Consider the following 72,089-nt stretch of genomic DNA (forward strand, 5'->3'; position numbering starts at 1 on the left):
CTAGACTTAATTTATGAGTTTTCTTTTACTTATAAATCAATTTGGTAAACAACATATAACAATAAGTGCACATACAAGTAAAGACATCTAGATATGGATACACACACATAAACAAAGATCCAGTCCCTTACAACCTTGGCCATGAGATAGCAATAGAACTTTGCTGGTTTTTGTTTGCCCCAATAGATGTTTGTAATGCTTGTTCCCCAGTGCCATAAAGAAACAGCACTTAAACATAAATTTGATTTCCTCAGTAAGGCCTAGTTTTTTACTTTCTACAGAAAGGGTACATTTGCCAGCAGTTTTGCCACGAGAGTACACTGAACAAAGGAAACAGGGTCATTTATCACCTGATGCATCCACCTTATGCCATGTCTGGTTTCCACTGGCTGGAATGGGACCTCACATTCTATATTGTCGTGATTGGCTAGTAACTTAGAACTTTTAAAAGAGGCAAAGGTGGAGAACAAGGAAGGAGGAAGTAACTAGTGGAATGTTGAGAAAAGTAAAAATACTTTTAAGTAAGGAAGAGGAACATGCTATTACCTAATGCTTGCTTGGACCAGTTTAAGCATGCCAGGGCTAATATTTAGGCTAAATTCTGGGAGCTAAGAACATAAAGTACATTGATTTCTTCATCACGGCTAGCAGATAGTTAAGAACAATGTTAGCACAGGTCTTTGAATAAATTTTGCTTCTAAGAGAAGGTACTATTTATTCCTAATTAGATGGGAGGAAAGTCTTTGAAGAGGAGCCTCTACTTTACTTTTCACATAGATAATCCAGTGAAGACTGTGTACCAATATTTCTGGTAAAGCAGTCTCTGTGGCAGTTTGATTTTTAAAGTCCAAACCTCCCAGATTCCAAAGAGCACTGGAGCCAAAGAATACCAAAGGAAGCATCACATGTTAACCAGGCCCCCTGCTTATAACAGCAGCACAAAAGCCTGGATACATGCAATGCCATCCTGCTTTCTCACTTGACACTGAACTCCAGATTCTGAATAATTTTCTAAACAAGCAGCATTGCAACTATGAGAGAAAATTCTAAGGAGGGCTTATGACTGGATCTCAGAACCTCTGCCAAGAGTGTCCCCTTTGGACAGGTTAAGGTCTGCAGGATATCCTGCAGTGTCTTCATGTGGGGCCCACATGAGATTTCTCTGACTTCAGGTGGGTACCAGTGCCACTTTGCTTGCTTTCCCTCCAGAGCCTACTATGAGCATTCCTTTGGTACCTAGGTGTAATCCACACCTTTTAGCATCCTTATTGCACTTTCCCATGCTTGCCATTCCATGAACTTTAATGTTAGGAACTGGAGATAGGGTGGGTTTATTTGTTTTCTTAGCCAGTTGAATAGGGGAATAAAATAATTTAGCATAAGAGAAGAAGGTTTAAGTCACCAGAAACACATGCGATTTCTCTGTGAGCCATGCCAAAGGTAGGGATCAGGGACCACACCCAGAAAATATATTTTTTTTAAAAGTTCATCTCCCTTCTGCGCAGGGCAGTTGTAACTTTGCTTTCGTTCTGCAGGTCACTAGCAGGGAGTGACCCAGCCAATTGCCCTCAGTCTTCAAGGAGCTACTAGAAAACAGCCACTGAAAGAACTAAAAAGGAAAGAGGGGGAAAAAAAACAAAAAAAAAAAAACCTGGTCTCTTAAGAAATCAGCAGTGGCAGTCAGGCTTCTTCACATGGAAACCCTTTAGTTTCACTGGCAGAGCCAGAAACCTGCATTGCTTCCATATTTAGGCACTGCTGCCCAAGGGTTTGGAGGTGGAAGGGAAAAGAGAGAGAGATTCTCCTGTATGGAGCAGAAAGGAAAAGGAGAAACATAAATCCCAACTTTGGGGCTACCTTCTCCTGGCGTTTCTCCTGGCTGGCTCAACCAAAATATATTATTGATGGAGTGTGTCCAGGTTCTTGGCATCTTGAAGAAAAAATTGGATAAGACGCACAAACAAAGCAAGGAAGGAATGAAGGGATTTATTGAAAATGAAATTACACTCTACAGTTTGGGAGAGGCCCTGAGAGCATAAGGTCTGAAGGGCCCCGTTACAGAATTTTTGACAGTTTAAATACCCCCTAGAGGATTCCATTGGTGTACACCCTGTGTTAATGGAGAGGATGAAGTAAAGTTACAAACTCATTTACTCAGTATACATCCTATGGAGAGGAAATTTCCTGTCATAGCTGAAGTGTTAATCAACCTTATGTTCTCTGTATACACACCCTATTTTCCTGCCTCACTAGGAGGACACACGCTTGAGGCCAGCAAGATCTCAGGTCTCAGGATGCTGTGACTCCATTTTCCTCTGCCCATTGCCTTCTGCCTATCCTCTACTGAGAAGCCTTCATAGCTTCCTTTCCTTGGCATTCCAGATTCCAGCACTCTGAGGGCCAATGAAACACTATCCCATTTGTAACAATGGTTTCTAGTCACTAAAAAAATGAGTCAGGCCAGGGGAGGTGACTCATATTTATAATCCCTACACTTTAGGAGGCCAAGGTGGGAGAATTGCTTCAGGTCAGGAGTTTCAGGTTGCAGTGAGCTGTGATCACGCCACTGCACAGCAACTTGGGTGACAGAGCAAGACCCTGTCTCTAAAGAAAGAGAGAGAGAGAGAGAGAGACAGTGTGCTCTTGCAGTTTGAAAAGAGGACGTGTTTTTACTGTCTTGGGCAGTTACAACATTTTATGATGTGCTTGTTCATTTGAGTGGGCACATATGAAGGAGGAGGGGGATATGAAAGTGTCTTGACCAGTCACCATTGCCCACTACATGGTCAGAATCAGGGGCCAAGGTTGCCTGAAGAGGTGATGCTGCTAGTTGTGTACACAGGTGGTATTGCTTCCCTTATTTCAAATAGTGTCTTGTAATCAGAAATCATCTGGGGTGATGTTTTGCTTTGTTCTTCAGCTGAAACACGAGCCTTTCAATTTTTCCTTGTTTCCGAGGTTGTTCAACTTTAGGGCGTATAAAAACGTCTTTGCATATGCACCAGACACTACCCCAAGGCTTATTAAGTTTCATGTGATTTGAATATTTGACATGCTTCACAAGGAAGGAACTTCCTCCTATATTTTTAAATGTGTGTGGAAAGTTTTTTTGGTAGATGGAAATCAGAGAATCAAAGAATGTTAAAAAAAAATGAATCAGAACAAAATGATGTTATTAATTGTGTCAGGACTCTAGTTAGTCTAACCCTGGACCCAATGAATAATTTCAGGTAGCAGCAGGTGTCTGTTTTATTAAATCTCATGGACAGATGGACTTCCAATCCAGGCCTGAATGGTGTGTGCATCTCATTTGGGCTCTGCTTCTGAAGCATTAGCCTCCTGTATTAATGGATAGTCATTTGCAGAGATTTTGCACACTCATGATAGCACCTGGACAGGGTTTCTCCACTGCAGCACTCAGTATTTGGGACTGGTTGAGTCTCTGTAATGGGACCGTCCTGGGCACTTTGGACAGGTTAAGGTCTGCAGGATATCCTGCAGTGTCTTCATGTGGGGCCCACATGAGATTTCTCTGACCTTAGGTGGGTACCAGTGCCACTTTGCTTGCTTTCCCTCCAGAGCCTACTATGAGCATTCCTTTGGTATGGTAGGTGTTCAGCAGCATCCCCAGGTTCCACCACCAGGAGCCAGGAGCATTCCTCCTTAGTTGTGACAAACAAAAATGTCTCCAGACATTGCCTAATATCCCCTAAGGAGGCGTAGTCACCCCCTATTGAGAATAACTGCATCAGGGATACCACAGTTTGTCAAGAATAAATGGCCTTTTTGTCTAGAATGCTGCAACTGGGTTTGATACCCGAAAAAGTGGTCACACCTGGTTCTTAACAATAGTTTGTCATGTTCCCTGCCCCTTGCCCACCATGGAATTGTTCACCCCAGGTTCCCGGGCTCCAGGTTGTTATGTATAAAGTTTCAGTGCCGCAAAAGAAGTAACACTCAAATTTAAAATTTTCTTTTTAATTCTCAGAAAGACAACTTACTTCTATAGAAGGTGTGCCCTTACACCCAAATTACATCCAAATTACAGATGGAGTAATGGTGAGCACACACCCAACAAGGAAGGGGAAGGGGTTTTTATCACGTGGCCCCTCCTGCTGTGTGGTTCCTCTATTGGCTAGGGTTAGACCACACAGGCAAGAATGACAGGTGAGTGGTTTGGCAGGGAAAATGGTTATGACAGAGCAGGTAATCAGAATGAGTCAGAGTGGAGCAGGTCCTTGAAATGAGTCAGGATAGAGCAGGTAATTGAAAAAGATTGCTTTATGAGGAAGTTAAGTTTAAAAGTAGAAGGTAAAGAATTGAACCTACTGACATGGTGATTCTTTGAAAGAAATTTAGAACTCACGTCTAACAACCCCTCCCCTTGTATTTCCTTACAGCTCTTTCTTCTCTGACTTTTTCTTTAATCATGTTTAAAGAAAGTTATTTTTTAGTTGTTTTGCTTAATTTTCCAAAAGAAGCTTCTCTGGGTAAGGTGGAGGATAGTTAAGGGAGGTTTTGGTAAGTGCTGTTTCTTGAGCCTCTGTACCAACCCACAGATGCATGGTGTGATGCAACACCTGACAAGAATAAGTACACCCATTTCAGCTGCGAGGGAATTGCCATTAGAATTGAGGCTATTATTCCTTTACATTTACCAAACCACTTTTCTAGCTATCCTGTAAACAGGTCATTTACCCCTGAGTTGCTGGCTAATTCATTGGATAGAGCAGTCAGACTTTGCAATGCCTTTGTTATACTTCCATCAGTGGCAGTGTTGTTTGAGATGAGGTGCAACATTGAGTTTTAATCATGATGCAAACTCCTTCTCTTTCTGTTAATACCATGTATAAGGCTATTCTGTTTTCCAAGCCATCTGGCAAGTAGCTCCAAATTGCTTAGCTAATCCTTTAACAGTATCTCTAGCATAGTTAATAAATCGCTGTTGGTTGTAGCAGGTGTAGTTTATCCAGTTTTCATTTTATTAATTGTCACTTACCAAAATATTGACCCAAACCCTGCAGCTATTTGATTTTGGGCTTTAAATTGACTGGTATTCCTTGTGGGACTCTGTGTCTAAATAGACGTGAGAGTCAAAGGACCCATAAGGGTGTTCTCTCGCTTTACAATGTCTTATTTTCCTTCCTCTGGTTGATGAAATGCCAGGGTGAAAGGCATAGCCAACTGGACTAAAGCATAAGTGCCATTCCAGTTACTGAGCAGAGTATCCACTAAAGGTCCATCACATACCACCACACATAAAGGTCCACCACAATACCACTATGCATCCACTTGGGAATGAACAAGGGCTGACTGATTGGTAAACTCTTGGAAATTCTTAAGCTCACCGCATCCCTTCAGGTCTCCAAGGAACGATAAGTCTTCTCCCTGTCTGAGAGACATGAAATGAACTTAGTGTTGGGAGATGGAGGCTGGATGGCCCTTGGGGCTGACCCGCAGGGTGCCAAACTTCGGTATATAGCAGAGAATGAGTTTGGTATGACTTGTTACCCCAGGCTATAGAATCCTGGAAAAGAGCTACTATACAGCCCATGCCTGGTCGACTGAAGGACCACCCTAGTGGAAAGGGGACAATCTGGTCTCTGGCCTGCCATGCACACAAGCATAACAGTTGCTTTTGTTTAATGTGTGGACTGAATATTTGATCCATTCCAACTAGGCATTAGCTTCTTCGTATCCTGTCTTAATTGCCAGTTTGTTTTAAGTTTTTAAACTTTATGATAGCCATCTTGATCTTGTCATTAGATGGAGGAGGAGCAATTGTTCTGTTGTGAGAGGTTTTGGAAGAAGGCTTAGAGGAAGCTGCAGGCGGTGGGGGATCAAAGAAATGCATTTCAAAGAATCTAACAGGGTTTGTCCTTGGAACCACAGCCCCTATACCATAAAACCAACTTAAAGAAGGGAACAGGCTTAGGAATGGGGAAGTACTTTGAGGGTTTGAGCTAATAACCTGTATAGAATTACACTGGTTTACCTGACAGTTAGCAGGGAGTGCTGTCCCTCTAGTAAAATGAATGTATGGTTTTTAGGAAATTGCAAAAACCATTGGGGGCAGTCCATTCTTGCTCTTTAGTGGTCCACAGAATATTGGACCAATATAGCATAAAAGCTCTGCACTGGGGAGCAAGACCCCTGGTTGACACTGGAGTCTTTATCAAATCTCCCTGGATTAAATGGTCCTAGTTTACTAATGCTAGTCTGAGGAGAGTCAGGAGGGGCACAGGTACTTTTCTGAGGTAGAGAGCTGTCTTTGACTTGGCAAGTCCCCAAGGGCATAACAAGGCAAGCATTAAATGCAGTGGTTTGAGGTGAAATTGACTAGATTATGTTAATAACTACATGGTCAGCAATAGAGCAAGGAAAGAAGAAAGAGAAATAGAATAGATGAAAAGAGTTAAATTTTTCTTAGCTTTAGTTTGGTAGGGTTTTCCCCTGGGACTATCGCTTATGACTCTGGAGGGGATGGTGCTTTCTTGGTGGTGATGTCCCTCCCCCTTCCGCTGTATGAACAGCAGTCTCGGTCGTTAGCAGCACAAGGTCCGGGTCCTTCCTAGGCTGACTCGAGTTTCCTTTCTTTTCACCCTTTTATGAGAATGTGATACGCAGGCTGATGCTGGTTTACCGGAAATTCTAGGAGTGGCACCTGTGCTAAAAGACCTTAGTTTTCAGGGAAAGGAAAGTGGAAGATAAACCAAGTATGTAATTTCGAAGAAACTGACCTTTTGTTTTAAATCTGGGGACATCAGCAGTGGGCTTTATAGTCCTTGGTGCCACCTTATTGAGAAATTTCCTTTAGCACTTACTTTTATTAGTTTTTAGACCAAAGAAAGCAAGCACCATATTTGACAATGCTTCCTGTATGATTTTTATACCAGATAAGCTAACTTTCACCTTTATATTAATGTTATTAATGGTAAACTTAGTTTTAATAAAACCTTGTAGGCATATTTGTTCAATTTTTAATGTCTGACCATAAAACAAGATTTTCATAGTCTTTTTAATGTTTCATAAGTTTTGTTAAGAGCAGGTTAATGTTTTAAGAAAAACCTGTTGTGCTTTTATTTTAATGTCCAGTTCACAGAAAAACTGGATGATACCCCTTTAACTTTAGCCAATGTTTACATACAGAATTTTCTTTATAATTAACATTTCAAAACTTGCTTAACCTTTAAAACAATTTTTTTAACTTTTTAATGTAGGTAAAAATCCACATTCTTATGCCTCTTTACAATCCTGTTACCAAGGTATATTTTACGTTTGTTATACACCTTGCACATAAACTGTTTCTTCTATAGTTTCACATTTAGGAGGCCTAATTGCTTTTAAATTATATAACATTTCCTGCATAAATTCCCTTTTATAACTTTTCCCCACAACTTTCACAGACAATTGTTTGACATGCCTCAACTTTCTGACTTGTTGTAAACATCCCTTTAAAAAAAAAACAAAAACAAAAAACAAAACAAAAAAACAACCAGTTAACTTATTTTAGGATAAGAATTTACCATGTAACAGTCCTTTTACATACATTCTACCCTCACCTTTTTCTTTTTCTCAAAGATGATAACCATTCTTTTTCAAAATGAACTTTCTTCTTGTCTGTGGACTAGACTTTTGCAAAGTGAACTTCCTTCATATCTGTGGACTAGACTACTAGACTGCCCAAGGCCACAAGATTAGAAGTTAGCATAATACATGTTACACTGTTCACTTTCAGCAGACTTTACTTTTGTTGAAAACCTTGTAAGTTTGGGATTTCAATTATTCTTTGCTATTAATAAGATCTCATTAAGTCCGTATTAACTTAGAATTGGTATAGATGGTTCCTTCCTGGTTCTGTAAGTACTTTAAGGCTTGCCTGAGTGCAAACAGCTCTCACGTTTGAGCAGATCAATTGTTACACAATTTTCCTAACTCTGCTTCTTCGAGAGTTTCCTCATCATTTACTGAATACCCATTGTGTCTTTTCCCCTCATTCACCCCAGAGGAACCATCTATTGTCCTGATCTGAAGGGAGTTCCTTCTCGGTCTGGTTGGACCTTTGTATGATAATCAAGATTTCGATCCCCTGTTAGGAACCTGCTGGGTTAAAGGAATTATCAGCAGTTTATGTTGAATCATCTTTTTCTAAGAGAATAGCCCCATACTGTCAGATTCTTGAGTTAGTAAGCTACCTTTTTGCATTTTGTTGTTGTTGTTGTTTGGTCTTAGGATAGTTCTGAACTGGTGAGGGGTGCTCACAATGAGATTTCTTCTAAAAGTTATTTTTCTACTTTCTTCTGCTAGCAAAGCAGTTAGTGCTACAGATTGAATGCATTTGGGCTATCCACAGGTTACTGGGTTAAGGATTTTTGATAGGAAGGTTACAAGTCATCAGTGGCCTCAGTGCTTTCGAACTGTGCCCTTGTTTACACTGACAACAAGGTGGTATTGGAGTGTTATAGGATCACAGAGAAGACTAGCCTAGAGAAGCCAGTGATGGAGCCTGGGGTTCTAGGTGATGACTTCCCCTCCTGGGGACTCAGTGAGTATTAGGGTATGGTTTATTAAGGACCAAATGACACCATCTTTATGCCTCCCAAATAAAGATACATCCATCTCTGCAGAGCATCAGCTGTCAGAGGTCAGCCTGTCATCAGGACATGACTTAAACCCTTGACAAACCAGAAACAACTGTGGGACAGTAATGGTGGGATGTGTTGCAAGCAATTCACTAGACAATCTTCACATGAAGGTCAGTAGCCAGAGTTTCTCCCAAGGGTTGGCTTTATTTAGTGTGGATGAATTGAATGCAGATTGGAAACTGCTGTCCATGGTGGTGTTCTGTTGAGAACTGGCGTAGATGGGGGGTGGCGGGTGCTAGCTACATTCTCATGCTTGGTCGTGCATGCAGCCACAGGAAAGATCTCTCCAGGCTTAGCCTAGAGAAGCCAGTGATAGAGCCTGGGGTTCTAGGCCTCCCAGACCAGGCTTCTACGTAACAATTCATCCACACTAAATTGTATTTGAACACAGTTGCAACCCCACACATTCATGGCTGGTCATTAGAATTCTTTTCTTTTTTTCTATATTTTGTGTTACTTTCGCAGATCCAGAACACACACCTAGAAGGAAAGACAAAGTACTTGTCATCTTCAGAGACAACCCAAAGATGTCTTTAGAGTGAGAGGTCAGCAAACTATGGCCCTCATGCCCAATCTAGGTCTTTACCAATTTTTGTAAGTCAAATTTTATTGTAACATTGTCATGAAGGATCAGAGAAGCTCTCAGACTGGCATATGGACCAACCAAATCCAAGCAAACAGCACACAGCAGAAAGGCCAGGTTAGGAACAATTCCAGGAATTAACACAGTGGGAGAGACCATTGGCAGGGGTCCCAAAACGGACACCTGCAACTGTGGGGCAGATGGCAACAGAAGTCCAAAATACACGACCTCTGACACTATTTAGGGGCTACACTGATGCTTTGGATGGTCAGCCACACTGCTGTCGCCTCAGAGGTAAAAGCAATCTCAAGTGCAGGGGCAAATAAAAAATCCAGATGTGCCGTGGGAGGAAAAGAGTGCCCAAGAGACCTGCAGGATAGCCACCAGAAGCCCAGACTTCTCAGCCTTAGCATGGATGAAAACGGACAGCCCTGTGCATGGCAGGAGTTTTAGGAGCATCACTGAGCTCTGCCCACAGGATGCCAGTGGCATCCCTACCTAAGCACAGTCATGTACCACATAATGACCATTCCATCAACAACATACCTCACAGAACATGGTAGTCCCACAAGATTATTATGTCATATTTCTGCTTAATGTTTTCTGTTTAGATAGATCTAGATGCACAGATGCTTACCATTGTATTACAGCTTGCCTACAGAATTCAGTACAGTCACCTACTGTTCAGGTATGTAACCTGGGAGCAATAGGCTTTACTGAAAACCTAGGTGTATATAGGTCTTATCATTTAGGTTTCTGTCAGTTTACTGTACGATGTTCAGACAGATAAAAGCGCCTAATGATGCAATTCTGAAAACACACTCCATGATTATGTGACATATGACTACAGTAACCTAAAATTCCTCCACAAATGTCTGTATGTCCTCAGAGGTGCAGAATCATCCTTGGTGAGAACCACCATTTAACTGAGAAAATGTTAATTACAATGACATTCTAGAAGGAGAAGGCCATTCCAGATGGGACCCATCCCAAAAGCATCCTTCAGTACTGGGCTAGACCCTCAGGACATAAACACCACAGACACCCCTCACTTAGGCATCAGCTGCCCAACTTCTCTTATCCCCCTCCCCAACACCCCACTCCCTGGTAAACCAGAGGTGTTGCTTACAGAGCCGTCAGATGCACTGGCACCGACTTTGTCTCCTTGGCGTTCCAGCACACCTCAAAGATACCGCCGGTGCCTTGGTAGCTGTGGACAAGACTTCCACTCTGCAAGGCAAGGTAACTGTTACTTATAGTGTCAGGGCTCCTCTAACACATGCAGGTGTGGAATATGCACTCTTCCTGCCCCTAATATTTGATCATGAACATTTTCAAGCATGGTGAAATTTAAAGATTTGTAGTAAGTTCTCTGGGGGGATGCAGAAACGTGTCTCTTGGACTTCCCACCACAGGGAGTGAACCTGATTACTGCTGCCCACAGAATCCACCACCATATTCAGATATTTGGACAGATTCTGAGACTGTGCCCAGCCGAGGACTGATGGAGGTGGGAGAACTCAACAGGCATCTGGGACTCAACTGTTGCCCAGGCTGGAGTGCAATGGCGCAATCAGAAGCTAACTGCAACTTCAACCTCCCAGGTTCAAGTGATTCTTCTGCCTCAGCCTCCCCAGTAGCTGGCATTACAGGTATGTGCGACCACGCCCAGCTAATTGTTTAGACAGGGCTTCACCATGTTGGTCAGGCTGGTCTCAAACTCCTGACCTCAGGTGATCCATCCACCCACCTTGGCCTCCCAAAGTGCTGGGATTACAGGTGTGAGACACCATGCTTGGCCAGCTCACGGACTTTCTATAGACCTGTAAGGCCATCCCTGACTTCCTACCCTTCCAGTCTGCTTCCCAGGTGTCAGACTGACTTTACGGTCTGAGTTCTCCTTCTCCTCTAGCTCTTTGACTGTTTCCATCACAGCTGTTTCTCCAATAAATATCTTGCCCATCTAATCCTGTCTTGGTGTCTGAATGAATACATTGACCTGAATGAATACAATTCACCTACTAGCAAGGGAATTGACTGTAATTCATCATTAAATGTATTAACATGTTGGAAATTAAAACGTAGTATTTATGTTTGAAAGCAAAATGTATAACATACGTTAATGGAAAACATTCCAGACCTTTGGTTTCTGGTTTAAAACAGCATTAACTTGACATATTTAAGAGGAGAGGGAAGTAGAGGGCTTTGAAAGAGTCAAATAAGGCCAGGTGTGGTGGCTTACGCCTGTAATCCCCAGCCCTTTGGGAGACTGAGACAGGAGAATTGCTTGAGCCCAGGAGTTCTAGACCAGCCTGGGCAGCACGGTGAGACTGGTCTGTATAAAAATTAATTTAAAAAGTTTTTATAGAAAAGAAGAAAAGGTCAAATAAGCCATCACTCATGATGCACTAATGGTGACAAGCAGGATAAATCTGAAGACTGAGACCAGGAGAGCTGTCTCAAAACCTCTGCTCAACTGGGCTCTTTAAAGGTAGTGTCATATGAACTAAGAAAGGTGCACGCCAACAGTATTATAGATAGGTATTTTTCTACTTACAGAACATTAAAGTGAGCTTTAATATTTCTCTTAAGAAAAATGCTAAGCATTTCTTTGATTTACAAGAAATGGCTGAAATGATCCAATGAGTTCTTGACGATAAGCTCTTCCTAACTGATTGTGTCATTTTTTTTGATGATTTATGTATTTTTATGAATCCACTCATTACTATTTCTAGCAAGGATTTCATGAACGCAGACTCTTGCGCACTAGTCCTGAGATGTGTGCTTCCCGGAGGGCTATCTAGGCTGTGAGGCTGGGCTTGGCATCGGGTTGACTCTACGCAGGGTCTGCCATTTCCTTTCCCTCCCTAAGAAGATGTGGTTCACATGAGGTCCCTGGGAAGCCTGTGATCTCAGTGGACCCCTTGCCAGTGAACAGGGCTCATCACCCATGAGTCCACAGGAAGAATGAACGTTGAGGATGTAAATCCACCTGAACGTCAACCAAGCCAAAACACCCAGAATGAAAATGCAGGTGAATGGGGGAGGGGGAAGGCCATGTGATTCCCCCTAAGATTAAAGGGACCCCTTGGTTATTTTTAACAGCTCCAAGAGTATAGTCACTTCTCTCTTCCCTTAGAATAGATGAAGTGCTGTACAGTCCTTTTCAAACCGTCCTATACAATCCTTATGCAGTGCATTAAAAGTGCATCCATTTCTACTCTTTTTAGTGGGATTCTCCTACCCTCAGGTGTAGCCCAACATACCAACAGCAGCCAGCCACCTTTACTCCAATCCTATGTCCTTTCAGTCCATGGTAAAAGAACAACCCAATATCTACACACCTTACATTATTCAAACAGAAACTACTTTCATTTGAAAAATGTAAGTGGCATGACAACAGCAAATGCACACTGCTTTCTACTCCCTGATCTTCTCTATGGCAGAGCTGCAGTAGCTGGTGTGGGTGGAGGATGTGGAGCTGGCCTTGTCCCCGTTAGCTGGTCCCCTACTCCCACCCTCCAACCTTCGTATCTCGAGAGCAGCATTTCGGTGATAACTACTAAAAACAGGAAGAGGCAGGTGGAAGGTTTCATGCCATTGACTCAGAAAAGTGAACAGAAGACAGTGGCTCCTTCAAGGAAGAACATGTGCCAAGGTGAGGGTTTGAAATCAAATGGCCAAGAGCCCTCAGGACAGCAGACATGACGCTCTCTTCAGCGAGGAGAGCTGCCAGAGGTGTCTGGTGGGAGAAGAGTTCACAACCCATGTGGGGTGCACCGGTGGACAGCATCCACTTGGGTCTGCCCAGGAAGCCTGGGCTTGCTCAACTCCCTCAAGGGCACTGCTCTGAACCAGAGACACTGGAATCGTGGCTGTTCGGACATCCCTTACTAAAAGGATTCCTATGGGTCAGCAGCCTACCTGAGTATTCCAGATATGAACACACTTGTCAAAGGATCCACTGGCCAAGTACTTCCCATCGGGGCTGAAAGCTACACTGTAGACAGGCTCCTGATGCTTCATGAGTGTATGGATGCAGACACCTTGCTCCATATCCCATAGTCGCACTGTAGAATCAAACGAAGCACTAGGAGGGTGGGAGAAAGCCAGAAGTTGAAGACCAGGCTGGGCAACATGATGAGACCCCATCTCTCTTCATATATACACACACACACACACACACACATATATATATATATATACCCTCCTAGTGCTTCGAGATGTATATTTAAAGCAAGAGGAATTTTTGTGGTTTTTGGGATGGAGTTTCACTCTTGTTGTCCAGGCTGGAGTGTAGTAGGGTGGTCTCAGCTCACTGCAGTCTCTGTCTCCTGGGTTCAAGAGATGCCTCACTCTCCCGAGTAGCTGGGATTACAGGTATGCGCCACCATGCCAGCTAAATTTTGTATTTTTTAATAGAGACAGCATTCTGCCATGTTGGCCAGTCTGGTCTCCAACTCCTGACCTTGTGATCTGCCCACCTCGGCCCCTGAAAGTGCTGGGATTACAGGTGTGAGCCTTCAAAGTGAGCTACCACTTCGTTTCCTCTGAAAGGCTTCAACACAGGTGCATAGACACACTTGAGCAAAATTTCTCGTCACTGTGTAGGACAGAGCTGTGCCAGTTGTGCTGCCTGTCCTTACCTTGCCAACATGATGCTGGAGTTTGGGTTGCTGGTGGCGGTCCCAGTGGGGCTCCACTTGATGGTGTAGATCTCTTTGCTGTGAGCCTGAAGATTGTGAACGCATGCATCCTGCTTCATACTCCAGATCTAGAGGACACACCAGTCACAACATAAGCAAAAGCCGTTCCTGCACCCAGGAATGATGTGGCATCATTCCTCTTGGGTGCACATGTAAGGCTACTGGCCCACAGCGGATATGGGGTGTGCAGTGGTGAGAAAGGAGGGGTTCTCAGCGGGGAGGCTGGGATTCTCAGCAGGATGCTGACTGAGAAATTGGAGTTCACCGGATGACAGAGGAAGGCAACCAGTCAGTAACAAATAATTTGCACGGAAGAGTGAATGTGAGACTGGCATTGAGTGCCCAGGTTGTCTGGGATTAAACAGCCCACCCCTTGCCATGCCGACTCTACCTTCAATGTCATGTCATCCGAGCAGGAGGCCAGCAACATTCCAGAAGGATCCCATTTGATGGCGTTGACCTCGTTCTGAAAGAGAGCAGAGAGTCTGAAAAAGACATGAGGGCCTGTGAGCAGATGAGGTCGCCTTCCAGCAGGGGGCAGCAGCGCGTCACCATCGCTGCAAAAGGTCTTCCGCTTCAGCTGACATCAAAGAGCAGAGCCCAACCAGCCATCTAGTTTCCTCTTTTTCTCACTTTGCCTTTTCATTTATATAAAACCACAGCCCTACCCCACACATCACCAGCCATCCTCATCCATATTTCATTAGGAAAAACTTCCCTGCAAGGAAGGTAGGCAAGTGAAGAATTCACATACCATAAAATGCAGTAAATAAAACCAGTTATTTTAAAAGCTGGGCTTTGAAAATTACTTTTGTATGCACTTTTTTCTTTTTAACTTTTGAGGCAAGCTCTCACTGTTGTCCATACTTGAGTTCAGTGGCCCAATTCTAGCTCACTGCAGACTTGACCTGAACTCAAGTGATCCTCCTGCCTCAACCTCCCAAGTAGCTGGGACTAAAGGCAGGCACTACCACACCCAGCTATGTTATTTTTTTCTCTTTTGATGGAGATGGGTTGCTGAAGCTGGTCTCAAACTCCTGGGCTTAAGTGATCTTCCCACCTGGCCTTCAAGGTAGGTAGCTGGGACCAGGTTACCAGCACACTCAGCTTTTTTTAATTTTTTATTTTTATAGAGACAGGGTTGCCCAAGCTGATCTTGAAATCCTGGGCTCAAACAGCCTCTAGTCTCAGCCTCCAAAGTGCTGGGATTACAGGCATGTGTCACCATGCCAGGTCTTCTATGTACTTTAATACAACAGTTCCTTCCCACATGTACACCCATTAAGAGGCATTTCTCTCTGCATGTGAGTGGAAGTGGAGGGAGGGATAAACGCAAGAAGTGAAGCCTCAGCTGTATGGAGTTCAAGCTGGGTAACGACTGACTTAGATGGAAGATGGGTGACCAAAATGCACACACAGACAGATACACACATGCAAGGGAAATGAGAGCCAAGTGCTGAGCAGCAGGAACCCAAACAATCAAACAGGCAAAATCCTGGCCAGGGGCTCCTGATCCACTGCAAACAGCCAGGTATCTAAAAGCACAGGGTGAGCGCTGGAACCTACAGGTCTGGACACCTGGGGACCCTGAGGCTAAACCTGGAGGATAAAGTTTAAAGTACCCAGGGACCAAGGCAGAAAAGGACACACTGAGACAGACACATGTAAGAGAACCACTTGCAGCAAAGGCTCAGCTGGGAAACAGCCTGCCCAGGAGAAATGGGGCAGGATCCTTTCTAGGGGGTGACAATAGAGCCCCATATGCCCCAGACAGTCCCACTATCTGATGACTATTGTCCTAGCCTACCAATTAACTGATTTCACACTGAAAATTAATTTTCTAAATATTTTCAAACTCCTGGGGGCTCCAGTTTGGATGATAAATTGTATGGTCATGCTGCTTTCTAAGGACATGGAGTTTTGAAGGTGTGAATGGGACAGTGACAAGCCACCTGTGTGCTCTGTGTGGTATGGGTGGCCCAGGAAATGGAGGAAGAAGTATGATGGCCAAGGAACGGGCTACTGTGAAATCCCAGGGAGGGTGGAGGGGGTGGCTGGAGAGGGGCTGACAGATTGTGAGCCTGCAAAGGTGTCTATGAGAATGGATATGTGTTCCAGGAGCAGGCTGCAGGGGTGGCCAGGAGGGCAGACAAGACCTGTTGAAGAAGGGGCTATAAGCATGCTTATGTGTCTATGAGCATGGATGTGTGTTCCAGAAGGCTGCTGGGAGAATCTGGAAAGGGTGGAGTGGACTGGTTGGAGAGGAGTTTGAGAGTGTGAGCAGGCTTAGGTGTCTGTGAACATGGATATATGACCCAGGAGCAGCCTGCTGGAAGAGCTCAGGGAGGGCAGAAGGGCCCTGCTGAAGAGGGAGATGAGAACATGCTTAGGTGTCTGTGAGCATGGATGTTTGTGCCAGGAGCAGACTGCTGGGAGAGACCAGAGATGGTGGAGGGACCACTGAAGAGAGGACTGAGAGAGGTGAGCATACTTAAGTATGTATGAGTGTAAATGTGGGTCCTAGGCTAGCAAGGTGGCTCTAACTGCAACTGTGGAAGGAAAACCCACAGGCCCAGAATGTGGAGCCTCTCACTTTGGCCTGTCTGCCTCCAAAACCACACAAAGGAAGAAATTTTTTCCTGAGAATGGATCCTACAGCCTCCAATCCAAGTCCCAGTGTCTGGGTGGCCTCCAGAGCTGGCTCATAGGTCTACACTCAATCCCACTGACTTGAAGCTTTGTTCAGGGCTATCAGCCACAGTAGGAAGCCACCTTAAAAGGCCAACTCCAGTGCGGTGGCACGGTCTGGAGCAGGACAGTTGGCAACCAGAAACAGTGTGTGCAGCTCTATCAAAAATTTGAGGATAGTCCAAGGTTAGAGGGGAAATCAGTTTAGATCAGAAAAAGGGGCATTTTGGAGCCAGGAGATGTAAGCAGGATAATAGCTGCCTGTGCTCTGAAAGTGCCTTCCTTTGGGGTGGGGACCCTTGGGCCAGGGGTGGGGTGAGATGGGCACTAGGGGAATGAGAAAAATGGAATCTACATCAGTCAAGTTAGTGATACATGGAAAATCTCCAGAAATGTGGTCATCCTCTAAGACATGTTTTTTGACACTAGCCCAGGAGGTCAAGGCTAATAAATGTGTTTAACGGTATACCACTAATTGCAGAAGTATGGTAGAGATCACAGAAATCAGAGACTTTGAGAGAGATTTCATGAAAGACCAGAGAGAGCCTCAGAGCCCACAGGAAGGAATTTGTTAAGTTGGCTGCTGTTCATGTTGTTGTTCCCTGGTACACAACAGAACCTTTTTCAGTCTCTGCTTGCTTTTAGGATTTTCTTTATCATTGATTTTGATGTTTGATAACCATATGCCTAGGTGGGTAGGTGTGATTCTGTTTATATTTATTCTGCTTGAGATTTCCTGAACTTCTCAAATTAAATGATGATGTTTTCCAACAAATTTAGAAAATATTAGCCATTATTGCCTCAAATGATTGTCCTGTTTTCATTCTTTCTTCTTTCCCCATTATGCACATACCTTTAGGCTGCCTGATATTGTCCCATAGGCCAGTAAGCCTCTATTCATTTTTCAATCTTTTATGTGTTCTTCAAACTGGCAAATTTCTATGATCTCTAACCTTACTTTTGCAATCTTCAATCTGCTATTAAACCCACTGATGAGGCTGGATATTTTTCCCCACCCAAATCTCAGGTTGAATTGTAACCCCCAATGCTGGAGGTGAGCCCTGATGGGAGGTGTTTAGATCAAGAGGGCAGATCCCTCATGGCTTGGTGCTGTCTTCATGGTAGTGAGTTCTTGTGAGATACGGTAGTTTAAATGTGTGTAATATTCCACAACCCCTCTTTTGCTCCTGCTTTAGCCATGTGAGACACCTGCTCACCTTTCACCTCTTGTCATGGTTGTAAGATCCCTGAGTCCTCCCCAGAAGCAGATGCTTTCTACACAGCTGCAAAACTTTAAGCCAATTAAATCTCTTATAAATTAGCCAGTCACAGTTATGTCTTTATAACAATACAAGAACAGCCCAATACAGCCACCTACTAAGATTTTCAATTGCGACATCATACTTCTCAGCTGTCACATTTTTTAAAAATTAATTTAAACAGATCTCACTCTGTTGCCTAGGCTGGAGTGCAGTGGTGTGATCATAGTCACTGCAGCCTCAACCTCCTGGGCTGAGACTACAGGTGCACACCACCACACCTAGCTTATTTTTAAAATTTGTTTTGTAGACAAGGTTTTGCTGTATTGCCCAGGCTGGACTTGAACTTCTGCCCTGAAGCAATTATCTGGTCTCAGCCTCCCAAGTACTGGGATTACAGGTGTGAGCCACTGTTGCCAGCCTCTATTTGTTTTTTAATGGCATTTTTTCCCCATTCATTGCAGATGTGTCCCATCTATTCATTTATTGTGAGCATCCCTTCTTTTATGTTCCATATGTTTTTCTCATAGCTACCTTAAAGGCTTTGATGCCAAATCCACCAACTACGTCATTTCCACATCAATTGTTCTCACTGCTCACCCCAAACTGGGTGAATCCATCCACCTGAGTTGGCCACAATAGCTCAAGCAGTCAAGGACTGCAGAAGAAATGGTCTGCTACTGCAGTATCTTTTAATTCTAGGCATACAATAATTGGCTCCCACATCACATTCTCACGACAAGAGCTCTCACTTACTGTATGTCCCTGGAAGGTTTTGACTGGGAGATCACAGCCAAGCCTGCACACGTGGATACACATGTCTGTGCTACAGGAGGCAAAGGTCATGTTGTTCTGCCAGTCCACATCAAGGGCAGGGGCTGCAGCAGGGAGGGAGGACATCTGCAGTTATTCACTGTGTGCACAGCTCCATGGATTTACAACAATGAAGAGCACAGTCAAGAAGCCTCTTTAGTTTACTTATTTATTCTAGAGACAGGGCCTGCTGTGTCACCCAGGCTGGAGTGCAGTGGCTCAACAGTTCATAGCAGCCTCAAATTCCTGGGCTCAAAGTGTCCTCCCACCTCAGTGTCCCAAGGCTCAAGGGATCCTCCCACCTGAGCCTCCTCAGTAGCTGAGACTACAGATGTATGCCACCACACTGAGCTAATTTTAAAATTTTCTGCAGAGATGGGGTCTCCGTACATGGTCCAAGCTAGTGTTGAACTCAAGCAATCCTCTGGCCTTGGCCTCTCACTCCTGTAATCCCAGCATTTTGGGAGGCCGAGGCAGACAGATCATGAGGTCAAGATCAAGACCATCCTGGCCAACATGGTGAAATCCAATTTCTACTAAAAAATACAAAAATTAGGCAGGTGTGGTGGCACATTCCTGTAGTCCCAGTTACTCGGGAGACTGAGGCAGGGGAATGGCTTGAACCCAGGAGGTGGAGGTTGCAGTAAGCCAAGATCAGGCCACTGCACCCCAGCCTGGTCACAGAGCAAGAATCCTGTCTCAAAAACAAACAAACAAACAAAAAGTCCTGTGTGTGATCACTATCTCCTTCCTTTCAAGACCTTAAAGACTCTCTCCTGCCATGTTGGCAGGGATGACAAGATGTCCTAGAAGAAAGGCTTCATGACACTTCCTGTGCCCCATGGCCTGCCAGAATCTCCTGCTCCCATGGCACATATAAGAAGGGCAGGTGAGAGGGCTGCCTGCCTACTCTGCACCTGGCTGCTTCCAGCAGGATCACTGTAGTGAGCTAATTTGATTCTACTTCAGAAAGAAGGAGAAAAAAGGAGAGGAAGAATTTCATGGTCTATTTTCAAGATACCTCAATATATGTAATAATAATTTTTAAAAAGCCTCCTGAAACACATTAATGCATCCTACTGACTGGGAAATAATTACAATCAATAAGAACCCTTTTGGGGATGAAATAGGACATATGCCTCATGGCCTGTGACCAACACCCTCCCTGACTTTGTGCCTTTCTCAGGTTCAGGTGGTTCAGAAACATAAAGCTGAACTCCCCCTGTACTTAATTACAGCTATGGGTCCTTTTCTTTGCCTTCTGGTTTCTTTCCTAGGATGGCAGCTAGAAATCTGTCAACTTTCCAGTGCACCAAAATGTCCAGGGCCCTAGTTAAAAGCCAGGCTCTGGTCCTGTCCTCAGGGCTGGACCATCCCTGAGAGGCACTGGAAGTATGGGTGACAGCAATGGCACTTCAGTCCTAGCAACTGGGCCTCATTCCTCATTCTGCCCCTTTGCTGACATGCAGCTGCAGGTCAATGGCTTCCTGGAGTATCAGCTGCAGATGCTGATGTTGCAAGTTGCCCCAGACAAGGGGGGAATTGAGCAAGATGAGGCATCTCAGGAGATCAACAAAGTGCCCCCAACACATGGAATGAACTGGAGGTGTGGAAGTTCCCATGGCAGGTACAACCCTGCACTCTAATCCTTTTTTTGAGTCTGGGGAAGTGTGACTTCAGCTGCTCACTCCTGTCCTCTAGCAGAGTGGCGGGGGTGAGGAGCTGTGGGTATGAGTGGCTATTTCCCTTCCTCTCAGATGCCCACTGGCAGCAGCAATCACTGGCATTCCTGGGGGCCAGCAAGCACGCTGTGCTTAGGTCTTTGGCCTCTCTCCACTGCAGGGGCCTTGCCCTAGACTCACTCCCACCTCATGACAGAGAACTGAGGAGCAGGAGAAAAGACCATGGGATGCCAAGATGGGAGGACACAGGGGAAGAGGTGCCTTCTCAGACAAACTCCTCCCTTACCCTGAAGGCTCTGAGGAAATTCATCAGCAAACCCACCCTCTTGTTAAGGACTGTCATGAGGCTTCTCGTATGTAGAGGACCTCTGAACCCAGCTGTGTGCATAGAACCCTGATTATCAAAGGGAGTAACTTAGGGATGTGAAAACTACATGCTCAATTACATGTAAAATGCAGAGAAAGAAACCCTTCCTAGGGTTCATGCTAATTTAAAAAGGTAATGCGTTAAGGAGCAGGGAGCTCTGGGTTTTGAGGGCTAGCCACCAGTATCTGAGCAGCTCTTCTTTCCCTATGCTTCCCATACAAGCCAATGGAAATTACTTTTAGTTACTGAGTGAGCACCATGATATACCAGGAGAGGAGGTGGGGTTATGGCAACTCCACAAGTCTGCCCAGCCAAGAACTCTCATTGGTTTTCCTAAATACAATTGTCCATTCTGTTATTTGCCAAGTTTATGTTCCCAGTAGCTACAAACATTGAATTAGCCAACACTGAAGCACTGCTTCGAGGGAAAATAGAGGGTTAGCTTCTGCCAGACTCTGCCCACAATGTCCTCACCAACTGACGAATACTATAGAAGCTCATCTTATGTGTCTTTCTTTTTTTATTTTTTTTCCTTTGCAGATGTGGTCTTGCTCTGTCATCCAGGCTGTAGTGCAGTGGCACAATCATAGCTCACTACAGCCTTGAACTCTTGGGTTCAACTGGTCCTCCCACCTCAGCTTCCAGAGTAACTGGGCTATTAGTATGAGCCACCATGCCCAGCTCATTTAAAAACAATGGTTTTTGGCAGAGACAGGGTCTTGCTATGTTGCGCAGGCTGGTCTCAAACGGCTGGCCTCAAGCAATTCCCCATGTTGATGCTGAGATTACAGGAGTGAGCCACTGTGCCCAGCTGTGTGCATTTCTTAAAGGCAGTCAATGTTGAACTAAGAAGAACCCAGGTTTCTCTGAATATGCTAAATATTGATTGCCCTGGCCCTTCCTTGGTCTCTTACTAAATAAGAGGTACAACCCTGGTCCATGAGTTTATTGTCCGTTAGTGCAGGGACCCCATTCACTTCCCCATCCAGCTCCATCCCTAGGCAGAAGGTGTGCATGGGAGAATGCAGGTGTCAACAGTAGTCTTTTCCACAGCCGAGATCATCTCTTTCATTGCTTCCCCAGTAGCATGTTTCATGGCAGTTCTTGACCCATTTTCCTAGTTCTTGTTTACAACATTGCCTGAGCTAAATGGCAAATTCCTGGTCCAGCCACTGCTTCGGGCATGCAATTAATATACCTGGAAATGTGACAATGTGGTGAGCAGTCCAGGAGATGGTGACCAGCACCTGATGACTCTTCCATCTAAAAGGAGGGCCCCTTGACCTCAGGCAGTTGGTCCCACTCTGAGTCAGCTCCTGCAGCCAGGATGCTTGGAACCAAATGAGTGAATGGCCAATAAGAGGGCTGAGCTATGCTGGGAGGCTCTGTGCCCTCCCTGCCATGCATAGGCTAGTGTGATTCAATAGCCCTAATTCTTCTGGGCCCAGTCCAACGTTTTCCTTTGGAAATACTAAGAGATTTACAGGAAGCTGCAAAGGTAACAGACAGGTCCTCTGTCTCCTTCACCCAGGTTTCCATAAGAATTACTTTTTGTGTAGCTGTAGCATTGTGTCAAGACTGGAAAGTTGACGTTGATGTAATTTGCCTATAGAGTGCTCTGTGCTCTTTGTTGTTTTATCACATAGGTAGATGTGTATGGCTGCAATTGCGACCCAGAGTGTTCCATTCTCACTAACATCTCCCTCAGGCTACTGTATCAGCAGGCCACTGTTCCTCACACCCTTTCTAAACTCCTGCACCACTGATCATCCCTGGTTTTTATCTCTTTTTTTTTTTTTTTTTGAGATGGAGTCTTGCTCTTGTTGCCCACACTGAGGAGCAGTGGCACAATCTCAGCTCTTGAATCTTTTCTTCTTGATTCAGGCAATTCTCCTGCTTAGCCTCTGAGAAGCTGGGACTGCAAGGTGCCCACCACTAGGTAGGCTAATTTTTTGTATTTTTAATACAGACAGGGTTTCACCATGTTGGTCAGGCTGTTCTCTAACCTCAGATGATCCACTTGCCTCGGCCTCCCAAAGTCTTGAGATTACAAGCATGAGCCACTGCACCCAGCCTCTATCATTTTATCATAATGGGAATGTTACATAAATGGAAACATGGGGAAAACATGAGCCTGCCACAGCCACAGAAGGCACTCCTCACAGCTCTTTGCAGCTGTGTTTCTCCTGGAAGAGCGAGCTGCTTTCTCTTCATGTTGAACTGTCTCTTCCAACTGCCTGACACCAAACAGCAAGCAACAAATGCCTAGACATATCTGACCTACTGATGGGAACTGGATCTACCTTGTGGTCAACCAAATTACAGGTAAGAAGAAGCTCGTGCAATTCAGAACATACAGTTTTTGCTCTTGTTGGGCCAGCTAGGTAGAATATCCTTCCATCAGTCTCTGGGGTCACTTTGGGAAAGATTATTTTCTGCTAAAAGACAACACAAATTCCTCAGATAGAAGAATTAGAGGAAGTTGGCCGGTACCTCACTCCTCCAATGCCAGCACTATGGGAGGCGAAGGCGGGCAGATCACCTGAGGTCAGGAGTTTGTGACCAGCCTGGCCAACATGGCAAAACCCCGTCTCTACTCAAAATACCAAAATTAGCTGGGCGTGGTGGCAGATGCCTATAATTGCACTACTTGGGAGGCTGAGGCGGGAGAATTGCTTGAATCCAGGAGGTGGAGGTTGCACTGAGCTGAGATGAAGCCCTCTACTGTAGCCTGGGTGATGGAGCGAGACTCAGTCTCAAGAAAGAAAAAAATTGAGGAATCTCACTGATGTTTTACTTTGGCATATTTTTCTCTGAAAAACAGAAGTCAGAGCTTTCTGCAATAGACATCCCCTCTTACTCCCCAGGTCTGCATGTCTGGTATTCTAGGGATCTGAACTTGTTACGGAATCTTTCCTGCCAAAAAGGTAGGTTTTGGCATTTAAGCCATGTGATGGAACACCATCAGGAATGGCATTCTCACTAGACAGCTGCTTTGATTTGCACAGTCTAGAACAGAGAGTAGCAAGTGTCTGGCATGGAGATGACACACAGATCATGAGCTGTACATGGGGTGGCCAGGGGGCAGGGTAAAGACTGAATAGGAAGGGGGTTTCTGTTTTGGGGTGAAGAATATTCCTGGATGAGGTCATGCATATGCTGCCTGCATTTGGAGCCGTTTGTCTCCAGTACGCTTAGCACCTTCTACCTCATCAATTGTGTTAATTAAAGCGACACCAGTAAAGAATTTCACCAGCAGCCCTAAGAGTTGTATTTGGTGTATGTCCAAAGCTCTGCAGGATTGCCACAGAAGAGATTCTCTCCCTCTCCAGGGCAGCAGAGCAGAAACAGTGTCCTCACTGGGTCTCCCTCACTCTCTGAGCTGCCTATATGAGCAAGCTCACTGAGTCCCTGCTACAGTACCGCATGGAATAACAGATGTAGATGCCTACACATCATGCCTCAACAGGACTTTTGGCTCATGATCTTATTTCCTGCAGGACCCATGTCCCCTGCTTGCACCCCTCCCCAGGCACCAAGATGGGCTATGCCATCTTGGACAGTCCTTGAGGTTACCCTCCCATTCAGAACATCATTTAAGCACCCCAACTGTCCAAAAAGAAAGACACTCAGATCTCCTCCTGGACAATGCTCCAGGAACAGCTGATAAAATAATCAACTTTTGCCACATACATTGAGGGATTCCCTCAAGATGGATCAGACATTCGTCATTAATGGAAGTGGCACCTACCCCCTTTTGTCCATTTTAAATCAGTCTAAAGTCTTCCAACAGTCTATTGGCCCTGGGGGTGACCACCAGTCTTTGTTGTAATGTAAGAGGCCACATCTAACAAAAAGACTGAGTTACACAGAGGATGGAGTTGGGAAAGAAAATGCAGACTCAAGTGGGAATCTGGTAAATTGGAATCTCTACAGATTCTAGACCCCAGCTGCTGCATGTGGCCTGGGCTGGACCCAGCATGCAAAGGGATGTGGTTATATATCCAGAGCAGTAGCCTTATACCGGTGTAAGAAGACACTGACACCACAGGCACAAGGTTGGTCTCCCTACAGAGTCTTGCTTGCAAGGCCAGCCCCTGGATAGTGACTGAGAATGTCGTTTTCTAAAGAGTTCCTGCCCTTCACTGACAGATGCGAGTGGCTCACTCTGCCAACACTGGTGCAAACAGTGTGTTTGTCACACACCCGCTTTCCTTCACAGGTCTATAGTTTTGGCTTACGCTGGGCAGTGGGTGCCCATGTAAGCAACTCGCAATAAAAACCCTAGGCACTGAGGCTCTATGGAGCTTGCCTGCTACAAAACACTTCACAGGTATAGTTACAACTTATTTCTGGAAGAATTCAGCATGGCCTGTGAGAGTCCACTAAGAGTGAAGTCTCTGAAGTTCTGGATTTGGCCACATGCACTGTTTCCCTTTACTCATGTTGCACTAAATTATTGTGCTGTTAGGAACCTTAGCTGTGAATATGCTGAGTCCTGGGAGTCCTTGCAGCAAACTGTCAATCCTGGGTGTGGTTTTGGGAAGCTCCCAAAGCAGCATCCCTCTTGGAATGACAAAAGAAAGGAGCCTGCACTAATTCTGTGGCTGGTTAACTGCTTTGTTTCAGAGTTGTGAGTAGATGAGTGCCAAGGTCATCTATATCTTGCAAACCTTAAGAGCAATGCTTGCCACAAAATGGGTCTCCTTTTGACTATATAGGCTCTCTGGGCTCTGTGTTCTGTGTATTCAGTTACTTTAACAGACATTTCATACAAGTCTAAATTACGTTATTATGTATTTGTATTTATTAGAGACAGGATCTCCCTCTGTCATCCAGGCTGGAATACAATGGTGCAATCATAGCTCACTACAACCTCGATCTCCTCAGCTCAAGCAATCCTCCTGCCTCAGCCTTCTGGGTAGCTGGGACTACAGGTGTGTGGCACCATGTCCAGCTACCCATCGTCCTGTCCTGTCCTATCCTGTCCCATCCCATCTCATGTTTTGTAGAGAGAGGGTCTTGCTATATTGTCCAGGCTGATCTTGAAGTCCTGGACTCAAGTCAGCCTCACGTCTCAGCTTTCAAAAGTGCTTGGATTATAGATGTGAGTCACTGCACCTGGCCTAATTTTGAATTATTTCCATATTACAAAATACAAACATAAAGACTCGCCTGAATGAAAAGGAAACTGCTGTTTTGCTTCTCCTGTGTGAGCATCCCAAATTATTGTTGTCTGTGTGCCGCAGACAAAGGAAAAGTTAGTAATTACTCCCACAGAGTTTACTCTGGTAACATGTATCATACAAGAAAAGACAGTGAGCCTTTCTCCTTAAAACCAGCACTGTCCAATACAGACAGAAATCAAGCCTCATGGGCTAGTTTTAGTTCTCTAGGATCCACATTAAAAGTAAAAAAAAAAAAAAAAAAAAAAAAACTGGTAAAATTCATTACAATCTTTTATTTCACTCTCATATACCGAAAATAATACCATCTCAATATGTAATCAGTGTCAAAATCTTACTGTGCTATCTGCAGTCTTTTTCTCCCGTCCTAACTCTTTGAAGTACACCACGTTTCACACTTAACAATCTGGACAGCCATATTTGATGAATTCATCAGTCTTCTGGGTTGTCTGATGCAGGTGTCTATTTTAAGCTCAGAGCAAGCCTAACCAATACTTGCAAAAACACCAAACTTGTTGGAGATTCTTCCTCATCCCCAAGTGCAGAAAACTGTTGAAAAACCTAGAACAAAGCATCTCTAAAGATCTTTTCACACTTTTACAAGTGCAGGGCTGCACAAAAGGTCATTTCTAAAAATGCCCCTGCCTGTGATTCCATGAACTGGGGGCACTATAAATGTTGACAGAGCCACTGGCTTGCACTGGGGCCAGGCATCAATGTACATGTCTGTCAATAAGGAGAAAAGGTGATTTCCACCTCAAAAAACAAAGCAGATCATGAATTCTTATGGTAGTAGAATCATCTTCGTCTACTTCAAAGCAGATCATGAATATTAATGCTAGGAATATTATTTAGAGAAGCAGTTCATTGAACAGCATTAGAATTTTGTCTTCATCAGCTGGAATTTTCAACTTAATTATAAACTTTACACCTCTCTGTCAGTCAAGATTTTGCTTTAAGACTGAATCCTGGTTCGGCACCGTGGCTCACGCCTGTAATCCCAGCACTTTGGGAGGCCGAGGAGGGTGGATCATGAGGTCAGGAGATCGAGACCATCCTGGCTAACACATTGAAACCCCGTCTCTACTAAAAAATACAAAAAAAATTCGCCAGGCATGATGGCAGGTGCCTATAGTCCCAGCTACTCGGGAGGCTGAGGCAGGAGAATGGCGTGAACCCGGGAGGTGGAGCTTGCGGTGACTGAGATTTGCGCCACTGCACTCCAGCCTAGGCAACACTGTGAGATTCCATCTCAAAAAAAAAAAAAAAAAAACCGAGTCCTATTTTATGTTGACTGTGAGCATTTTTAAAGGAAACTGAGAAGTGTCTTTGAAACTTGCTAATCTTGGGTTTTGGATCAGTCCTCAACCAATTAGCATTTCTTTATTTGTCTGGCACATAACTTTAATTTTGCCATGTCAAAGCAAATCTAACCCTGCAGAGAATATATAAACTCATCATGCTTGTGCCTGTCTCCTATCTGGGCAGTACTGGATGAGTTAATACGAGAGCGAGAGAGAGAGAGAGAGAGAGAGGAGAGAGAGAGAGAAGAGAGAGAGACCTTATGATGAATGATTTATTAACCTAGTTATGTCCTAGTGCAGGGGTCTAAAGGCTTTTTCTGTCAAGGGCCAGGTAGTAGGAATTTCAGGCTTTGAGGGTCATCTAGTCTCCCTTATAAACTATTCATCTCTGCTGTTGTAGCATGAAAGCAACCACGGAGAAGCGTCAACAAAGGAGTGTGACTGTGTGCCAATAAAACTTCACTTAAAGAAACCGATGGGCCGGGCTCGGTGGCTCAAGCCTGTAGTCCCAGCACTTTGGGAGGCCGAGACGGGCGGATCACGAGGTCAGGAGATCGAGACCATCCTGGCCAATACGGTGAAACCCCGTCTCTACTAAAAACTACAAAAAACTATCCGGGCGACGAGGTGGGCGCCTGTAGTCCCAGCTACTTGGGAGGCTGAGGCAGGAGAATGGCGTAAACCCGGGAGGCGGGGCTTGCAGTGAGCTGAGATCCGGCCACTGCATTCCAGCCTGGGCGGCAGAGCCAGACTGTGTCTCAAAAAAAAAAAAAAAGAAAGAAACCGATGAGGGGCCAGACTTGATCTGTGTGGGCCACAGTTTGCCAAATGCAATTATGACTTCTCTAAGAGTGGGATATGTTTTGAGGTCAAGACTATCATTTTTAACAACCTCAAACAGAAAGCTGTTACTTAAGATTTTCAAGTTATCCTGAAATCATCACAAAATGCAAAGTCTTGTGGAAGCCTGAGCATTGTCCATTATTCAAGCATGGATTCCAGTTGTAGAAACACAAATTGATGTAAAAACACATCTTTTTTTATCTCTCTCTCAATTCAGATAATGATTCTTTTCCGAAGCCATGGCTTGGAATTCCTGCTGAGTCTTGGGAATGCACAACTGTTCCAGGAAGGCTGTTTGGGGTCATGACTCCAAGCCAGCTCTGTCACTAGACACATGAGGAAAGTAAAATCCAGACAGGCCAGGATTTCCGGATGACTCAGATTCAGGGCCGGGATGAAGTCTGCCACTGCACTCCAGTCTGGGTGACAGAGTGACCATATTCCCCCACTCCCAACCCCCAAAAAAGAAAAAGAAAAACAAGTAAATAAACAAGCACCTATAAATAAAGGGGCATATTTTAAGCTAATACTCACTTTGTCTACACCAGCACTCAAAATATAATTCCCCTTTTGTTCCATTTCAAAGCAAAGATGGGTCCTTTATGTTGGCCTAAGGTGCTGGCCAGGTTACCTGTTAGTAAAAACAAACATGTTCATTTTGTTGCCATGGTCTGTTCACTCAAGGGTTATGTATGTCAGCTCCTCTTACCTGACTCCTGCATGATAGGTGCAGGACTTACCATTTTCTGTCCATATTCTTGCAAAACCATCATATGAACCCATTGCCAATAGTGTTCCATCACTCTGAGGGCCAGAAAGAGACACAAACCCCCAAAAAACAGCTTAGGAGTGGGAGCACCAAAGATGCTTGGAGAGCCTCTCTTAGGATCCCAAGTCCAGAAAGTTATTCAGGCAATAGTCAGTGCCATGCAGTGTTAGCACACACTGCTTTTAAATCAAACATGCGGCATGAAGGCCAAGGAGACAAAGGAGCAATGAACACATAATGGAACCATTCACCACTTTGTGTTCTCTATCGAGTGACAGAACTAAAAACAGCATGATGAAAGTTATCATGAGACTTTGCAAAAAATAAAAAGCAGTAACTGTGTGCATCCCACGTGTCAATGCATATAACACCTGTTGCTGAAATCCCAAGGTGAAGAGGCACCTTTCCTGGGCGGCACCTCATGTCTCTCCAGGCTATTTCCCCACCATGAGACCACAGGCTCATTTTGCTAAGACATGTTCACAATGCAAACATATGGCTACCAAACAACCATTCACTGTCTGCCTGACGTGGCCTTATTAAGAGCTCTTAGAAGCCAAGACCACCTCTATGGCTAGCCCCCCAAGTGGGCCTGAGTACATGGAACCACCTGCCTCCTATGTCTGCACACGTTCCCTCAATGCAGCCCATGCCTGGCTGGCAGACTTTACTGATTTCAAAGTGCCAAGGGGGTGGAAGATGCTTACGTTCCAGTCCAGTGAGGTGACATCTTTGTTACTTGGGACGTCGTGGCCCCCTTCTCGTACACAGTGTCTCAACACGAGCTGGGTGGAGCCCCCGTTGCTATTCTCATTCAGGTTCCATATCCTTGCAGTTGAGTCTCCAGATCTGCAGAATAAAAACACAGGAGACTCTGGCACTTGGTTCAAATGGGATGAGAAACTCACTGCCGCTTGCTCTCTACCCAGGTGATATCGTTGGCATGTGCTCTTCTGTCTTTTTCATACCAGTGGATCCCTGTTTCCCTCCTTGTCATCTTTGCATTTGGTAAATTTAACTGCCTTATATTGCCCTTCACCCTACTGAGAAAATGACTTAGAACTAAGGCTTCTTCACAATACGAGACACGTACAGAAGTGGCTGAAAGAGCTGCCCATTCCTTGGTCTGCCCACACTGGGGTAAGAAGGGGAGTGCATGTTCCTTAAGGCAGAACTCCAGGAAAGGCAAGCAGCTTACATCTCCCTGACCCCGGAGCATCCCCACCCTGACTTCCTTACCCGGAAGCTAGCAAATCACTGACAGGGTTCCAGGCACAAATGAACACCTCAGACTCATGGCCCCAAAGGACTGTGGCTTTGTTGGGTGGAATCTCAACATCCCCGTCCTTTGAGTGATTATCTGTCATAGGAAACACAAAGAGACATGTGGCTTACCAATAAAAGAGGAATGCATTTAAAGGGCACTTCTGTTTCCAGAAACACCTTATTTTTATGTACTAAGTAACACTACCTCTAACGAGTCTAAATTGTGGCTTTTGTGCAGTTAGCAAATATATCAGGTTTCTTTATAATTTCACAGTCTCTAAACCTCATTGAGAAATAAAAACAGAGAATTTGACCAGGTGTGGTAGCTCACACCCATAATCCCAATGCTTTGGAAAGTCAAGGATGGTAAACTGCTTGAGGCCAGGAGTTCAACACCAACACAGGCAATTTTGCAGGACCACATTTCTACAAAAAAATTACATTACCCAGGCACAGTAGCGTATGCCTGTAGCCCCAGCTACTCAGAAGGCTGACATGACTCAGGAGGACTGACTGAGCCCAGGAGTTAGAGGCTACAGTGAGGTATAATTATGCCACAGAACTCAGCCTAGGGGATAGAGCAAGACCCTGTCTCTAAACCACCTCCCCAAAACATTAGTTACTCTTTGTAAGTGAGGCCAGCAAATTATAGCTCATGGACAAAATCTAGCCACCAGCTGCTTTTGCATAAATAAAGTGTGACTGGCACATAGTCACTCTGCATGTTGTGAAATTGCCTGTGGATACTGTTATGGGTTAAATTCTGTCTCTCTAAAATTTATATCTTGAAGCAATTTGTATCTTGAAGCTCCAATTTCTAGGACCTCAGAATAAAGCTATATTTGGAGATAGGGCCTTCAAAAAGGTTAAGTAGGGTAAAATGAGGTCACTACAGTCAACCCTAATGCAATGCAACTGCTATTCTCATGAAAAGAGGGGATTAGGATACAGACACCCACATAGGTATGACCACGTGCAGACATAGGGAGAAGACGTCATCCACAAGCCAAGGAGAGAGCCCTGAGAAAGGAACCATCCCTGCCCTCACCTTGATCTCAGACCTCTAGCCTCCAAAATCATGACAGCAAACTCTTAAACTGCCTGGTCTGTAGCCTTTTGTTAAGGCAGCCTGAGATGACTCTCACAGCTGCTTTTGTACTATGACAGAATTCAGCAGCTGTGACAGAATGCATGACCCTCAAAGCCTGAGACATTTACTGTCTGTCCCTGTACAGAGTTTGCTACCCCCAGTTTATGCTCATGAGAAAGCAGCAATATAGCCTGACAATCAAACAATTAGCAATGATTAACAGTTTCACAATATGGCAAGGAATTAATCATGTTTTGTTATGTCTTTCATCAAGGCATTTTGAACGAAAACTCGGGAAGAAGCAGTGTGATCTTAGGTTGGTTACCTGCCACTGAGGAAGGAGTATTTTCTACATTGAAAAAATAAAAAAATCTCTTGCCATTCTGCTTGGCTCTAGAACGGTAATAAAAAAATGTTACGTAACAGTGAAATTCTTCAATGTTGGTGACTCCTTCACGCTCTGAAGGTGGCACCTGGCAGGAAGAGAGGAAAAATATCTTTCCCCATATAACAGAGTTGTCCATGGCAATGACAAGAAGGAAATTTGTGTACTAAATAGCTATGCAGTAGTTGGCATCCTGAACTTAGGGCGGGCACAGCTGTCAGAGGCTGCACTCTTATCAAAATGCAGCCTTCAAAAACTCCTGCCTCAACAGGCCAGGCTGTGGCTCACACACAGGGCACAAGGTCTCATAAGGTGGTCATGGTGGATATTCTACAATTTCAACCAGGGTAGACTAGTCAGGACTGGCCACATGCACAGGGGAGACAAAGCCAGGCTCTCAGTTTAGTGCACTGACTTAGTGCTCTCGCTTAAGGCACTGACACAGTCTAGACAGAAGGTTGCAGGCAGAAGCACTGAGCACTCCTCCAATGCCTATAGTTGGGAGTTGACCTCTGGAGGTATAGACCAGGTAAACAGCCCATCTGGAGTAGAGGTCAGTGGGATGGCTCATGTTTTGAGCAGGGCACATTTATGTCTCAGCACTGTGGATTCCAAGCATGGATCCCAGAAACAGGGCCTCCTTTGTCTCAGCTCTAGTTTTTTTTTTTTTTTTTTTTTTTTTTTGACATAGAGTTTCGATCTTGCTGCCCAGGCTGGAGTGCAATAGCACGATCTCAGCTCATTGCAACCTCCACCTCCTGGGTTTAAGCGATTCTCCTGCCTCAGCCTCCTGTGTAGCTGGGATTACAGGCATGCAACACCACACCCAGCTGGTTTTTGTATTTTTAGTAGAGACGCGGTTTCTCCATGTTGGTCAGGCTGGTCTCGAACTCCCAAACTCAGGTGATCTGCCTGCCTCAGCCTCCCAAAGTGCTGGGATTACAGGCATGAGCTACTGTACCTGGTCTGCTCTAGTTTTAAATAGTTTTTCTGAAAGTTAGTTGATAGAAGGGGCAGCAGGTCTGAGCAATTTTTATGCTATGACTATTCACCTGCAAAAAAAGAAATTAAAATTCCAATACCTGTCTTCATAGGATGCCAAGTATCTCTGAGGGGCTGATGCTAAGAAGGCTGAGTGAACTACTGGTCTATAAACTGACCAGGAATGCTCAACTGAATGCTGCCTTTCTTTGATCTTATGTACAGTGGTTTCTGCAGAGGCTCATGAATCACACCTCCTCGTCTACAGGAATCAGACAAATACCATCTAATAACCACCTGTACAAGGGTGGCTGGGGATGACCAGTACCAGCTGGAAGTTTCCTGCATTTTTGATAAGACAAGACATTTCATTAGAATGTATGTTTCCATGGTATCATTTGTGCATGTAGGAAGTTCCCACTGGTAAACGCCATCATTCTTTCCAAATGTCCCCTTCTTCAAACTCCTAGTCCATGGGTTCAATGCTGTTTTCTTACTGGAGCCACTTTCATATCAGTCCTTTGAAAATTTTCTTTTTAGAGACAGGGTCTGTGCTCTGTCGCCCAGACTACAGGCAGTGTCGTGCCTTGATGGGTCACTCCAGCCTTAACCTCCCAGGTCAAGTAATCCTCCTGCTTAAGCCCCTGAATGGCTGGGACTACAGACAGATGCTGCTATACCCAGGTAATTTTTCAAATTTTTTGTACCTGAGCCTCCCAAAGTTGTGCGATTACATGCATGAGCCACAACTCCTGTCCCATATCATAATTCTCAGTCCAAGCAGAACCACCAGGCCTTCAAATTGAAGAAGCCTGCCTGGGAGTGCCATAGGGTAATAGTTTTGTGCTCCTGGGTAGGTTCATTTATGATGGAGACAACCTTAAATGCCACGGTCACGAAAACCAGCCTGTAAAGTGGCCACTTTTCTCACAAGTAGCAGGAAAAAAAACAGTTCTTTTTACTTTTAATTTTTTGAGACAGTGTCTTGCTCTGTTGGACAGGCTGGAGTGCAGTAGTGCTAACTCAGTTCACTGTAGCCTCCACCTCCTGGGCTTAAGTGATCCTCCCCACTCAGCCTCCTGAGTAGCTGTGACTACATGCATGTGCCACCCCACCTGGCTGATTTCTGTATTTTCTGTAAAGTCAAGGTCTTGCTCTCTTGCCCACTCTGCTCTTGAACTCCTAGATTCAATCAGTCCTCCTCCTTTGGCCTCCCAAGCACTGGGATTATAAGCAAGAGCCACCACATCTGGCCAAAACAACAGTTATTAGCCAGACATGGTGGCTGACACCAGTAATTCCAGCAGTTTGGGAGGCCGAGGCAGCCATATCACCTGAGGTCAGGAGTTCAAGACCAGCCTGACCAAAATGGTGAAACCCTGTCTCTACTAAAAATACACAATTAGGTGGGTTGTGGTGGTGCGTGCCTATAGCTCCTGCTACTCAGGAGGTTGAAGCAGGAGAATCACTCGATCCTGAAAGGTGGAGGCTGCAGTAAGCAGAGATCACACCACTGCACTCCAGCCTGGGTGACAGAGTAAGACTCCGTCTCAACAACAACAACAGTTCTTGAGGATTAAAATAAAACTGGACTTCAGGTCTGGCGTCAGACTGCTGAGACATGATAGCGGTGGAGAGCACAGGTTGCCTTGCTGCAATACAAGGGCACTCTGCCAAGGGAACAGTGGAAACGCTACAGGTAGCCCCAGGCCCAGGAAATAGAACAGAAGGCCTATCATGCAGGAAGGTGTCCATTGGAGGAGAAGCGCCAGTGGTGGGCCCCAGGTGATATCCCTGTCAGTGTGAAGAACCACATGAAGGTCCTAATGAAACAAAAGCCATCTGCCTGCAACTGGCAACTTGGTTGAAGGCATGTAGGTGTCTCTACTCTGTCCACAGCCAGGGTTAACATGGACTCCATACTGGAGTTTCTTAAGTTTTTTTAAAAACTGGTGCAGAATAAAACCGAACATCAGGTCTGGCCTCAGACTTAACAATGATGGAGAGGACAGGCTGCCTCACTGTTTTAAAACTTTCTTCCTTAATAGACACCAACTTCAGAAAGTTCATGAATACAAATTACTTTCTGTGATGTAAGACTGTTGTACTGGTCCATTCTCACACTGCTAATAAAAACAGAGCCAAGACTGGGTAATTTATAAAGGAAAGACGTTTAATGGACTCATGGTTCCACATGGCTGAGGAGTCATAGTCATGACGGAAGGCAAAGAATGAGCAAAGGTATGTCTTACATAGTGACAGGCAAGAGAGCTTGTGCAGGGGACAAATTTATAAAACCTTTATACCATTTATAAAACCTTCAGATCTCACGAGACTTATAGGGGGAACTGCCCCCCATGATTCAATCATCTACACCTGGTTGTGCCCTTGACACATGGGAACTAGAGATTTGGGTGGGGATGCAGCCAATTCAAGGTGAGATTTGGGTTGTCATGCAGTCAAACAACTATATCCATTAAGAAAACAACTACAGCCATTTTCTTAATTTGAAAATCTGAAGGTTGTGCCCCATGTCACTGGATAGTTAATAAATGACCTGTAAATACAAGCTTTCTTACTCTCCTTTTTGTACCCCACAATCACGGACTTTATAAATAAGAAACCAGAAGATCTTTTCATTTTACCCAAAGAGACGGCCTTTATGTCACACTGTTCAATAGAAGAGATATTAATAGTCTAGGAGAGCTTTCATTAAATGCTAGCTCTGATTCTCCAGTCAGAGAGGCACTTTAAGAATTTGTTCACTGGGGCACACATGTGTACGCACACACCCCCACCCACGAGTGCACCATGCATGGAACATATGCATGCTCTGAACTTACATGCATGCTGAAGTGGCTTCTCTACAGGGTTATAGAGCAGTAGTATTTCCAAGTGGAGCAGGTTCTCTAGGTAGAAATTCGGAATCACTGACTGACTTGCCATGTACTCGCTGGCAATCACCTAACAGGGATGATATCCTCGGATTTTGCAAAGGCCAAATAAGCTGATGCTCAGTTTTCTGGGGCCCAGTGCCCTCTGCAGGAACACTGAGCTCAATGATTATACCACAATTTGGCCAAAAAACACTCAACATGGAGTGCTGGAGGCTGAGACTAAATGTGTCCATGAATTAAACACTTTTTTTTATGATGGGCAATAACCATATGTTATAGGAGAGTTCTCAGATTGGCAGTGCACACAATTTCCTGATGTTGAAGATGAAAATAAAGAAAATCAGGTTGAAGGCTTGTGATGGAAAACTCAAACAGGAAGCTCTTCTGGCCAGATCAAAAGCAAACAATAAAAAGCAACTACTAAGAAATTTATGGTAGGTAGGTTTTTAAGGAGGCATTTGGATTGACCCAGATTTAAAAAAAAAATGAACCCAGAGAGGCCCACCAAACTTCCAGAGCCCGCGCACTCACTGATTGCATGTGCTCCATTCTGTTCCCCATTCACTGTGGACTCTTGGTTCTTTGGAGGATTTTGCTGGGAAACAGTAGCTGGGGTTATGGTTGCCACCTTTGTCATTGCTGATGCCTCCGTGGCTGCTGCACTGGCTTGCTGCTGAGTGAGCTTCTCTCCAAACGCCTGCTGCTGCATCTGCACCACATCAGGAATCACAGCATCTATCAGGGACAGGGACTCTGTGGGGCGGCCGTCGAACACTGTTCCATTCTGGGGAAGGAAGCCAAGCAACAGCCATCAATTCACATGGGTGAGGGCTCCGGGAATGGTCTCTACTCTCTGGGCAGGAGAGGTACAGAGAAGTGGAGCATAAATAGCTGGCTCCCAGCAGCCATGGGTGAGGGGGAAGTAGCACAGACCCTGTTAGATATGAGTTCTAAATATTTTTTCAAAGAATTGATGTCAGTATGTTCAATTCTTTACCTTCAGTTTTAAACTTAACTTCCTCATAAAGCAACCTTTTTCAATTACCTGCTCCACCCTAACTCATTCCAATTACCTACTTCACCCTGACTCATTCTGGTTACCTGCTCCACCCTGACTCATTCTGATTACCTGTTCTGCCATAACTATTTTTCTTGCCAAACCACTCACCCCGTCACTCTCTTGAAATTAACCAATCGGAGTTAGTTTAGCCTGTGTGGTCTAACCCTAGCCAATAGGGAAATGATACAGCAGGAAGGGCCACATGAGTCAGGGTTAAGAACCCCTTCCCCTCCCTTGTCCAAGTGTGTGCTTACCATTGCTCCACTTGTAAGGGCTCACCCTTCTATGGAAGTAACTTGCCTTGCTCAGAATTAAAAATATTTTATATTCAAATGCTATTTCCTTTGCGGCACTGAAACTTTATATATAACTACTTGAAGGCTCATCCAGGATTACATTCCCCACCAGGGACTGTCTCTGGTTCTCTCTTATGAGAAGGCACACACCGCCACTTGTCCTCAGGGGTGAAAAATCAGAACCCATCCAGTGTGAGGAATAACCTGAGCTCTTAGCAACACAGGGGAAAAATAAAAATAAAAAATTGGACAGCAACCTAGTTTAAAGGTTCCTCACATTCTGTGGTGATGACTCTGTGCACAGACCAGGGAAGGAAAAGCCAGGGGAACCAGAGAAGTATTTCTTTGGTGGTGGGGACCACAATAAGGAAGCCACAGGGGATTCAGTGAAGTACTCCTTGGTCGGGGTGGCTTAGAGTTTAAAAAGAGGTGAGACATCCCCACTGTGGCAGACTGAACCTCATACATATCTCCAGTAGTAGAAAACACAAGAAATTTCCAGTGGGGAAACTAAGCCTCTGCCCAAAATGCAAGACATTTCCAGTGGGGAAACTGAGTCTCATCCCAAACCCAAGAAATTTCCAGTGGGGGAAATTGAGCCTCACCCCAAATGGCAAGAAATTTCCAGTGGTAGAAATTGAGCCTCACCCCAAAAAGTGAGAATTTTCCAGTAACGGATATTGAACCTTAAACCTGACCCCAAAACCATCAAGATGGGAAATACCCAAGCAAGACAGGAAGCAAGAAAGATAAAGATGATAACAAAGATAGCCCCCGGATAGCTCCCTAGGTCTCATGCAAAAACACTGGAAAGATGATGAAAGGACTAAACATACAAAAAGCAACAAATGATAAAACATTGCTCTTTTATTTGGACTCACGGACCCATCCTCAATGCCTCAATTTTCTGGCCAAAGTCTGAGTCAAAGGAGGATGTAATGTGTCAGTTTCTAATCTGACATGTTAAAGCTAAAAGTCCAGTGTGTTTCAAGAAGCAGGCTATGCCTTTGTTGGAGGGAAGGACTTGCCCTCCTGTTTCTCTTAATAACAAGTAGGGAAGAACCTAATCTGGCACCTCAAAATGAAAAGTCAGAGAAGCCGGCTCTCATGCCTAAAGATTCCAGCACATGTGATCCCGTTGTCTATGTTCTCCCGTTCAGTGTTCCGAATCTTTCCCCTCATACAGCCACTGCCTCCTCAGATCCCATTCCAAATTCCCCCTCTACTCATGTTAGCCCTCCTCTTTATAACCCTGACTCTTGGGAATGATAATCCCACCAGCCTGTTCCCTCCCAACCTAAATACCCCTCTCTAAAACGACTCCAGCATGAGGTACAACAATGTAAGAAAGATATTCAGAATTTTCCATTTCCCTCCGTACCTAAGAGGTCAGCTTGGACCCTCTTCCCTTTGAAAGAGGTATTACAAGGAGTGGGGGGCATTGCCTTTGAATGCTTCCCTAATAAGTTCAGAAGTTCAGAATTTAAAAAGGAGCTTAAACTGCTACTAGATGACCCTTACAGAATGGTAGACCAAATTGAACAATTCTAACAATTCTTAGAACCTCAGTTATACATTTGGGTCCAGTTAATATCCATCTTGGGCATTCTCCTTTCAGGAGAAGAAAGAGTAGCTCCATTAACTGCGGTCCCCTCCCCTAGGGGAAGGAGGAGCGGGGAGAATAGCAGCATAAGCAGCTGGTAGAGGCAGGGAAAGAACAGCAAATATAATGAGAGAGAGAGAGAGAGAGAGGCAAAGAGGGAGTCAAAGAGAGACAGAAAGTCAAAGAGAGAAAGAGACAGAAGTAGTAAAGAGAAAACAGTGAACCCTATGCTTTTAAAAGTCAGGATAAATTTAAAACCTATAATTGATCATTGAAGGTCTTCTCTGTGACCCTGTAACACTCCAACCTGACTTTGTTGTCAGTATAAACAAGGGCATAGCCCAAAAGCACTCAGGCCACTGAAAACCCATAGCTTTCCTAATCAAAAATCCTTAACCTAGTAAACCCCGAATGGCCCAAATGCATTCATTTGTAGTGGCATAGTGCTTGCCAATAGAAGAAGGTAGAAAAACAACTTTTAGAGGAAACCTCTAATTACCATAGAAAAGTCCAACCAGACCTAGAAGGAACTCCCTTCAAGTCAGGACAATAGATGGTTCCTCTCGGGTGACAGAAGGAAAAAGACATGATGGGTATTCAGTTTTTTTTTTTTTTTAATGGACTCTCGCTCTGTCTCCCAGGCTGGAGTGCAGTGGCCGGATCTCAGCTCACTGCAAGCTCCGCCTCCCGGGTTTACACCATTCTCCTGCCTCAGCCTCCCGAGTAGCTGGGACTACAGGCGCCTGCCACCTCGCCCGGCTAGTTGTTTGTATTTTTTTAGTAAAGACGGGTTTCACTGTGTTCGCCAGGATGGTCTCGATCTCCTGACCTCATGATCCACCCGTCTCGGCTTCCCAAAGTGCTGGGATTACAGGCTTGAGCCACCGCCCCCAGCCAGGAAACTCTTGTAGAAGCAGAGTTAGGAAAACTGCCTAATAGGTCCCCTCAAACATGAACTGTTTGCACTCAGGCAAGCCTTAAAGTACTTACAGAACTAGGAAGAAACCATCTATGCCAATTCTAAGTTAATTCGGACTAAACAATCTCTTATTAATAGCAAAGGATAATTGACCCTGCAAGCTTACAAGGTTTTCAATGAAAATAAATTTTGCTAAAGTTAGCAGTGTAACATGTATTATGCTAACTTCTAATCTTGTGACCTGGGGCAGTGTAGTCCACAAATATGAGGAAAGTTCGCTTTGGAAAAGAATGGTTATCATCTTTGAGAGAGAAAAAGAAATAAAAGGTGGGGGGAGAATTTATGTAAAATGGAATGTTATATAGCAAATTCTTGTCCTAAAATAAAGTTTAACTGGTTGTTTAAAGAAGGGATGTTTGCAACAAGTCAGAAAGTTGAGGCATGTCAAACAATTGTCTGTGAAAGTTGTGGGGAAAAGTTATAAAAGGGAATTTATGCAGGAAATGTTATATAATTTAAAAGCAATTAGGCCTCCTAAATGTGAAACTATAGAAGAAACAGTTTATGTGCAAGGTGTATAACAAACGTAAAATATACCTTTGGTAACAGGATTGTAAAGAGGCATAAGAATGTGGATTTTTACCTACATTAAAAAGTTAAAAAAATTGTTTTAAAGGTTTAAGCAAGTTTTGAAATGTTAATTATAAAGAAAATTCTGTATGTAAACATTGGCTAAAGTTAAAGGGGTATCATCCAGTTTTTCTGTGAACTGGACATTAAAATAAAAGCACAACAGGTTTTTCTTAAAACATTACCTGCTCTTTAACAAAACTTATGAAACATTAAAAAGACTATGAAAATCTTGTTTTATGGTCAGACATTAAAAATTGAACAAATATGCCTACAAGGTTTTATTAAAACTAAGTTTACCATTAATAACATTAATATAAAGGTGAAAGTTAGCTTATCTGGTATAAAAATCATACAGGAAGCATTGTCAAATATGGTGCTTGCTTTCTTTGGTCTAAAAACTAATAAAAGTAAGTGCTAAAGGAAATTTCTCAATAAGGTGGCACCAAGGACTATAAAGCCCACTGCTGATGTCCCCAGATTTAAAACAAAAGGTCAGTTTCTTCGAAATTACATACTTGGTTTATCTTCCACTTTCCTTTCCCTGAAAACTAAGGTCTTTTAGCACAGGTGCCACTCCTAGAATTCCGGTAAACCAGCATCAGCCTGCGTATCACATTCTCATAAAAGGTGAAAAGAAAGGAAACTCGAGTCAGCCTAGGAAGGACCCGGACCTTGTGCTGCTAACGACCGAGACTGCTGTTCATACAGCGGAAGGGGGAGGGACATCACCACCAAGAAAGCACCATCCCCTCCAGAGTCATAAGCGATAGTCCCAGGGAAAACCCTACCAAACTAAAGCTAAGAAAAATTTAACTCTTTTCATCTATTCTATTCTCTTTCTTCTTTCCTTGCTCTATTGCTGACCATGTAGTTATTAACATAATCTAGTCAATTTCACCTCAAACCACTGCATTTAATGCTTGCCTTGTTATGCCCTTGGGGACTTGCCAAGTCAAAGACAGCTCTCTACCTCAGAAAAGTACCTGTGCCCCTCCTGACTCTCCTCAGACTAGGCATTAGTAAACTAGGACCATTTAATCCAGGGAGATTTTGATAAAGACTCCAGTGTCAACCAGGGGTCTTGCTCCCCAGTGCAGAGCTTTTATGCTATAGTTGGTCCAATATTCTGTGGACCACTAAAGAGCAAGAATGGACTGCCCCCAATGGTTTTTGCAATTTCCTAAAAACCATACATTCATTTTACTAGAGGGACAGCACTCCCTGCTAACTGTCAGGTAAACCAGTGTAATTCTATACAGGTTATTAGCTCAAACCCTCAAAGTACTTCCCCATTCCTAAGCCTGTTCCCTTCTTTAAGTTGGTTTTATGGTATAGGGGCTGTGGTTCCAAGGACAAACCCTGTTAGATTCTTTGAAATGCATTTCTTTGATCCCCCACCGCCTGCAGCTTCCTCTAAGCCTTCTTCCAAAACCTCTCACAACAGAACAATGCTCCTCCTCCATCTAATGACAAGATCAAGATGGCTATCATAAAGTTTAAAGACTTAAAACAAACTGGCAATTAAGACAGGATACGAAGAAGCTAATGCCTAGTTGGAATGGATCAAATATTCAGTCCACACATTAAACAAAAGCAACTGTTATGCTTGTGTGCACGGCAGGCCAGAGACCAGATTGTCCCCTTTCCACTAGGGTGGTCCTCTAGTCCACTGGGTGTGGGCTACATGGTAGCTCTTTTCCTGGATTCTACAGCCTGGAGTAATAAGTTGTGTCAAGCTCTGTCTCTTTCTGCTATATCCCGATGTCCAGCACCCTGTGGGTCAGCCCCCGAGGGCCATCCAGTTTCTGTCTCCCAACACTAAGTTCATTTTGTGTCTCTCACGACAGGGAGGAACCTCACGTTACTTGGAGACCGAAGAGATGCAGTAAGCTTAAGAATTTTCAAGAGCTTCTTAATCAGTCAGCCCTTATACATCCCAGAGCGAATGTGTGGTGGTATTGTGGTGGACTTTTACTGGGCACTCTGCCGAATAACTGGCGTCGCCTTGTGCTTTAGTCCACTTGGCTATCCCTTTCACCCTGGCATTTCATCAACCAGAGAAAGGAAAAATAAGACACTGTAAAGTGAGAGAAGCCCCTTATGGGTCCTTTGACTCTCAGTGTATTTAGACACAATTGGAGTCCCATGAGGAATACCAGATTAATTTAAAGCCTGAAATCAAATAGCTGCAGGATTTGAGTCAATATTTTGGTAAGTGACAATAAATACAAATGTAGATTGGATAGACTATATCTACTACAACCAACAGCAATTTATTAACCACACTAGAGATGCTGTTAAAGGAATAGCTGAGCAATTAAGGGCTACTAGTCAGATGACTTGAGAAAATAGAATAGCCTTAGACATGACATTAGCAGAAAGAGGAGGAGTTTGCTTCATGATCAAAACTCAATGTTGTACCTTCATCCCAAACAACACTGCCACTGATGGAAGTATAACAAAGGCAATGCAAGGTCTAACTGCTCTGTCCAATGTGTTTGCCAAAAACTCAGGGGTAAGCAACCTCTTTACAGAATGACTAGAAAGTGGTTTCATACATGGAAAAAGATAATAGCCTTAATTTTTACCTCCCTCACAACTGTAATGGGTATACTTATTCTTGCTGGGTGCTGTGTCATACCATGCAACTGTGGGTTGGTACAGAGGCTCATAAAAACAGCACTTAACTAAAATCTCCCTTAACTATTCTCCACCTTATCCAGAGAAGCTTCTTCTTTTGGAAAACCAAACAAAACAACTAAGCCAAGACATGTTAAAAAGTCTGTAAAGAAAGAACTGTAAGGAAATGCAGCAGGAGGGATTCTTAGATATTAAATTCTAAATTTCTTTTCAAAGAATCAGTGCGTCAGTGGGTTCAATTCTTTGTCTCCTACTTTTAAATTTAACTTCCACATAAAGCAACCTTTTTCAGTTACCTGCTCCACCTGACTCATTTCACCTGCTTTGCCCTGACTCATTCCAATTACCTGCTCCACCCTGACTCATCCCAATTACCTGGTCCACCCTGACTCATTCTAAGTACCTGCTCTACCCTGACTCATTCTGATTACCTGCTCCACTCTGATTCAATCAGATTACCTGCTCTGTTATAACCATTTTCTCTGTCAAAACACTCACCTTGTCACAGACTTCAAATTAGCCAATCAGGATTAGTTTAGCCTGTGTGGTCTAACCCTAGGCAATAGGGGAATGACACAGCAGCAGGGGTCATGGCTCTCAGGTATAAGAACTCCTTCCTCTCCCTTGTCAGGTGTGTGCTCACCATTGCTCCATCTGTAAGGGGACACCCTTCTACGGAAGTAACTGGCCTTGCTGAGAATTAAAAAGAAAATTTTATATTCGAGTGCTATTTCTTTTGTGGCACTGAAACTTTATTTATAACATACACCATGGGTCAGCAAACTTTTTCTGTAAAAGAACACATAGTAAATATTTTTAGCTTGCTGGGCCACACTGTGGTCTCTGTTGCAACTACCACTCAACTCTAATGTAGTGCAAAAGCAGCCACAGGCAGTACATAAAAAAATGGGTGTGGTTGTAATCCAATAAAACTTTATTTACCAAAACAGATGTGGCCCAGGTTTGTCCTGAGGGCTGCCATGTGCTGATCCCTGTTATAAACTCACGGATAAAGACACTGTTCATTTCTCTTTTCCAGTTCTCCACTGCAAGTTAGAGTATACATCCTTAGAAAGACCTTGGCTTTGCAACTAAGGGTTGCACAAACAGGATGTAAACTTGAGGAAATGCCTGAAACAGTTTCAGCAGCTACATCTCCCTGTATCTGTTGTTTGGGACAGTTTTAGTGGCCACATCTCCCTCTGTGTGCACTGTGGAAGAGAAGTAAGAAAGCACAAGAAGCAGATCTGGAGAAGGAGCTCTTCTCAGGCCCCCTCTGGCTTCTTCCACATTATCCTAAACTCATTCTTAGAATGTTAAGCTCACCTGATCATTCAGAGGAAGCTTGAAGAACAATTTTTTTTTTTTTTTTTTTGAGACGGAGTCTCGCTCTGTCGCCCAGGCTGGAGTGCAGTGGCCGGATCTCAGCTCGCTGCAAGCTCCGCCTCCCAGGTTTGCGCCATTCTCCCGCCTCAGCCTCCCAAGTAGCTGGGACTACAGGCGCCCGCCACCTCGCCCGGCTAGTTTTTTGTATTTTTTAGTAGAGATGAGGTTTCACCGTGTTTGCCAGGATGGTCTCAATCTCCTGACCTCCCAAAGTGCTGGGATTACAGGCTTGAGGCACCGCGCCAGTCCTGAAGAACAAAAATTTAAAAGTGCACCAATACGGGTGTTGGGAATATGCCAAAAATTCTGCATGCAGACTTACATGGAGGTAAGATATGCTGAAAGCTGTGCATGCATGCTTGTATGCATAAATGAGAAAAGCAGAAGCAGGGAGAATGACTACAGAGTGCAAGCTATTGGAGTCAGCCCTCCAGGACTGGGCTGTGAGTGTGGCTTCATGTGGTCATGAAACAGTGGCCTGACCTTCAAAATACCTACTCTGTGGGTCAGGGTCCTGGCATTCCCTGCAAGAGAACACATGAGGGGCCAGGGATGGAGCTGCCTAGGGCACTGGAGTCCTTCTGGGTTCCCTGGACATGAAAGGGTAGTAGAGCATGGTGGCTCCCTGCACCCAGAGCAGGGTAGTCAGGCCTCATGCCATGAAATGGTACAGCAGGATGGTGTTAGGGGGTAGCACAAGGACCATGGCTGGCAACCACAGCACAGCAGGGCAGAGAGCCCTGCCTGGAATGGCAAGGGTCACCTCCTGTACTCTGGATAGGTCAGGAAAATGTACACAAAGGAAAACTCCTCAGCAAAGAGTTTCCTCATGCTGCTGAGGTTGTTGGTGGTTTTCTTTGAGATGAAAATTACATCATAGAAAATTAACTATTTTAAAGTGAACATTACAGTGGAATTAGCACATTCACAATACTGTGCAGCCATCATCACTGAAAATACCAAAATGGTTGTTTTGGTTTTTGTGTTTTTGTACAGATGGGATGTCACCACATTGCCCAGGCTGGTCTCAAACTCCTGGCCTCAAGCAATCCTCCTGCCTCGGCCTCCCAAAGTGCTGGGATTACAGGCATAAGTCACTGTGCCTGGCCAACCAAAATGTTTCATCATCCAAAAAGGAGATATCATATCAACTAAGTGGTCACTGCCTGCTTTTTTTCTCGTGCCTGCTTTTGTATATCTGTGGATTTGCCTGTTCAGGACATTTCATGTAAATGGTAGCACGTCCATGTGCCCTTTTGCGTCTGGCGTCCTTCACTCACCATAACAGGTTGTATCATGGATCAGTACATTATTCCTTTTTGTCACTAAATATCATTCCATTGTATGTGTAGACCACACTTATCCTTCAGTGGACATTTAGGTTGTTTCCCCCTTTTGCCTACTGTAAGTAGTGCTGCCATGAATATGTCTCATATACAAGCATTTGTTTAAGGTTAGGCATAGTGAGTCATGCCTGTAATACCAGCACTTTGGGAGGCCAAGCTGGAAGGATCATTTCAGCCCAAGAGTTTGAGACAAGCCTGATAAACATAGCCAGACCCCATCTCTGCAAAATATTAAAAAGTTAGCCCAGCATGGTGGTGTACGCCTGTAGTCCCAGCTACTAAGGAAGCTGAGTCAGGATTGCTTGAACCTGGGAGGTAGAGGCTGCCGTGCGCTATGATTGCACCACTGCACTCCAGCCTGCATGACAGAGTGGGGCCTTTCTCAAAAAAAAAAAAAAAAAAAAAAAAAATTGTATCTGAATTTCTGTTTTCAATTCTTTGGGTGTATAGGTAGGAGTGGAATTGCTGGGTCAGATGATTTTCTATGTTCACGTTTTTGAGGAACCACTGAACTGTCTTCCACAGCAGCTGTACCATTTTACATTTTACCAGCAATGTGCAATAGTTCTAACTTCTCCATATCTCTGTAAGCCTGTTTTACAATTTTACAATTTTTGTAGCTATCCTAGTGAGAGTGACTGCAGTGTTTGAGACTTGATCTAAACAGGACCTATCTTGATAATAACAGGGAATAGGAAGTTCCTCTGAAAGTATACACTCTGATGGCATTTTTCTGTTCTCATTGGCTAGGGTTTCAATGTTCATGTCTCCGCAAATTCATGTTGAAATTCTAATACTCAGGGGGATGGTATTAAGAGGTGGGGGCTTGGGAGGTGATGAGGTCATGAGGGTGGATCCTCAGGAATGGGATGAATGCCCTTATAAAAGGGGACCTTAGGGAGCTCTCTTACCCCTTCCATCATGTGAGGAAACTGCAAGAACTCACCGTCTAGGAACCAGGAAGTGTGTTATCACTAGACACCGAATCTTCCATGCCTTGATCTTGAACTCCCAGCCTGCAGAACTGTGAGCAATGCATTTCTGTTGTGTATGAGCCACTGCCAGTCTGTGATGTTTGTTACAGCAGTCTGGAAAGACTAAGACACCACCTCACAAGTATGGTACTTGCCAGGTGCTCCTTCCAGTCCTGCAAACCCACCCAGCCTCCCCATTTATTCCTCCTATAGCCTCATCCCAGCAAGATGTTCTGAGGCTCAAGAAGTCTGAACCCTGAATCCAAACATCTGGCACATTACTACCTGCCTTGTCTTGGTCAGATCCTTTTCTCAGAGCTTTGGGTTGCTCTCCTCAGTGGGGTGAACAAGGAAATCTGTTTCAGCCTGCCTGTGCCATTATGCTAAGGGCTGGGTAGACATCAGGACTGAATGCTTTCTGCTACCATGCTGTTCTTTAGGGCAGGCTGGTCATCCATGCCTGCCTCCACTGTCCCACAATGCTGGGCCTGCCCTGTAGGTCTGGTTGTCTTCAATTTGAGGACAATCAGGAGTCCCCAGCAGTGAGATTTACCAGCATCCTATGCTCAGGGAGGGTGGAGAAATGTGCTGGACCATCAGCACCATCACTCTGGGAATTGCCTTCAGGCATACATTTTCTATAGAGAAAGAGGGGCCGGTGAGAGCAGATACTTTCTACAACCTTAACTTACAGGATGGCCATCAGCATGTGCAAAGGTAACATCCAGTTGAAAGGAATGAAGTACTGATGTGTGCTGCTGCATGGGTAAACCTCAGAAACAGAATGCTAAGTGAAAAGCCAGACACAAAAGGTGCATATATTGTTGTGATTCCACTGACATCGGGGTGGCTGCTAATAGGTACAGGGTTTCTTTTGGGGATGGAGGGAATGTTTTGGAACTATTAGTAGTGGTGCTAACTGATGTATAACTCTGCAGATGGCACTAAAAGTCCCTGAACTGTACACTTTTAAGGGTGACTGTTACAGTAGTTAAGTTACATCTCAATTAAAGAATAATAGAGTTGTACTAGCACAGTTTGTCTCACTCAGTGTACACTGACTAAATGTTTACTGAGCAAAGATCGTGGCCATTCTCAGCACGGGGGACATGAAGATCCCTGCCCACATGGGGGTGACAACCTTGACAGGGCAACATATAAGAAGCAGTGTAATGTCCCTGCCTATGACCCTCTCCGGGCCAGTCCCACAGGCCCTGGTTGGATGAAGAAGATTTTACATGAAACCAAGCTTGAAGCTGTGATTAATCTAAGACAGAGTCTGCAACCCCCAGGCCATGAACCAGTACGGGTCATGGCCTGTTAGAAACTGGGCTACACAGCAGGAGGTAAGCAGTAGGCTAGCAAGTGAAGCTTCATCTGTATTTACAGCCACTCTCCATCACTCACATTACTACCTGAGCTCCACCTCCTGTCAGATTAGCACTGACATTAGATTCTCATAGCTGTACGAACCCTATTTGTGAACTGCACATGTGAGGGATCTGGGTTGCAGGCTCCTAATGAAAATCTAATGCCTGATGATCTGTCACTATCACTATCTCCCATCACTGGCAGATAGAACTGTCAATTTGCAGAAAAACAAGCTCAGGGCTCCCACTGATTCTATGTAACGGTGAGTTGTACAATTATTTCATTATATGTTACAATGTAATAATAACAGAAGTAAAGTATACAATAAAGATAATGCACCTGAATCATTCCAAACCACCACCTCCTCCACCAATCCATGGGGTACAAAAATTGTCTTCCATGAAACTGGTCCCTGCTTCCAAAAAGGTTGGTGACTGCTGATCTAAGAGACAAGACAATGAGAGTGTTTTCTCTTTTTTTAATAGACAGGGGTTCTCTCTGTCATTCATACTGGAGGACAGGGGCACGATGACTCCTCACGGTAACATCAAACTCCTGGGCTCAAGTGATACATCTCCTTCAGCCTCCCAAATAGCTAGGACCAAAAGCACACACCACCATGCTGAGGTATATTTAAAAAATTTTTATTTTTAGTACAGATGGGGTCTTGCTATATTGCCCAGGTTGGTCTCAATCTACTGGGCTCAAACCATTCTCTTGCCTCAGCCTCCCAAAGTGCTGCGAATATAGGCATGAGCCATCACATGCCACAGTTGGTGGAAAGTATGTTTATAAGTTAAAGTGGACAAACACTAGTGATAGCCCAAATAAGTTTCCCTAAAGACGTCCCTATCCTAATTTCTGTAACCTGCAAATATGTTCCCTTATATGACAAAAGAGACTTTGCAGGTGTGATGAAGTTAAGGATGTTTGATATAAGGAGGTCATCCTGTATTACCTGGGTTGCACCAATGTAATTGCCAGGATCCAGAAAAGCAGACACTCTCAGCTGCAGAGAACCAGAGAAATAAGAAGGACCTAACCCACTATTGCTGGCTTTGAAGATGGAGGAGGAGGTCACAAGTCAAGGAATGTGAGCTATTTTGGAGGTTAGGGTGAGAGGATTGCTTGAGCCTGGGAGGTCCAGGTTGCAGTGAGCCAAGATGGCACCATCAGACTGTAGCCTGAGTGACAGAGCAAGACCTTCTGTATTTATTTATTTATTTTTATTTTTGAGTACAGGTTTCACCATGTCACCTAGGCTGCAGTGCACAACATAGCTGCATTCCCCATCAAAGTTTATGTGTGGACACTAACATTTAAGTTTCATGTATATTCACATGCCAGGAATTCTTTTTGTTTTTTTAGTTTTGATTTCTAAAAACATTTTAAGGCTGGGTAAAGTGGTTCAGGCCTGTAACCCCAGCACTTTAGGATGCCAAGGTGATAGGATCTCCTGAGTCCAGGACTTGGAGACCAGCCTGTAACACAAGTGACATCCCATCTCTACAAAACCTTAAAAAGTTAGCCACGTGTGGTGGTGTGCACTCGTAGTCCCAACCCAGGAGGTCAAGGCTGAAGTGAACTACAGTCCCAGCCTGAGTTCTGAATGAGACAGAATGAGACCCTGTCCTAAAAAAAAAAAAAGAAAGAAAGAAAGAAAGGAAAAAAAGTAAGATGTAAAATAATTCTTAGCTTGTGGACCCCAGAATACTGGCAGGATTTGCATCATAAGCTGCAGTTTGTGCACTTGTGGTGGAAAAACCAAAACCCGAAAAGCCTGGAAAGGGAAGATTTAAGGTCACAAAACATAGTGGAGGAGAATATATGGTGCAAAATACAAAAGAATCCACATGCATGTGCACCCAGAGTGACACTCCATCTCAAAAACAAACAAACAAAAAACCAAAAAAAAAAATCCCCCCCAAAATTCTTAGGAAGTCTTTCTTTCCAGAAGAACATCAACATCCCTCCTCACTAACCCACATATTAAAAGCACACATACTTAACTGAGTTTTTAAAAAGAGCCTCAGTCTAATTTGATTAATACTTGAAACAATTTTTTCACTGTTTCCAACAGTGACACAGTTTCCAGTTTCTGGAAGGGTCAGAAACACTTGGAAACTAGACGATGAATTAACTGGCATCTGTCTACTCCAAATCCTAGGAATGGCAATAGCAGATTCCCTCTGCTCGTTGGCTCTCCAACACCCATAACCAAGAATGTATACCCTCGTGTCTGGAGGGCATTCATATTAGCCTATACAATCATGCCAGGGGTGCGTTTGCTACTCCGTAGTCATCATATGGACTTAGAGAAATACAACTTACATGAATCATCAAATACAATCATCAAGTTGTTCAACTACCTTGAGCTACAAGTGGTTCTGTGAAGTGTGACTGTGTTAACCATCTGCTCCGAATGCCAGACTCCAATGAGACATAAGCATTCAATAAGGCATAACTATGCAAAGGTATCCCAGTGGTAGACACATTGTTTTCATTACTAGTGGTAAGTTACACAGTTTTGTTACAGAAGGGCAGACCAGACCTACCGACTTTTACTTGTAACGCGATTTGTATGAGGAGGTAAGAAAGTCAATGCCAACAAGCCCCCAAATGTAACTTGGTTTGTGTACATATGTAGTCAGGCAGGGGATCAAGAGTTCTTTTTAAAGACTATGCCTCTCAGTAGCACACCTGATTGACAGCCATTGAAAATACTTAAGAGGCTCAGAGTGAAAACAGATGGACAGCAATAAGGGATAGGAAACTAGACTGGCACTCTGTCTTCAGGCAGCAGATGGCTCATTAAAACTACCAGAAAGTCTGGCTAACACAGTGAAACCCCATCTCTACTAAAAATACAAAAAATTAGCTTGGTGTGGTGGCACGTGTCTATAGTCCCAGCTACTCGGGAGGCTGAGGCAGGAGAATGGCATGAACCCGGGAGGTGGAGCTTGCAGTGAGCTGAGATCGTGCCACTGTACTCCCGCCTGGGTGACAGAGCAAGACTCCGTCTCAAAACAACAACAACAACAACAACAAACTACCAGAGAGGGCCAGGCACAGTGGCTCAAGCCTGTCATCCCAACACTTTGGGAGGCTGAGGCGGAAGGATCACCTGACCAACATGGTGAAACCCCTTGTCTACTAAAAACACAAAAATTAGCTGGGCACATGGCAGACGCCTGTAGTCCTAGCAACTCCGGAGGCTGAGGCAGGAGAATTGCTTGAACCCAAGAGGTGGAGGTTGCAGTAAGCTGAGATCGCGCCACTGTACTCCAGCCTGGGTGACAGAGAAGGCAAGGGAAGGGAGGAGAAGGGGAAGAGGGTAAGGAGGGGAGGGGGAGGGGAGCGAAGGGAAGGAAGAAAAAAGAAAGAGAGAAGAAAGAGGGGAGGGAGGGAGGGAGAAAGGGAAAGAAAAAAGAAAAGAGAAAAAAAAGAAAAGAAACCAACAGAAAAAACACTCCACGGGTGCATCTGTCTGGCTGCATTTATACAAGCCTACAGGAAAGGATCCAGTCAGTGATGAGGATGAGGAAAGAAAACCTTATACAGAAATAAAGAAGGAAGATGTGGTAACTGATGAGCACGAGGAAAGAGGACCTTTCACTGAAACAGGTGAAGAACACAAGGGGTAAAGTATTTAAGTCAGTTTTGCCTAACATATAAGGTATTTTAAGAAAAGTCAGCTTTGGATCATGTAATGACTGTTCTATGCAGAACATTTCATGTAAGACATTTCTTCCCAAGAAACATGGAATTTTGTGTAGCATTATGTTAAAATTTTGATGTAACTGTTTTTAACAGGATTAATATCAAGAAGCTAGAAGATATGGCAGATTATGTTTTAGAAACTATTTGTAACTTATGAAGCCATACAACTTTTACAGTAGGTTATATGAATTAGTGGAAGATGAGACTGTCTTAAATGCCTTAGCATTTAACATTAAGTATTTAATGTAATTTGGAGCATATGGAAACATCATTTCAACCTTCGAAAGGGGTTGCTTTCCTTTCATACATGTGGACATTTAATTGTTTGGGGGCTATTAGAAGACACTGGATGAGAAACAGTTCCATTCATTCCTTTTAGTGTACACAAATTAAGTCAAATACATACAACACTTAAGGGAGTAGGAACTGTTGAACTATTTGTTGAGTAAATAGTATGTATTTTCAAACTATTTGTGACTATTCCAAATAGTTACTTTTTTTCTAACTTGATGAGGCCGTATCACTGACAATCTTATCCCTTCAACGGAAACCATGTTACATAATCTATTGGTGATAGTAAATGTGCCACTACCTGGTGAAAAAATATATTCCACGATATAAGACTGCCAGTCTTTTTAAATCTTTGCTCCATCTTGACCTTAAGATGTTCATCAACTGATTTTATCCAAGCAAAGTACATGACTCTTGGACCTGCTAAAATAATATTTCACTGATATCTGGCATTACAAAATTTAAGTGGATATTTGGAGCTCCATGTAATAATTATAGTTTTTTTTTCAATTTGAAATAAATAAGCATTCTTTGAATATTAAAAGCTGTTTCCTTTTGACATTTGATTAACCCTCTTTAAAATGTGAGATGTAAAGTGATGGTTTGTCTGTGAATTCGACTTTTTCTTTTCAGCTGCCAAGGACTTTGAAGAGGATTATCATAAAGTTATGTGTCAGAGACTCTAAGTAGTGCATATTTAATCTTAAAATCTCAAGATTGATGTAAGCACTGGAATATTTTATTTGCAGAAATGTGTATCACATTAATATTTCTTTGAAACAGCTGTAGGAAGAGTGAGCACTTATTCAGTTGCCTCTTCAACCTGTTATTCTGATGACCGAATAAATAATTTGAACCTACTTTCTGTGATACATAATAGCTTAAGCTGCACCAAACCATATGACAATGTTTTGGTAATTCTGTATTAATCAGTATATATCATCTATTATTTGTCTGTTAGTTAAATGCCAGACCTCATTTCTGTGATCTGTTAAACATTAAATATAATTTAGTTTTAGGTTTAGCCTGTGAACCTGCATCAGTTCCAAAAACATAGAAAATACAGGCATGGAAAAGTACATTTTTCTCTAATAGAAGACAAAAGAGTGATGCCTCTTAAAATGTGTTTGTACATTGTCTTACAAAAATCCAGATTTAGATGAGAAAGGAATCTTCATGTCATTGTAATCATGAGTTAGGAGGAACCATGATATTGTGTTACATGGAACAAGTTTGAGCTCTGTTTCATTACTGTCTTCTATTACAACACCTTAGCCTTTTCCAATGTGTGCCAAAACACTCAGCTTTTAATCAGGTTAGAGTAACATTAAACAGAATCAGGGTGGCTAACACTATTTTAGAAAGAGCAGAGCATATGTAATCCCAGCACTTTGGGAGTCCAAGGCGGGCAGATCGCCTCAGGTCAGGAGTTCAAGACCAGCCTGGCCAACATGGTGAAACCCCATCTCTAAAACAAAAACAAACAAACAAAAAAAAAAACAAACAACAAAAAAAGAGCAGAGCAAATCTGGCAACTTTAATTAAAAACACATTTTTTCCTCCCAAGTGAATCCTGTAGAAAATTCTTCCAAGAGAATTGTATTATGCTGGTGTGTATGTTATGCTGGACCATTAGTGTCTCTTCTGGGGTGTGTGTGTGTGTGTGTGTTATGCTGAACCTTGATTTAGTGTCTCTTCTACAAGATCTGTTACATCTGCTGCTCAAAACAATTGAGCTGTCATGTGTGTGTTATGCTGAACCTCAATTTAGTGTCTTCTCCAAGATTTGTTACTCCTGCTGCTCAAGACAATTGAGCTGGTGTGTGTGTGTGTGTGTGTATCGGGGGAACCAGTATTTCAACATAGGTTCTTTTATATTTTCCTAAGTGTTGGCTGGCCTGAGAAATAAAGAGAGTATGAAGAGAGAAATTTTACAGCTGGGCCACCGGGGCTGACATCACATATTGGCAGGTTCCATGATGCCCCCCTGAGCCACAAAACCAGCAAGTTTTTATTAGGGATGTCAAAAGGGGAGGGGTGTACAAATAGGGAGTGGGTCACAGAGATCACATGCTTCAAAAGGCAATAAAAGATCACAAGGCAAATGGCAGAGCAAGATCACAAGGCCAGGGAGAAATTAGAATTACTGATGAGGTTCTATGTCCCACTGGGCACGATCTTGATAAACATTTTAACAGGAAACGGTTCAAGAGCAGAGAACCAGTCTGACTAGAATTCACCAGACTGGAATTCCCCAATCCTAGCAAGCCTGGGGGCACTGCAGGAGACCAGGGCATATTTCATCCCTTATCTTCAACTGCATAAGACAGACACTCCCAGCGGTCATTCATAGACCTACCCCTGAGAAGCATTCCTTCCCCAGGATTTTTCCTTGCTGGAAAACAATTGAGTGATATTTCTCCTATTCGCTTTCTGCAAGAAGAGAAATATGACTCTGTTCTGCCCAGCCCTGCAGGCAGTCAGACCTTATGGTTATCTCCCTTGTTTCCTGAAAATCGCTGTTATCCTGTTCTTTTTTAGGATGCCCAGATTTCATATTGTTCAAAACACACTTTTACAATTTATGCAGTTAATGCAATCATCACAGGATCCTGAGGCAACATACATCCTTAGCTTATGAAGATGATGGTATTAAGAGATTAAAGACAGGCACAGGAAATCATAAGAGTATTGATTGGGGAAGTGATAAGTGTCCATGAAAACTTCACAGTTTATGTTCAGAGACTGCAGTAAACACAGGCATAAGAAATTATAAAGCATTAATTTGGGGAACTAATAAATGTCCATGAAATCTTCACATTTATGTTCTTCTGCCGCAGCTTCAGCCCGTCCCTCTGTTCGGGGTCCCTAACTTCCCACAACATGTGTTTGTTATGCTGAACTTTGATTTAGTGTCTCTTCTCCAAGATCTGTTACTTCTGCTGCTCCAAACAATTGAGCTGCTGTGTGTGTGTGTGTCGGGGGGTGTGTGTTCATGTGCATTCATTGGCTATGCTGAACCTTGATTCAGTGTCTCTTCTTCAAGATCTGTTACTCCTGCTGCTCAGAAGAATTGAGCTCCTATGTAGGGTGTGTCTGTGCGTGTGCATGTGTGTGTGTGTATGTGTGTTGGCTATGCTGAACCTTAATTTAGAAGGTTAACAGACCTTCTTCAAGATCTGTTATTCCTGCTGCTCAAAACAATTGAGCTGAGCCTAATCCCCACTAAGAAGAGTATGGTCAAAACAAGTCTAGGCCAGGCACGGTGGCTCAAGCCTGTAATTCCAGCACTTTGGGAGGCCAAGACAGGCAGATCACGAGGTCAGGAGATTGAGACCATCCTGGCTAACATCGTGAAACCCCATCTCTACTAAAAATGCCAAAAAATTAGCTGGGTGAGGTGGCGGGCGCTTGTAGTCCCAGCTACACAGGAGGCTGAGGCAGGAGAATGGCATGAACCCAGGAGGTGGAGCTTGCAGTGAGCCGAGATCATGCCACTGTACTCCAGCCTGGGCGACTGAGCGAGACTCCGTCTCAAAAAAAAAAAAAAAAACAAAAAAAACAAGTCGAAAGAATTGTGGTTCTGTAGAGATGAACTGGCTATCAAACCACTGTAAGAAAGGGAAAATAATGACTCACTAACAAAACCATCCAGTAACTTTCATGGAAAACACTTTGAGTAAAATACAGCTGTCTATAAATTATCTGGTATGGAATCAATCTGTCTTGCACTTTGGGAAAAAAAACCTGCCATTTATTAAGTTTCCAATAATGCAATCCTATCATTCAAATCTCTTGTCAACAGCACATAGCAGTAATAATTTATGTCTTGGTGATTTATTATTTTGCAGATTACAGATAAATAATCCATTGAGATGTGAAAATGCCAGGCTTTCTACATTTGCGTACCATGATGAAGTGATTAACTGTCACAGAATACATATTGGAAAATAGTCTGACATAAGGTTGTTGGAAGATCCAGCAGTTTTAGTTTGTCTGGTGAAAACAAGGAAATCGGTGAGGCGTGGTGGCTCAAGCCTGTAATCCCAGCACTTTGGAAGGCTGAGGCAGGCGGATCACAAGGTCAGGAGTTCAAGACCAGCCTGGCCAATATGGTGAAACCCCATCTCTACTAAAAATACAAAAATTAGCCAGGAGTGGTGGCAGATGCCTGTAGTCTCAGCTACTCCGGAGGCTGAGGCAGGAGAATCACTTGAACGCGGGAGGTGGAAGTTGTAGTGAGCCGAGATTGGGTCATTGCATTCCAGCCTGGGAGACAGAGCGAGACTCTATCTCAAAAGAAAGAAAAAAGAAAACAAAGAAATCTACAGATAACAGAAAGAAAATATAATGTTGGCTTCAAGTAAAGACTTGGCTTCCTATACATGCTTTTCATTATCAGAGAGACCTTGCAGCCCTTCTCCTTCTGACACTTAGAGGATTCAATTAGCACCCATTATGTTGGTGTCTTCACCGTGATCTGAAGTCACAAGGAAGCCATAGCCACCAGCTGCCTGAGACACGATGGCAGTATCATCCCATGATCTGACAGATGTTCTCTCAGCTCTACTTTGAAAATGTATTCTCAATCAGACCCTTGCCACCACCTCCATCCTTCACTTGGATGCTGAAGTGACTTCACAACTGGTCCCTGAGTCTGTCCTACACCTGTTTATTCCTCACACAGTATCTTAGTACATGCATGCTACTAATATCTTTGACTGGGTTAATTTATAAATAGCAAAAATTTATTGCTCATTGTATTGATATCCTAGAAACACAAGATCGAGGCACAAGCAGCCTCAGTGGCTTCCGAGAACTACGTTTCTGCTTCCAAGATGTCATATTCTGTGTCCTCATATAGTGAAAACTGCAAATACACTCCCTAATCTCTTCTATAAAGGTATTAATACCATTCATAAAGGTGGAACCCTCGAAACGTAATCCCTTCCCAAAGTTCCCACCTCCTGATGTCATCACATGGGGAGTTTGGTTTCAACATACACATTTCGGCAAGATACTAACATTCAGATCATAGCATACACTAGAGCATTCAGAGAGATAAGTGAAAGTCAGAGCAAGTCACTCCTCTATTCAAAGCCTGCCAGGGGCATCCTGCCTTTCTCAGAACAAGAGGCAAGTCTTTGCAACAGCAGACAAGAAGCCAAGTGACTGGTGTATCCCCCGGCCCCACCTTCAACCTTCTCTCTTAGAATGTGCATCCTTGATACCTTGCCTTCAGTTGTGCTCTCACCTCACTGTTTCTTAATTATGCAAATTTCACTCCTGCCTCAGACTTTCCTCTTCATCTTTCTGCCTAGAGCACTCACCCTTCTAGATAACCACTTGATTCAGTCCTTCAACTTCTCCCAAGTCTATGCTCAAATGTCATTTGATAGAAGGGAATCCCTGGCTGCACCCTGTTAAGGAGACTTTCCTCTTCTCTACAAAAGTTGCTGTCCTCTTATCTGTTGCAATTTTTCTCCTTGGTTTTCTTTTTTTCTTTTTTTTATTTTTTTATTTTTATTTATTTATTTATTTATTTTTGAGATGGTTCATTCTTTTTATTTATTTATTTATTTATTTATTTATTTATTTTTTTTTTATACTTTAGTTCTAGGGTACATGTGCATAACGTTTATATCATGTATAACTCCCCAATGCAATCCCTCCCTCCTCCCCCCTCCCCCTGATAGGCCCCAGTGTGTGATGTTCCCCTTCCTGAGTCCAAGTGATCTCATTGTTCAGTTCCCACCTATGAGTGAGAACATGCGGTGTTTGGTTTCTCTTCTTGTGATAGTTTGCTAAGAATGATGGTTTCCAGCTGCATCCACGTCCCTACAAAGGACGCAAACTCATCCTTTTGATGGCTGCATAGTATTCCATGGTGTATATGTGCCACATTTTCTTAATCCAGTCTGTCACAGATGGATTTGGGTTGATTCCAAGTCTTTGCTATTATGAATAGTGCCTTCACTTCCTCTGTGTATTGTATTTGTATGTGTGCATGCATGTGTGCATGTCCCCTTCCTATTGCATCTTTCTTCATGATACTTTTACAGAACACTTGAACTACTATCTCCAAGTGTTGGACTATACAACTGTAATAACTACAAGCTGAATCTCTTCAAAATACACAGCACAGACTCACTGAATTTACTGGCAATACAAGAACACTGTCCTTTACCTCCCCCGATTTTTTTACTAGTTTCACAAAATTGCATTGTGAAATGCTCAGGAAGCATTTGTCACATAAGTCGTCGTTAAAATTTTATTATTCAGCATTAGCAATGGCATTCAGTGTGCTTCTCTTAAGATCTAGTAATAGGTCAGGACAGTGGTTCATGCCTGTAATCCCAACACTTTGGAGAGGCTGAGGTAGGAGGATCACCTGCACCTGGGAGGCAGAGGCTGCAGTGAGCTGATATCACACCACTGCATTCCAGCTTGTGCAACAGAGTGAGACCCTGTCTCAAAAATAAAAACAAACAAACAACCAAAAAAACAAACTGCAAATTAAAATGCTGAAACACACAGATTAGTGGATTGAAGCACCATGCCAAATGCTCTGTATGAAATGTCAAAAAGGAGAGGACTTCTCAGGGCTTGGATTCCTCAGCATCATGTGACCAAGCACAGTGAAGTGCTGGATCTCAGTGGATTTGTCATCAGACATTTACTCAATTTTCTTCAATTTTTAACTCTACTGCACAACATATGAACATGAGCGAAGCAATTCTAACCATGCAGACAATGTGTAGGTCTTTCATCAGTGGATAGGCACCACACAGTCAGCTTTACCAAGTCACAAAAGTAGGACTAGAATCAGCTGAACCATGCAATGCCTCTTCCTCTCTCTCTTTTCTCTTGAGAGCCAACAGTTCACCCTGACCTTTACTATACTGTGTGTTGAATCTCTGTCTGTTAGGACCACAGCTCCAAGGCTTCGAGCACCTGTTAAACATGAATTCCAAGCTCACTATCCCCTGGGTGACAAGCAACATTGTGACTCACCTCCCATGTCAGCTGGTGCCATTATCTCAATGACTCCCTACACACCAGGACTACCATGTCAGTCTGCCACTCAGGAGCCCCAGGGGCTACCAAAATGGCCATCCCAGAATGCTGGCCTATCAGGATCCCAGGGCACGGCCCCAAGCACCCAGCTTCAGTATCTCTGCAGCCTGCTCAGCTCAGTGCCCATGCTTTTCCAAAAACAGGTTTATAGGGGCGCTGACAATACAGACTACCTGCAAAATTCAAACACTTGTTTGAAAAAGGCCTGTCTGTAGTGGAAATACTGTACTTCATACACACTGTTTAAAAAAAAAATAGGGCTGGGCGTCGTGGCTCACAACTCTAATCCCAGCATTTTGAGAGGCCAAGGCAGATGGATCACCTAAGGTCAGGAATTTAAGACCAGCCTGACCAATATGGTGAAATCTTGTCTCTACTAAAACCAAAAATTAGCCAGGTGTGGTGATGGGCACCTGTAGTCCCAACTACTCAGGAAGCTGAGACAGGAGAATCGCTTGAATTTGGGAGGTGGACATTGCAGTGAGCCAAGATCGTGCTACTGCACTTCAGCCTGGGCGACACAGCAAGAAATAGAAGAGCTTTTGCAGAAACAGGTTAAAAAAAAAAAATCTATTCTTCTCACCATTTAGAGAATCAGGAAGCAAAACAACAGTTGTCCTCTCTTAACAGAAAGGTTTGTCAAATGAATACCTGGAGCAAAATAAGCCTAATTAGTAACAGCTAACTCACCCATATGTAAACCCACAATGAAAGCATATGGGAAACTCCTTTCCCCTCAAAGTCACCAACCACGTCCTTATCGGACTTAAAACCAAGGTTGAAATGATGTTTCCATATGCTCCTGCCATAACCCTCTAAAGCAGGTGGACAGACGTCCTGGGTAACTGTGGACGGGTAGGCGCTGCACCCCCAGGATTCCTGTAATTACAGGTTTGCAAGAATAACAGGACCAGAACCCACATCCCGTCTAGAATCTCCTTATCTCTGATGCCTGCCAAAAGGTCCACTTTTCAGTTAATCATCATAATGGAGGCGGAATTTTTGCTAATTAGGTCAAAATTGTGCATTAGGCAATAAAAGGACCAAGAGATGTATGACTTCCTACTTGGTACAACCAAATGAGTAAGAAGAGCCCTGTTTTGCTTGAAGGCTTACACTAGCAAAATTAAAACAAAAAATCCCTGAAAACTGGGAAAGCTGGTTTGTAGTACCACATGGGTCAGATCTGAAAGTCCTATGGTTGGAGAAACCCATCCTGTCCGGAGTGCACTCAGCGTCTGGGAAGAGTCAAGTGTAAAAGGCGGCTCTTTTTCGAAGCATTTCCAGAGTGTAGATGAACTCTGAATTTATTTAGAATGGGTTATTATGTGTGAGGATTTCTACCTAGAAAATACTTTCTAACCATATCATTTTATAACAAATTAACAATAGCTAATGTTTCCTTTAAAATATTTCAAGCACACAAAAAATGTATGAAGAATAATACAAACATATATCCACTATCTGTTCATTTTGCCATATTTGCTTTAGATTTTTAATGCTTAAAAATTACATAATGGTTGAAGTCCCTTATATAGAGCAGGAACTCCCCTCCTGCTCTAGTTCCTCCATCAGTGTAAATCTGATTTTGAAGCTAATCATTCCTATCATTGCTTTTGCACTCACACTACAGGTAAGCCTACACCAAGGAGAGCTGATGTCTTTGGAGGTAACGTAGTGTACAGTTTCTGCCATAACTTTTCCCTCCAAGCTGTACTTTGAGATTTATCTCTGCGGATACGGGCAGTTCTACTGTATTTATGACAATTGCAATATGCTCCTCATTGTCTGAAAAATTCATCCTGTTGAATGACATTTATTTTTTTCAACTTTTTGTGAATAGAACACTAACATGTATTTGCCTGTTTCTTTACATATCCGTATCTAAAGTTTACAACTAGATATGGAATTGCAAGAAACTGTAAATGCTTTGTAAAAGATCTGATGAAGTGTCATACCGTATGGTTATTCACAAACATGTCCTCTTTCACTTCTTATTAGGCCAGATGTCTTATGTTACAAATTTTTTATCAAGAGATCTTGGTTGGAAAAGGGGAAACAGCACTTTGCATATTCTCTTTTTCTGTAGCAAGATTACATTCTACAAAAAGAGAAATCATAGTTAACAATTTTCATTTAAATAAAAACTATAAACTCAGATGATAACAGGGGGCTCTCCATTGGCAAAACAACAGCTCAGAAGAGGCACAAGGACCCAGAGAATTTTGAAACCCCAGGAATCACACAGAAAATGTACAAGTATATGTGTTTTCTTTGGGAGAGGATCATAGCTTTTACCCAATTATCTGAGAGTCCAGACCCAAAAAACCATTTAGTAAGGCACTTTTTCAATTTCTAGACATGGGCAGTGGTGTGGGTGTGAACATCAGCCAACAGCTGACAGAGCCCTGGGTGGACACTCTACCTTTCAAAGCAGATGAAAGACTCACCTAAATACCTGGAAATAACATTTTTAAAATATAAATGATTTCAGAATCCTTTAACATACACTCAGAAAAAAATAATGAGTCATAGCTCAAGTAATGTGGACTGCTGTTTATATGCAATATTAGAAAATAACCAAGGTTTCCACTGAGAAAAGCCTCAAGTCCACAGCTTTTTTCTCATGTCAATGAGTTAGTTAAGACTGGCTGTGAACACTGAACTGCTGTTTCAGTCATGGAAAGGAGACATAGTTTGGAAATAATGCTGTAGGACTATTTCTCTCTATATTAAATAGTCCACACAATTTTTCTTTTTTAATTATTAGGTAATCAGGCAATCAAAACAAAAGGAAGCAGACAATTTGAGTTGGAATAGGAGATTTACATAGATTGGAGGGATGGGGCTCCAATGTGAACAGACCCCACCATGCAGCTTCCCAGCCTTCCAGAAGCCCTTTGTGGGCTGCTGGGCTCATCACCTTAGCAACAACCCTAAACATATGTACAGTGACACCAGCTGATTTCTGAAAGGTGTAAAAATGGAATAATGTCATAAATAAATTACAGATTCAAGTAAGGACCACCCACCACCCCCTCTCCCACCCTATCCAACCCCTAAATCCCACTAACACTGGAGGCAATGCCACGTACGCAAACATAGATTTAATCCCCTCACACACCAATTCACCTGCATAATCACATGCTACAAAAACAAAATAAGGTCCTTGAATTAACTCTCTCTGCACAAACATATGCACAGACAACAAATGGCCAAGAGACGGCAAAATCTGGCAAGGGCAGACCAGCCCACAGCAGCCACAGCCCACCTACGGGAGTGCTGCATATTCCCCAGCCACAGCTCTGCTTCCCACTCTGCCTCATACCACTATGGGCTCTTGGTCTTCTCTTTTAAGACCTTTCCAGATTTTGGCATCTGGATCTCTGGGCCTCAAAGTGTAATGCAGGTACTGACAGGTAGATCTCCACCAGAAGAGAGAAAAAGGTGAGGTTAACTGCCTGGGTAAAGGTTCCAGGCAGAATATCAAGCATGTCTGGTAAAGTAGAGTGACAGTCCAGCCTTAGACCTCAGAAAGAGTTTCTGTCTTTGAAGAACGCAGTTCTTTTCATCTGAGAGTTGAAAAACATGGAATTTTCCAGAGATGTTGAGGCCTTGGGAAGATAGCATTTAGTTCAGGATAAACCAGCAATACACCGGACCAGGTTTGCAAAAACTGATGGCCCAACAGTATCAAGGGGAAGGTTGAGGAAAGATGAAGCAGGGAGAAGGCAGCATGAACTGCTTGCAACCTGCACTCAGATCTTCCAGTACTCCTGCTGTTAAGCAGCACATGCCTTTTCCTTACTTCTTCACTATCATCTTTTTGAAGGATTATATGGAAAACTAGGCCAATAAATACCCAAGTATGAGCTGACATTCTCAAGAGAAAACACAAACTTGATGTTTCATAGTGTAAAAATCTATTCATGGGCCCTACAGATATAATTCTCATTAGAGTCCTCATTATAATTAAATACTAAATACTCCAAGGAAACACACAATTGCATGTTAAAACATGAAAAAATTATTGCAGAATAACCAAACTTTTGTTCCCTCAGAGAACCTTTCTGCAATGATTTACATCCAGATGACAAAGGAGTGGCCAGAGGGAGAATGGAAAGGAGAATGGAAAGAGGTGAAAGGAAAGAAGGTTCATATCACAGATCTGAAAATAGGCATCATTAACATGCTTCACAATTCTGAACTCAGGATACAAAACCCATAAAAATTATTTACGCATGTCTGTTTACAAATCTAGGTGCATTTTTTTTTTTTTTTTTTTGAGATGAAGTCTTGCTCTGTCACCTCAGCTGGAGCGCAGTTGCAAAATGTTAATTCACTGCAGCCTCCGCCTCCCAGTTTCAAGTGATTTTCTTGCCTCAGTCTCCCAAGTAGCTGGGATTCCAGGTGTGTGCCACCACACTTTGTTGTTTTGTATTTTTAGTAGAGACAGCGTTTCACCATATTGGCCAGGCTGGTGGCCTCAACTCTTGACTTCAGCTGACCCCCAGCCTCCCAGTGCTGGGATTACAGGTGTGAGCTAGCCTGTCTGGCCTGATTCCTTTTGTTTGTTTGTTTGTTTGTTGTTTGTTTGTTTGAGACAGAGTCTTGCTGTGTTGCCCAGGTTGGAGTGCAGTGGCATGATCTCAGCTCACTGCAACTTCCACCTTCTGGATTCAACTGATTCTCCTGCCTCGGTCTCCCAATTAGCTGAAACTTAAGGTATCTGCCACCACATCTGACTAATTTTTGTACTTTTAGTAGAGAGACAGGATTTCACCATGTTGGCCAGGCTGGTCTCGAACTGCTGACCTTATGTGATCCACCGGCCTCGGCCTCCCAAAGTTCTGGGATTACAGGCATGACCCACCATGCCTGGCCCAAAGTCATTTTTTTTAAAAAAGCAATACCTATGTTCCCAAAAAGGCAGGAAAATCCATATTTAAGTATAAGCTCCAACACTTAATTGCTTAAACTGAATATGTTGCAAACTATTTCTAAGTAAAAATCAGCTCAGATTTGTGGTTTTCTTTGTAATCAGATTTGTGTTTTTCTATGTAATTTGCTAAAAGCCATGATACAGAGGCATTCCTAACACACAGTGTATGTGTGCATATGTGAGCAAATGAGACAGAGCCTCAGGCTGACTGGAGGGATGGTGACGGTAGCATACAGAACACAGTGCCTAGTCTTGGATTTGCCAGAGAATTATCCTAGTTTAGAACCTCACCCCAGTCAGAAAACACAAAGCAGCAATGGGCCTGAACTTGGTCAGTCACTTCCCAAAGACAGGCATCCATAAACCACCACTTACCTTCAGACAAAGTTTAACAGGTTTATTACAAATGATTCACAGCTCACAGTTTCCAAGGAAGGGCTTCCAACTAAGATGTCACAGGGCAGCCCAAGTCATGGCACGCCTCCCTCCAACTGTCCCTGTAACCTCAGTGTCATACACAGTTTATGCTTCACAGATCATGAGGCTCTGCTCTTTGCTGCTATGTACCAACAGAGTAGGGGAAACTAAGGAACACAACCTGTTTGGGGTGCCGGGCATCCACCTATCCATTCAGGGCCAGCTATGACCCTCTGAACCCAGGTTCATATTATGGACACAAAAAACTTGGCGCAGGCAGCCAGCTGCTCCCAAGCCCAGTCCCCACACCTGCTCCCAACTGAAGTTATAAGTCCAGGACTTCCTGGGCCTCAATTTCCTCATCTGCACACTGGGAACAATCACTGGGGTCAGTGCTGTTCATGCAGCACTGTGTGTGCTGAGCACACAGGAGCAATCCTGACTTAGGACAGTTACCCAGCACTAAGTCATGACTAAGGCTTAATCATACATTTCAAATTACATCAGCACAATGCTTTACTTTCATATGTTATTTGATTTGGAGCCTCTAACGAACCTCAGCTAACAGATGGTATTATTTCCACATTGCAAACAAACAGATGGTAGCTGCACAATCCAAAGGCAAGCCCTTGCTGTGAATGCTGGGTCAGCCCTCCAGGCAAGATCAACAACTCCAGACCCCATCAGAGCCAACACAGGCCACTGCTGTCTGCACACTCCTAGAAAATATCTGTCTGTCTGAACTGACTGACACAGATTTCACCCTCTTGAGGATACAATAATCCCATCTGTCAAAATGAACCATGCATAAAGCCTCCTCCTGAATGCTGCCTCAGCATCTGAAGAATAAGCCCACAATGAGAAATGCAAGCATGCAAGAAGACCCACTCCATGCCAAGGACCCCAGGAATAAAAAGAGTCAGAAATGAAGGTGCCCCCACACACGCTGGGAGCTGCCAAAACCTTCAGACTGGGAAGAATAAAGAGTTCCCAAGCACGAGGGCATGGCAACACAGTAGAGGGACAGGCCCCGAGGCCGGAGGTGGCTGGAGCAGCAGCAATCACCAAAAGACTCAATGCCATGCTCCCCCTTAGTACCCTGCTTAGGGGGCTCTGCCCCATGGGTAGATGAGCACTGCTATGAAGGGCTGGACCTGGGAGGCAGTCACGTTCACTCCTCTGTCCCTGCAGCCATGGGAGGACATAGCACCAAGCACCACAAGTAGGCAGAGACCAGGCCCTCCAGTGGCACCAGGTTCTCCAACTTCCACCTTCCAGAACTGTAAGAAATACATTTCTGTTGTGTATAAATGACCCAGTCTCAGACATTTTGTTATAGAAGCATAAACCGGCTAAGGAAAAACAGTAAATGCAGTAAGAATCCACTTAAAAGACAATGTTTGTCAGAATGGAATAGAAAAACTAATCCAGCTAGCTCAGCATGAGTTAAGCGATACCTAAACTATGCAAGTCAGCAAACATTTCAGAAAAGACACATTGGCCACATACTGCACACATCAGGCTGGGCATGCTCTATCAATGCTGGGTAAAGACTTGAGGCCAGAATGCATTTCAGGACATAAAGTGAGCCACTATAATATGGCAGAAAGTTTCTTTCCTAAGATAACTAAGACAGTCCAAACAGTTATGCAAATAAGAGAGCCTGTGAGCAAAGGGCAAGAATCAATAGAACAGGCCAGACCCTAGCCTATAATCCCGGCACTTTGGAGGCCAAGGTGGGCAGATCACTTGGGGTCAGGAGTTGGAGACCAGCCTGGACAACATAATGAAACCCCATCTCTGCTAACACCACACACACACACACACACACACACACACACAAAATTAGCCAGGAATGGTGATGGGTGCTTGTAATCCCAGCTACTTATGAGGCTGGGAAATACTGTACTTCATACACACTGTTTAAAAAAAAAATAGGGCTGGGCGTCGTGGCTCACAACTCTAATCCCAGCATTTTGAGAGGCCAAGGCAGATGGATCACCTAAGGTCAGGAATTTAAGACCAGCCTGACCAATATGGTGAAATCTTGTCTCTACTAAAACCAAAAATTAGCCAGGTGTGGTGATGGGCACCTGTAGTCCCAACTACTCAGGAAGCTGAGACAGGAGAATCGCTTGAATTTGGGAGGTGGACATTGCAGTGAGCCAAGATCGTGCTACTGCACTTCAGCCTGGGCGACACAGCAAGAAATAGAAGAGCTTTTGCAGAAACAGGTTAAAAAAAAAAATCTATTCTTCTCACCATTTAGAGAATCAGGAAGCAAAACAACAGTTGTCCTCTCTTAACAGAAAGGTTTGTCAAATGAATACCTGGAGCAAAATAAGCCTAATTAGTAACAGCTAACTCACCCATATGTAAACCCACAATGAAAGCATATGGGAAACTCCTTTCCCCTCAAAGTCACCAACCACGTCCTTATCGGACTTAAAACCAAGGTTGAAATGATGTTTCCATATGCTCCTGCCATAACCCTCTAAAGCAGGTGGACAGACGTCCTGGGTAACTGTGGACGGGTAGGCGCTGCACCCCCAGGATTCCTGTAATTACAGGTTTGCAAGAATAACAGGACCAGAACCCACATCCCGTCTAGAATCTCCTTATCTCTGATGCCTGCCAAAAGGTCCACTTTTCAGTTAATCATCATAATGGAGGCGGAATTTTTGCTAATTAGGTCAAAATTGTGCATTAGGCAATAAAAGGACCAAGAGATGTATGACTTCCTACTTGGTACAACCAAATGAGTAAGAAGAGCCCTGTTTTGCTTGAAGGCTTACACTAGCAAAATTAAAACAAATTAGCCAGGAATGGTGATGGGTGCTTGTAATCCCAGCTACTTATGAGGCTGAGGCAGGAGAATCCCTTGAATACAGCAGGCGGATGTTGCAATGAGTTGAAATTGCACTCTAATCGAGGTGACAGAAAAAATCTGTCTCAAAAATAAAAATTAAAAAATCAACAGAACGAAGAAAATGAGCCTCACCCACAGAGCATATATTAAAGTGTCTTTCAGTAAAGAACAGACCGAAGAAGTAACCCCATCAAATCAAGAAGACAGAAGATCTGGAAGCAATAACAAGCTTGAGCTACCAAGCACATATAAAATAATGCAATAATCATGCCATCACCATTTTTCAGTGTTACAGGGAACAGTCATCAAAACTTGACCACACAAAGAACTATAGAGTAAGCCTAAAAACTGTTAGAGGCACCTTCTGAAATGACAATGGAATTCATATGGGAGGAAGGGTACCCAGAAATCACGACCACAAATCCAGGAATTAAAAATGCACTTCTAAGTACAAGGAAGAAGAGGAGACCAGGGTGGGAATTAAAAATATTAAAATTGGAAATGACAGAGATGCTACACAGCAAATTGGGAGATCCAGGTAAAGCAGTTCTTAGAGGGAAATGTATTTATACTTATTTCTAGAAAGCATACCAATAAAGAACTTCTAAATATTAAAACATAACAATAGAAAGAAAACATGAGATATACAAGAACATAAAAAGCAAGTGTAACAGAGATCTAAAAAGTCAAAGATGAGTTTTATTTTAAATTATCAATAAAATAAAGAGAACAACCTAAATAACACAATAGGAAAGTAACAAGGCAAAACAGGAAGAAGAAAACTTTCTTTAAAGCAAATGGCCCAATCTCCACAACTGTTCAGTAGGAGGAAGAGAAGGCTCTGCTAGGTGAAAGGCCACCCATAGGGGCTGACTGAGCATACAAGAGTGGGCTCAGGCTGGAGTGAAGCACTGGGCCCATGGGGTGTCTCTCCTTGGTCTCGACTCTAGAGGAAATAGAAAGAAGCTTGCTGAAATGGAAACGTGAATGAAAAAATAGATTTAAAAAATAAATATATACATTATAATATATTTGTATCAGTCAGGTTTCATGGATTAAGTAGGTGGTACATGTTGACAGATTTACTGTGAGGAACTGGCGCACATGACTGTGGGGATGCTGGGCAGGCTCTCAGGTAGGAGCCTTATTTCTAAACCATCACACTACCTGGGACATCTGGCCTGACTCAGTACAACACATTGCAGATTAGAGCAGCATCCACCAAACAATGCCACAGGAGCACCTGTGTGCACGCTTCTTTGAGTCATCCAGCAGTGTAGCCTCAAAAAACTGACACATAAACCTGACCATATATTTGTGCACATAAATATGTACACATAAAAAAAGGTCTGTTCTTCAGATAGTGAAAATGTGATTATTTTACATTCTATTTTTCCTTACTGTTTTTTCCTAATTTTCTAAAATGTTGAGTACTGCTTCAGTAATAAAGGTTACTTTTTTTTTGAGACAGAGTCTCACTCTGCTGCCAGGCTGGAGTGCAGTGGTGCGATCTTGGCTCTCTCCAACCTCTGCCTCCCAGGTTCAAGTGATTCTCCTGCCTCAGCCTCCTGAGTAACTGGGACTACAGCTGTGCGCCACCACACCTGGCTAAGTTTTTGTATTTTAGTAGAGATGGGTTTTTGCCATGTTCACCAGGATGGTCTCCTTCTCCTGACCACGTGATCTGCCCGCCTTGCCTCTCCAAGAGCTGGGATTACAGGTGTGAGTCACTGTGCCTGGCCAATAATGTTTACTTTAAAAAAAAAGGAGAAGAAGAAGTGACTGCAAACATCTTCAACAATAGAAAAACATTGTTTTTCAGCAGTAAGGACAGTATCAGTCACCTGTAGGTGTTTCTCAGAATATTCTCCATCAGACTGAGGAAATTTCCTTCTCTACTTACTTTGCAGAGAACTTTCCTTGTAAATGGGTACAGAACTAAAAAAAAAAAAATTTTTTTTTTTTTGAGACAGTATCTATCTCACTCTATTGCCCAGGCTGGAGTGCAGATGTGACCTTGGCTCACTGCAGCCTCCACCTCCTGGGCTCAAATGATCCTCCTGACTCAGCCTCCAGAGTACATGGGACAACAGGCACACCACCATGCCCAGCTAATTTTTGTACTTTTTTTAGACATGGGGTTTCACCATGTTGCTCAGGCTGGTCTGTAACTCTTGGACTAAAACAATCCTCCCATCAAAGTCCCCCAAAGCACTGGGATTACAGGCATGAGCCACCATGTCGGGCCCCAAATACCATTTTTTTAAAAAACCTTCTCACATGATCTATGGCACTTCTTTTTATCATGTGAATATGGTATATTACATTGATTTTTAAAGGCTAAACCAAATTTAAACTTCTGAGATAAACCCCACTTGCTCATGAGCTATTGTTATCCTTTATATCTGCTACAATTTAATTTACATCTACATTAATGTGGTATTTCTCTAATTTTGGCATCAACGTGTCCCTGATTCATAGTAACAGAGGAATGCATACCCTCCTCTGTTATTAAAGGGCTTCTTTATATACTGATTTTATTTACTCTTTAAACATACAGTACAAAAGACCAGGTACATCACTTGGGACTGATGGTTTCTTTCTTATTTATTTTATTATACTTTAAGTTCTAGGGTATGTGTGGACAATGTGCAGGTTTGTTACCTACGTATACATGTGCCATGTTGGTGTGCTGCACCTGTTGACATTTACATTGGGTGTATCTCCTAATGCTATCCTTCCTCCCTCCCCCAACTCCATGACAAGCCCCAGTGTGTGATGTTCCCCGCCCTGAATCCAAGTGTTCTCATTGTTCAATTCCCACCTATGACTGAGAACCTGCAGTGTTTGGTTTCCTATCTTTGCAATAGTTTGCTGAGATGATAGTTTCCAGCTTCATCCATGTCCCTACAAAGGATATGAACTCATTATTTGTTATGGCTGTATAGTATTCCATAGTGTGTATGTGCCACATTTTCTTAATCCAGTCTGTCACAGATGGACATTTGGGTTGGTACAGGTCTTTGCTATTGTGAATAGTGCCACAATAAACATAGGTGTGCATGTGTCTTTATAGCAGCATGATTTATAATCCTTTGGATGTATACCCAGTAACGGGATGGCTGGGTCAAATGGTATTTCTAATGCTAGATCCTTGAGGAATCGCCACACTGTCTTCCACAATAGCTGAACTATTTTACAGTCCCACCAACAGTGTAAAAGCGTTCCTATTTCTCCACATCCTTCCAGTACCTGTTGTTTCCTGACTTTTTAATAACTGCCATTATGACTGGTGTGAGATGGTATCTCATTGTGGTTTTGATTTGCATTTCTCTGATGGCCAGTAATAATGGGGATTTTTTCATACGTCTCCTGGCTGCATAAACGTCTTCTTTTGAGAAGTGTCTGTTCATATCCTACGACCACTTTTTGGTGGGGTTGTTTGAGTTTTTCTTATAAATTTGTTTAAGTTCTTTGTAGATTCTGGATATTAGCCCTTTGTCAGATGGGTAGATTATAAAAATTTTCTTCCATTTTGTAGGTTGCCTGTTCTCTCTGATGCTAGTTTCTTTTGTCGTGCAGAAGCTCTTTAGTTTAATTAGATCCCATTTGTCAATTTTGGCTTTTGTTGCCATTGCTTTTGATGTTTTAGTCATGAAGTCCTTGCCCATGCCTGTGGCCTGAATGGTATTGCCGAGGTTTTCTTCTAAGGTTTTCATGGTATTAGGTCTAACATTTAAGTCTTTAATCTATCTTGTATTAATTTTCATATAAGATGTAAGGAAGAGATCCAGTTTCAGCTTCCTACATATGGCTAGCCAGTTTTCCCAGCATAATGTGTTAAACAGGGAATCCTTTCCCTATTTCTTGTTTTTAACAGGTATGACAAAGATCAGATGGTTGTAGACGTGTAGTATTATTTCTGAGGGCTCTGTTCTGTTCCATTGGTCTATATCTCTGTTTTGGTACCAGTACCATGGTGTTTTGGTTACCCTAGTCTTGTAGTATAGTTTGAAGTCAGGTAGTGTGATGCCTCCAGCTTTGTTCTATTGGCTTAGGATTGTCTTGGCAATGCAGGCTCTTGTTTTGGGTCCCTATGAACTTTAAAGTAGTTCATTCCAATTCTGTGAAGAAAGTCATTGGTAGCTTGATGGGAACAGCACTGAATCTATAAATTATCTCGCACAATACGGCCATTTTCATATTGATTCTTCCTATCCATGAGCATGGAAATGTTCTTCCATTTGTTTCTGTCCTCTTTTATTTCATTGAGCAGGGCTTTGTAGTTCTCCTTGAAGATGTCCTTCACATCCCTTGTAATTTGGATTCCTGGGTATTTTATTCTCCTTGAAGCAATTGTGAATGTGAGTTCACAATTCACAAATGTGATGAGATTTTGGGCTGAGATGATGGAGTTTTCTAAATATACCATCACGTCATCTGCAACAGGGACAATTTGACTTCCTCTTTTTCTAACTGATACCCTTTATTTCTTTCACTTGCCTGATTGTCTTGGCCACAATTTCCAATACTATGTTGAATAGGAGTGGTGAGAGAGGCCTTTTCTGTCTTCAGCCCAGTTTTTGAAGGGAATGCTTCCGGTTTTGGCCCATTCACTATGATATTGGCTGTGGATCTGTCATAAATAGCTCTGATTATTTTGAGATATGTTCCATCAATACATAGTTGGTTGAGAGTTTTTAGCAAGAAGGGCTGTTGAATTTTGTTAGTCTTTTCTGCATGTAGTAAGATAATCATGTGATTTTTGTCATTGGTTCTGTTTATGTGATGGATCATGTTTATTGATTTGTGTATGTTGAACCAGTCTTGTGTCCCAGGGATGAAGCCAACTTGATCGTGGTGGATAAGGTTTTTCATGTGCTGCTGGGTTCAGTTTGCCAGTATTTTATTGAGAATTTTTACACCGATGTTCATCAGGCATACAGGTCTCAAATTCCCTTTTTTGTGTGTGTCTCTGCCAGGCATTGGTATCAGGATGATGCTGGCATCATAAAATGAGTTAGAGAAGATTCTCTCTTTTTCTATTCATTGGAATAGATTCAGAAGGAATGGTATAATTT

The 72,089-nt window shown here is 43.4% G+C and overlaps 1 protein-coding gene across 1 annotated transcript; it reads right to left on the bottom strand.

Annotated features, from left to right (window-relative positions):
• Nucleotides 1–8,525: 8,525 nt before the first annotated feature.
• LOC117070407 (F-box-like/WD repeat-containing protein TBL1Y) lies at nt 8,526–36,245 on the bottom strand. Its single transcript, XM_033189548.1, is given in 14 exon segments — nt 8,526–9,125; nt 10,358–10,395; nt 10,398–10,458; nt 13,153–13,318; nt 13,875–14,002; nt 14,326–14,400; nt 18,638–18,759; nt 25,919–25,979; nt 28,611–28,648; nt 28,651–28,707; nt 28,817–28,880; nt 29,553–29,694; nt 30,085–30,205; nt 35,996–36,245. Coding segments are annotated over 14 exon segments (1,278 nt in total). The 5' UTR covers nt 36,174–36,245; the 3' UTR covers nt 8,526–9,098.
• Between the last annotated feature and the right edge of the window lie 35,844 nt (nt 36,246–72,089).

Source organism: Trachypithecus francoisi, unplaced genomic scaffold (genome assembly GCF_009764315.1).
Source record: "Trachypithecus francoisi isolate TF-2019V2 unplaced genomic scaffold, Tfra_2.0 Contig00158, whole genome shotgun sequence".
NCBI lineage: Eukaryota > Metazoa > Chordata > Mammalia > Primates > Cercopithecidae > Trachypithecus > Trachypithecus francoisi.